Source organism: Phascolarctos cinereus, unplaced genomic scaffold (assembly GCF_003287225.1).
Source record: "Phascolarctos cinereus isolate Bilbo 61053 unplaced genomic scaffold, phaCin_HiC Scaffold_4;HRSCAF=312, whole genome shotgun sequence".
Lineage (NCBI taxonomy): Eukaryota > Metazoa > Chordata > Mammalia > Diprotodontia > Phascolarctidae > Phascolarctos > Phascolarctos cinereus.
In genome coordinates, this window is record NW_027555847.1 from 338,430,919 (window position 1) to 338,491,866 (window position 60,948).

Genomic DNA, 60,948 nt, shown 5'->3' on the forward strand with positions numbered 1-60,948 from the left:
CAGTGCTCCTAGCAAACTCAAGGAGGCTCTAAGAGGCCTCTGAAAGGGCTGGAAACTCTTAATTAGGATGCTGCCAGAAAGATTTCCCCAAAGGAATAGAAATATAAAACAATACTAAAAAAAGGCTAGGATGAAACATAAATACAGGAAAAAAAGTAAATATGCATGAAATATGTGGGAAAAAAATATAAATACATGTAAAAAACCATAAATACACATGAAAATGTAAATACAAAATGATTCCTTAACCCTCCCAGCCCTACGCTGAGCCTCCACAGTTTTAAGTGGTGAGCATCTTTAAAGCATTTCACTTTTAAAGAAATTTCTTGTGTATTGAACTGAACTAATTGAATCTCATCCCAGATACTTCTGGATGAAGTCTCTTGGTCAAAGAGTTCTTTGCCCACCAAAAATTCTCTCTCCTTATCTGGATGACCCCTAAGACACTGATTTCCCCTTTTGCCTTGCTATTGCTCTAAAGATATTTTTCAAACCCCTTTGCTCTCCTGGAGGAGACTGGATCTACCTCTAAAGCTCACAAGTCCTGCCCAAAGGGTAATTTCAGTTCTCTTACTAGACTTTACTAAGACTATCAGGGAAATTTGAATCTCCTTCCTTGCTCTCTGGGTTAGGCTTCAATTAACAAGCCTAACTTCCTCAAATAGAACTGAATTGCTATTTAAACATGTTACTAAACAACTAAGGGAGAAAGTAGAATTCAACAGACTCCACACAAATCTTATTTCAATTCCTCATTGTGACACAGAGGTGACCCATAGTTCTCAAAGGCAATGGACAGTGACTTCTACCAAGTTCTACCAAACTGGACAGGCTTCAAGTATGATACCAAGGACAGACTGTATCTCCTGTCCAAAGACCAGTCCAGCTAAGTACAGAGGCTCTCATCACCAGTTAGTTGGCTATAGGGGATGAATTTTTTGACTATGGCAACCCATGAAACAAAGAAAACTACAAAATGGCCATTAGTTTCATGCAGCATCCTTCCTCTTCTTCAATGATAACGACAGAGAAACAGAAGAGGAGGACAGAGAGTCCTAAGAATTTCAGTCTTAGACTATTAACACATGAATATAACTGTGAAATTACTGGCCAACAAACAATTAATAGACATATGGTTGGATGAAACCAACTACAAAAATATTGATATTCTTGCTAAAAATGAAAGCTAACAACAAAAGGAAGATGCAGCTAAATGGAAGACAAATTCTCTTTGTGGAGGCAAACAAAGGAGTAGTTATTTTCATTGCGTACTCCAGAATGACAATAAACATAATTTCAGAAGATACTTTGATATCTCTCAGTGCAAGGCTCATGTTGAGCATAAACAGTAAGACCACCATGAAAAGAATCATAGCTTCTCTGTTAGCTTCTCTTGCTGAGGATGAAGAGGTGAAGAAATTATATGAATAACTCAAGAAAATCCTCCAAACAAATTCAAAATATACATTGACACTTGGTGACTTTAAGATGAGGTGCTCTTGAGAAAGATACAGGAGGAAAAAAGGAAATAAATATTTGATACTAAGAAACAAGAGGCCAAAGACTTGTAAACCACTCAGAAGTCTCATGCCTATTTATCCTGAATACTTTCTTCAAGTAGAGGGTCAGGAGATCATCTCTAAATGACTAATGATAAAGCATTTTCTTCACCTCCTAATAGAGAGGTAATGGATTCAAAGAGCAGAATGAAGCATATATTTTAGGACATCATCTGTATGTAGATTTGTTTTGCTTGACAATGTTTATTTGTTACAAGGACTATGTTTTTCTTTTTTTTTTTTCATTTAAGGTCAGAGGATTTGAAGAGAGGAGAGCTAGTGATAGTGTTGCAAAAAAAAGAAAAAAAATAAAGAAAAGAGGGTCGTTGAAACAATTTTTAAATGCGCAGAAAAGAACAGAAGAAAAAGTTCAGAAGGAAACACATATAAGCAGGACAGCTTTGAAAGTAACATGTTGAATTTATTCTGTGTATTTTTAAAATTGCAAGCTGTACATAAGAGATTCACATTTTCATATATACTCTTTTTTTGTTCTACTTGCATGTGGGAAAAAAAAGTCTTCTAGTCTATATTAAATTCAGAATTTTAAAAAATGTTCCCTAAAATACAACATCAGAAGGTACCAGGCATAGAAGGTACTGAACAACTTTTTTCTTTTTTAAGTCGTTGACTATACCTTGACAGGAAACATTGGTTATCAATGTTGGTGTCATTCCTGAGTCAGTTGTCTGTGTGTAGATAGGCCATTGATGTGTTAAAGTATGGATCAAAATCAACACAATTTACAAGAAAGGTTAAAGAGGAGAAGAAAACAGCATGCAATTATGACAACTTCAACTTAACCTATTCAAACGAGCTACTGATGGCACAAAAGGGAAGTCGCTGAAAAAAAAAGAGTGAAATGAGCTATAATTTCCAATAACAGTTTAACTGATAAAAAGAATTGCCATAACAAGTGTTAATAAATGACCCCTGGGCCCATAAAGGGACCTGAAATGAAAGAGTCCAGTACACCAATTAAATGCATTTATTGTCTGAGAAAAGGTTTGGAAGGAAAGAAGATCCTATAATGGAGCAGAAAGAGAGAAAAAGTTCTTCAGCTGCTCAAAGGGGAGAGAAAAGGGGGTGAGATAATAGCATTTCTAAGGGAAGTGGGGGAGGTTAAGGTAGCAGACACCTGTAAATACGATTAGCCAGGGAATAAAGTGTTTGTAAGTCCTGAGTCTGCAGCTGCTGCTCAAGGCTGCCCTTGAACTGTTCAAAGCTGGTCTGGCCTTTGCAGGCATCCCCAAGTTCACCTAGAGTTCACTTCACAGTTTTGCTGATATGTCCAGCAGTCCTGAGCTTCAGAAATCCTTCTAATTGGCTGGTTGTTGTGTAACTCCATTGTCCTGCTCCCCTGTGTAGAAGGGAAGCTATAGCATATTTAATCATAGAGCTCACAAAGGAGTTCATAAACTGCCTTAGCTAACGAATATTTAACCCAGGGTTTAGCCTGTGCTTGTATCCCTAAAATGTTCAAAGATCTAGAAAGAATGCCTCCAGGGCATCTGTGAAATCATAGATCCATTTGAAAGGATCAGATTGATTCTGTGTCTTTTTTAATTGATACTATTTAGTCAACTGATTTTGTCTGATAACTATCTAAGTCTTGGTTCTTTGTCTTTGAACTTAATTCAGAAATTCGAGTGGCCTGTGTAATTAGGTAAGTTTAGAAATCCAGTTCTCCTGCTAAGCACTGTTCTATTCTTGCCTCAAGGAAATCTGTTATCTTGACAGATGTGAGTGGACACCAGGGAGTCTGGTCTGATATCTTTACACCACCAAGCTATCCTTTAAGGATGTCTGGTTTTTAAAGAAATATTGTCCACTATCTCTAACCTTGCGGGTCCGCTCAAACAATGAACATTTCTCAGTCACAGGAGGAAAGGAGGGATTGTTGCTAGCTAGCCCCTCATTCCCAATTTCAAACCAATCATATTGTCCCCCAAGCCTCAGCTCTATAATCAATCATATTGATTTTGCCATTCATGATTTGGAGCTCTTTTAACCAATCATCACTTGTTCCCTGCCTACAAAGTCCTGTTCTTTGTTCTGTACTCCCCAAAACTATAAAAGAGAACTATGTCCCTCACTTGGAGTCTTAGCTTTGCTGAAGAAACTGAGATGCTATTTATTGATAAATTTGGGCTTTAAATTGAGTGTGTGGAACTTTGTGCCTCATTTTACCTTATTTTGACTGTAACACTTTGGAATATAGACTTCCAAAGCCTTAGGCTGAGGCTCCAAAGATGGACACCTGTTCTCTCAACAGAACTTACAGTCTAATATAGATAAGAACAAGTATACAAATGATGATAATACAAGAGCAGAGTGAATTAAGTCCAAAAGAATTCAGGCATAGTGCTTTGAGAAATTTGAGAAGGCAGAGATCACTTTCACCCAGAGATACAGGGAAGACTTTTAGGAGGTGACTGTTCAATTGGGCCTTGAAAAGAGAGAGATGGGAGCAAGTAGAAAAATATGAAGCTGGAAGTTGTCCCATTTGGCAAGAATGGAGGAAATATGAAGGGAAGTATCATGAGATAAGACAGGAAAAGCAAGCTAGGGGAAAATTATCAAGGTTCTTGAGTTAGGTAGGAGTTTTCATTTTATTTGGTAGGCAATAGAAAGCTAGTAAAAGTTTTTAATTTAACAAGAAGAGGACTAAGAGTTTAATATTATTAAATGAAAGCATTCTTCAATTTTTCAATGAACCCAGTCAGATCTTAACTATATAGCTTTTCTCTTGCTCCTGACCTTTCTCTACACCCAATTGGTTAGTCTAGCATGCACCCTAGCCATATGAAAAGTGGATGCTTTCCTTAGGTGAAGTCCATCTTCATTTTAGAATGCCAGGCTTGGAGTCAGGCACACCTGGGTTCAAATCCCACTTCTAACCCTTAATAGCTAAGATATTTTAAAGTCCCAGAACCAAACTTTCGCTCTCCACCCTACCTGGTGCTCAGGACTGGTTTCCTTTTCAGCTTTTCCAATTCTTTGCCAACTGTTGAACCTACTACTAAGTTCTGATGTCCTGTTCTGGACTGCTTCATTAGCAGTACACAGTACTGAGGTCCATTAGCCCATAAGAGTATTAGCACTCAACCCATTCCTCAAACTACAATCACCCACACCCTCTGGGTCCAATGAATATTTCACACCTTTTCCCACTTCTCCATCTCTCCAAAATGAAAAATCATTTTTTCTCTTGAGCCCATCTCCACCATCATGTAATGAATACAGAATGAGTGCGCTAATCTTTCAGTCTTTAGGTATGTTTTGTTGAAGAGACCACCATCCTCCCTGGAACAGGCCACTTATACACTGCCTTGGGTTTGTAGCTGGATTGTTCAGATGTTTTGTGGTCCTTGTTTCTTTGCTATGCCAACATTTCAACAAAGCAACTTTGCAAGTCAGGCAAAGGACTCTTCTGTAGACCTGGAGCTCTGTTGGAGGTGCTACTGTCTATTGAGACGTTAAAAAAAATAATAACAATAAAGACAGAAGAGTTTAAGTTGTTAGGAAATTAAGCTATATCTGGCATTTTGCCAGAGGTTGGGAGCCCCACGCCTCACAGTAATACGAGTTTCATCAGCTCGTCATCATAGGGTTTGATGAATCATCTTCCTAAACTTACTTGTTAATGTTGGTTGTGGGTTTGCTATTTAAGAAAAAAATAACGATCCATTGTTAGATAACGTCTCTTATCTGGGAGGCTTTGGTCAATTTGAGGCACCTCTTCCCTCTAGCCCTTACTTTCCCCGAGGTTCAGGCCCAAACCTTCTATTTGCCCACGTGTCCCTCTGGGGAGCTGCGAAGGGAAAGGCCAAGGAAAGAACGGGGATGGGGGGGAGGCTGCGCAGGGAATTCCCTGGCTTCCGTTCATGCTCGCTACCCCGTTATTCCATAAAAAATGGAACATTCCGATCTCTGGGCTCCTGGAGGCGGGGCTGGCCCCCTGGTGGTGTGGGAGAGCCTGTCACTCCAGGCGCGCCGCTGGAATCCGGGACAACTGGAGCGACGTTACGGGAATAGGCACCCCTCAGCGCCCCGCCTCCTCGGCCTCCGGGCGAATGCGTGCGCCCGTCCTGTCGCGCCAGAGCCAATCAGAGGCCGCCTAGCTCCGGGCCTAGGGTTGGGGGCTAGAGTGAGCGAGGAGGGGCCGTTAACTGGGCCTGCCAAGGCTGGAAACGGGAGGGCGTCTGCCTGCGTGCCCGCCCCGGGGACGGCGGGGAGGCCGGAGCGGACAGACCCGGAGGCCGTGAAGCCCGAGCTCGGCGCGGTGACCGCCGCCGCCCGCCGGAGCTAGGGCAGAGGCCCGGGGCCTGCCGCCGAATTGGAGCTGGTGGGAGGAGGAGGCATCGCCAGCTTGGAGTCGAAGCGAGGCGCCGAGGCCGCTGGTGAGGACGGGGGACCGGAGGGGCGGGAGCGGGGGATCGGAGGGGGCCGCGGGGGACTCGAAGAACTGGGGAGAGGGAAACTTGAGGGTCTAGAGCGGGGGACCCAAGAGACCGAGGTTGGGGGGGCCCAAGGAGGTGATGGGGGGTAACCTGAGGAAATAGGGGGCAGCCCCGGGCTGTGTGACAGACCGGGAGGGGGACGTGGGGCCGCCTGGTATGAGGGACTTGGACAGGAGGAGGCGACTCGGGGTTTGCTGGTTGCATAAGAGATTGGGGGGGCGAAGGGGGCGGGGGGCTCCGAAGTGGCCGCGTGAGGAGGGTCAGAGGAGCCAGTCTCCGGGTCAGAGGGACCCAGTCTGGAGCCTTGACGGGGCAGTGACGGCGCCTTCTCACTTTAAAAAAAAAAAAGTGTCTGATTTCCTTGCCTGGAAATCCCCCTCATTCCTTTCCTTCCAGATCTCCACCTCTTTACTCTACTTTCCCAAATTCGTTTCCTCCCCCGAAGACCCGACCAGCGTCTCCTGAGCTGAACCCCCTCCTCTCTTTGCACCCCCCAACAGCTTGACGCGACTCAGTTTCTCCTGGTTAAATCTGTTAGCTCTCCAGCACTCTCTCAACCACCACTTCGTCCTGAGGAATGATCAGTTCTTACTCTAGGTTTTCTCCTTCCCTTATCCTCCAACTCTCTTATCTAGACGTGGTTATGTTTAATTTTTTTATCTCCACAACAGCGAGGTGCTTCCGAGTTCACACTACCTTTACTTTCAGTAGCTGTTTGTCCTCTCTCCTGCTTCAAAGTTCATCTACATACTTTGCCAGCTAATCTCGTATATGCCTCCAAAAGCAGGAGGCGCCACTATTCAGCATTAAATATGGCTTATTCCTCACTTAATGGTGTGAGACCTAAAAATTAAAGGTTATTATAGGCATCAAGGCACTGTTATTAAAAGGGAAAGGAGCTTTGTTTTAGCCCCTACGTGAGGCTTTGGAAACTATTTTACTATTTTACTCTCCTTTTTCATTTGAGGAATACTAAGGTCTGAAAGTAAACATTGCAGCACTCTTTCTCTTGGCTCTGTCCTTTCCTTTAAGGAGTAGAAATGGAATTCAGTCACAGAAGCAGATTTAGTAGCATTGGGCCTTTTAAATTAACCCATTTTGTAGTGGCTAATTATTAGGTCAGGATAAATCTTACAGAGCAGATTTGGGTTTTTTATATAGTCTGCTGTGACTGACGACTTGAAGCTATACCAACATCTATGAGAAACTTAATGGCTAAGAGCAGTATATAAGATGGTCAGTTATTTTAGTTCTGTAACTCTATAGTGCCTTCTACTTACTTTAATTACAAACTGGAAAACTAACAGAAGCAACATGATCATTGAATTAAAACCCATAGTTGTTCATTGTGAGTCTTACAAATTCCTTTGGAATAATTCCGAATATGTTTTTATCCCAAATGAAGTGTTAGAAATGACAAAGGAAAATAAACTGTATAGCAGTATTTCCCAACCTAAAATACCTTTCAAATATTAATTCTTGACTACCTCCCCTCTACCTGCAACCTCAGTGATAAGAGTTTTCGGTGGAAAAAGAGAGATCAGGAGCTTGTGGTGAAAAGAACAGGACTCAAGAAGAGAAGCTATTTTTTTTAATGGGTAGGTTTTAATACCAAAAACTAAAGAATTATAGAATATGAGAATTGGAAGGGATCTCAGTAACCATCTAGCACAGCCTCTTCACAAAATAAACCTTTGGTGCTAAAAGTTTTGTGGATCCTTAAAAATTTGCTGAAGATTGACACATACATATAGGCTAATTATTTATATGTGTGTATGATCTTTCATATACACTCCTCTCCTCAGACACTGACGCCACACTGGTGAAGGTTCTTATCACCTCACATCTGGACTATTATAATAGCCTGCCAATTGGTCTCCTAGCCTCAAGTCCCTACTGTGGTCTGTCTTCCATTCTGCTGTCAAATTGATCTTCCTAAAGCCTATGTCTGACCATGTCACATGTACCTTCCCCCTTTCAATCAACTCCAGTGGCTCCCTATTGCCTCTAGGATCAAATATAAAATCTTGCGTTTGGCTTATAAAGCCTTGTATGACCTGCCTCCTTCCTACCTTTTAGTCTTCTTACAACTTACCACCTACTTTGTACCTTTGAGATCTATTGACACTGGCCTTGTACTGTTCCTCACAAAACACACTATTTCCCAACTCTTCCCTTTTCACTGGCTGTCCCCTGTGCCTGGAAAGCTTTACCCCCTCCTCTCTGCCTCCTGGCTTCCTTGTCTTCCTTCAAGACCCAGCTAAAGTCCTGTCTTCTGCAAACTTTTCCCAGGCCCTCTTAATACTACTTGGTACCTTCCCTCTGCTGTTCATTTCCAATTTATCTTGTATATGTTTTGTTTGTATGCAGGTCTTTGCACATTGTCTGATTAGAATATCAGTTTCTTGATAGCTTGGGTTGTTTTTAACCTTTCTTTGTATGTCCAAACAGCACAGACGTGTTGTAGGTGTGTAAGAGATGCTTGTTGATTGACTCTACTAGCAGGGGACTGGGAAAAACACCCATTTCTGGGGTGGGTTTTTTTTTCCCAGCTAAATTATTTGTGGCTCTGTTATTGTCAGTGCTATGTTATATTGATTCAGTTTTCTTAGAGGTAACAGAGTTAAGTTTTATGGAGTAGGGTTGCATAATAGATAAGAGTCCTGGACACTTAACCTTTCTGAACCTTGGTTTCCTTATCTGTAACCTGACAGAGTTAGCCTACAAGACCTGTTAGGTCCCTTCCCCCTTTGAACCTATGATTTTAAGAAACACTATTAAAAACTAATTTAGAAACAGCATTCCTGAGCAGAACTGCGGTTCTATCATGGCCGACTTGATATCCTGATCTTTAATTGCTACATTTTATGCTTATTTTAAAATATTTGCAACAATGAATACTGAATAAATGTTTTTGTAATCTTGATATAAAAGAGCACTAGACTGGGTGTCAAGAAATATTCTTCTAGCCCTGCCTCTGCTGCTGACTAGCCATGGAAATTTGGGCAAGGCTTTTACCTTTTTGGGCTCTCTTCATCTTGAAAATGAATGGTAGTCTCCAAGGTCCCTTACAGTTTTTAAAGAACTCACTGTTTCTTCACAGTTGTTGTTTGGTCGTTTCGTTGTGTCCAACTCTTCATGACCTTATTTAGGATTTTCTTGGCAAAGATACCAGAGTGGTTTGCCGTTTCTTTCTCCTCCCTCATTTTATAGATGTGGCAAACAGGGTTAAGTGACTTGCCCAGGGTCACACAGCTAGTAAGTATGTGAGGCCAGATTTGAACTCAGGAAGATGAATCTTCCTGATTGCAGACCTGGTACTCTCTCCACTGAACCACCTAGCCCCCCCTTCCTCACAGTACATACAGTAATTTTTGATGAGCATTAAGAACATTGAATATATTAAATTTAGATTTGTTAGTTTATTAGGTAAAACATGCAGATGAAGCTGTCTACCAATACTCACACTTTTAAAATCTGATTCTAAAAGAAAACTGGAAATTAACTTGTCACATCTCAGCAATTATTTTAGATATTCTCTTTCAGAAAAATCCATGTTTAGAAATTACTGGCATTGTTAGGAATTCTCAAATTATAAAACTAGATGAGATAGTCAACAAATATTTGTTAAATGAATGCTGTATACAAGGTACTCTACTAGGTTCTGGAAATACAGAGATAATAAGACAGACCCAGCTCTCAAGGTACTTACCACTTAACCATTTAGAAGCCTATCTAGTCTACTGTGATCCAGTTGTCAGAAATCACATACTGAAAATTTTGTCTAAATAGTATCTTTTTTTAATATATTGCTTGGAAAAGATACTTTATGTTTATCTCCTTTTGCAGAAGAGTTCATGACAAAGAGATAGTTCCTACCATTATATTCCTAAGTAACCATGTGCCTGGCTGGGATCCTATAACCATTAGCTGAAAAATTTATGACAGTAGAAATGATTAATATACCCAAATGTCCCAAAACTGTCAGCAAGGATTAGACAAGTCCCTGATTCTGCTCCTACAAATATCCCCAACCTATACTAAAGTCTGAAAGCCATGCTCAAATTTTGGTCTCAACAGCTAACCAAGCCAAAGTATGGAGTGGAAAGCTTAAATGTCACTCAAAACCTCTCTGCTCAGGATGATCTGTTCTCATAATCAAGATCTATCCTCATAGTAATGCCCTTAAATTAAGTGCATTAATAGAAAAATAGTGCCTAGAATATGAATAGTAATAATTGTATAGTACTGTGCCCTGATTAGACCATATCTGGAGTATTGTTTCTATTTTGATGCATTACATTTTAGGAAGAGCATTGCCAAGCCAGAGCAGGTTCAGAGGAAGGGCAGTCAGGATGGTAAAAGGGACTTGAAACCATGATATATTGAAAAATGGTTAAAGATATTGGAATTTTATAGTTTAAATAAGAGAAAGTTTGAAGGAAAGGTAAAAATAATAATATTCCTGTATTTAATGGATTGTCATGTAGTGTAAGAGAGATTAGATTCATTTCATTTGGCCCGGAAGTAGAAGTTACAGAAAGGCAAATAATGTCTTGATATAAAGAACAGTTTAACATTTTAAAGCTGTTCCTCAGTGGAACTTCTCAGTGGAGGTGTTCAAGTGAAAGCTAGGTAGTAACCTGTGGTAGGAAGGTGGGGGATGCAGGTACAGAGATGTTTGTTCCAGATTGGAGTTGGACTAAATGATCCTTGAAGTTTTTTCCAAACCAGGTAACTTCAGTTTTAAATATGGTCAATTTGAAGTAGTGCTGGTACATCAAAATGAATTGCCTCCTTTGGCAGTTGCACACTAGGCAATTGGAGTGACTGGGTTTGTTTGTTTTTAAAGCATGTAATTGTCTATAATAGTTTCTGACAATTTACTTGATTTCCTTTATTTATATTGTGAACTCCCCCTTATAATTTTTTATTTTCATAATTTTAAAAAATCTGTTTAGTTTTTTAAAAACTTTTATCATCATACTGTCTTTTTGTTTTCTGCTTTGTTTGCCTCTGATTTTCAGAATTTCTACTTTTATGTTTGTTTGGGGGTTATCAATTTGTTTGTTTCTTAGTCTCTTTACTTACATATTTAATTCATTGATATTATCATTCTCTGTTGTGATGATGTGCTTAAAGATATAAATCCTCTACACCTTGTTTTATGTATGCGCAACAAAGTTTGTGCTGTTTCTTTAATACAATAACATGCATTTTTATTATTTGTTCTTTAAAACTCTTTAGGTTTACATTATTCTTCATTTAATTCTGAATCATTTCTTCATATATGTATTATTATGTGATTTTTATTGATTTATAAAGAATGTATTTATTATTTATGCATTTCTATATTTGTTTATGAATACTTTATGCTCAAGTACATGGTCAGTTTTTGTAAAGTAATGCAATACTGAAAAATATGTATTCCTGAAGATTCTCATTTAAGTTTTATCATTTAACTTTTCTAATATTCTGTCTAGCTCTTAGCTCCTCTCTTGTTTATCTTTGTTATATTTTTCTATGCCTGATGGAGGCATGTTGAAGGCTTAAACAATTATTCTATTGTCTTGACCTTCCTGTAGTTTGATTAGCTTTTCTTTTAAGTGTTTAGATGCTATACCATTCAGTGCTTATATATATATTTAATATTGATGTTTTTTTTAATTTGTGGTGCCTTTAAACACTATGTAAACCCCTTGCTTATTTATTTTGATCGTGACTTTTTTTTGTCTGAAATTTGTCTGAAATATTACTTACTCCTTTTTTTTTAATTTGGTTGAGATATAAGTTCTGCTCTACCTCTTCATTTTAGCCCAATATGAATCTGATTTTAAGTATATTTCTTATAAACAAATTATTGGATTTGCTTTCTGATCCTTTTTGCTAGATATTGTGGTGCAGCGGAAAAGGTCCTGGATTTGGAGTCAAGAAAACTGGTTTTAAGTTCTGGCTCTACCACTTACTGCATGATCTTGGACAAAACACTTAATGTCTGTGAACTCCCATTTCTTCATCTGTAAATATACCTTCCAAGTCAAAAGTTATGATTCTCTAACTCTTCTCTTTATGGGTGAGTTCATCCCATTCATAATTATGATCATTAAATTTGTTTTGCTTTCCATATCCTGTTAAATTTTTTTTCTTCATACTCCACTCCCTTATTTAGAAAGTTGGACAGTAGTGAGAAGTATAATCACCACAAAGTGCCTGTAATTTATATTGTTCAGAAGAATCTAATACCAATCCAAAACACTGGCTCTTGAACTGTTCTTCCTCTCCCCTCTCCCCCTTTGCTCCTCTGCTTTCATAGACAGCCTTCTATAGTTGTAGTTTGTGTCTTTCACATCTCCAACTTTATGCCCTATCTGCCTTGGCCTTATGCCCTGTTTATTTTATTACTACAACTAGGTTTTCTTTTCTTTTCTTTTTTTTTTAATCTTCCATTGCCTTAGTCAGAAAAATATAATATTCATGGGATACCTACTCTCCCAGTCTCCTGTTGGAATAATTTTCTCCTCTATGTTCCTTCCTCCCCACTCCTAGGATATTCTTTTTCTATGGGGACAGGTGGTGGTGGAAATCTAAGCCTGAGCTTCTCTTACACTTTGTTCCCTTACTGACCCTTAAAATTTTAAGATATTTAAGAGGCACAATAAATATTTCCTCCTTCCCCTTTGAGGATATAAGCTCTTGATTATATCACTTGTCACAGAGCCCCTTAGTTTAGGATGAAGGCCTGGGAGAATGAACTTCCAGAAATTTTAAAAATTATCTTTATTTTATTTTTGTCCTTTTGCTCATATGGCACATTTCCTAAAGTTTTTGAGTGGCTAGTATAGAGTGCTAGGTTTGGCTACATCCTTTTATTTCTCTGTCTCACCAGAGAGCATTCTCAAAGATTTTATGGATTCGAAAACATAAGCATATGGATACATAATAATTGTCACCTTGATTTATCCTCTTTTTTGGGGTAATATTCTTATCCATGTGTTTTTCCTATCATCTGGCATCTTCCCCTCTTTCATGTATCTTGAAAATCTGTCCCGTCAATGCTTTGTAGATCCATTTGTCTTCAGCAGGGATCTCTTCTGAGTATACTTACTTTGGTTCAGCCTATCTTAAATTTCCATTTTATGAAGCTCATCGTCTGATGAGTTGTTGAAGTCCAGATATGTTCCATTCTCATCAGTGATGAAACTGGATGGCTGAAGAAATGCTAACATATATGTTCTCCTTTTTTTCTTCCCTACTTAACCCATTTTCATCTCTAAGTGCTTTTAAAATGATCCAAGTTGGATCTTAAGACTTGTTTTCTCCTACTTTTTACTATTTTGTAAGGTGGTGCTTCTTATAATCTTCCACTGTTCTCCGTAACATTTTACAAGTGAGTTTATACTCAAAACCAGAGCTGTCCTTGGCTACTCTCACTCCTTGCCTAGCAAGAAAATCAAGTTTTTGGTACTTTAGCTCTTTCTTTCTAGCTGCTTGCTGTATTTTTTTCTTGACTTGGCATCTCTGTTTTTTGGCTATAGCTTAGAGTGTCTTTCAGGAGGTAGATTCTTTCTGTTTTCACTTTGCCCTCTGGCTCGAAGAGATCTGGGCAGTTTTCCCTTAAGATTTCTTAAAATATGTTATCCAGGTTTTTTCTTTGATCATGATTTCAGGTAATTCAGTGATTTTTTTAAAAAAAATTATTTATTTGATCAGTTTTTACAAGTATTATCTTACCCTTCTCTTCCCTTCCAATTTGAACAAGAAGAGAAAAAGGAAAAAAAAAACCCTAAATAGATACTCATAGCCCAGCAAAATAAATTCCCACATTGGCCATATGTGTCACCTCTCTGGAAGGAGGGTGAATAATGCATTTTGTCATCAGTTCTCTGGAGTCATTGTTTATCACTCATTATCACAGAGTTTTAAAGTACTTTGAAGTTGTTTTTCTTTGTAATGTTGTTGGTATAGTTCCATTTACTTCATTCAGCATCAGTTTATAGAGGTCTTCCCAGTTTTCCTTGAAAACTGTACATTTCATAATTTCTTATAGCATAATCGTTAACAGTTATATGCCATGATTTATTTAGCCATTCTCCAGTATATAAAAGCCTCCTTCCCCATTCCCCCCACTACAGTTTCCATTTTGAAGGTACTACCAAAAAGAAAACTGCTATCAATATATTCATATACATATTCAAGTCCTTTTCTTCTTTCTTTAGTCTCTTTGGGATATAGGCTTAGTAATGATATATAGCTGGGTCAAAGAGTATACACATGTTAGTAACTTTTATGGCAAAGTTTCAAATTACTTTCCAGAATGGCAAGTCCAGTGATTCCTAAATTATGTATCTTCAACTTGTTTTCTACATTCACTGTTTTTACAATATAGATACCTTACATCAGCCCATAATCATTAAAAAAAAAAAATTTCAATTTTTTGGCTTTCTTCTGTTCCTAATTATTTTATATAGGATTGTTGAGTTCTGTTTGATCCGATCTGTTATGTGAGGTGTTCTACCACCATTCTAAACTACTTAATCTCCTTCTAATTTTTCCCTCAAAAGCTCAGTTCCAATTGTATTTTTTTTTGTCTTGCATCATTTCTTCCAGCCACTCTTATAGGGTTTGTGGCTAAGCAGGTTTTTTTTTCCTCTAAAGCTCTTGCTTATACTTATTGAGGAGTTTACTCTCAGTTTAAATTTACTCTTTGGCTTCTCTTAACCCATAATATTTCTTCATTTTGTTCAGCATTTATTTCTGTTTTCTCATATTTCCAATCCTAGTCTCTTGATTGAAATTTGGGGCATGACCAATCTCAAGGATGCATTGGTAGGCCCCATTTGGTATACTGTCTATCACTCTGTAGTCTGGATGCTATTGCTGTTCTGGATGGATTGGGTGATGATAGGCTCCTTTGCCATAGTCCTAAGCTTCTTTCTCAGTTTCTGCAGGATGCTGAGTGGTCAGTGTAAGTGTTGGCCCCACCCCTGCTTCACCTTCCTTGCTTCCACCCTCTGCTGTGACTCTGACAGGCACAAGTTGAATGTTAGCAATTGAGGAGATAACCTCTTCTTGCAAGGCCTCCATCTCCAGCCTGAGCCCAGGTCCTGAGTTGGTCCTGTATACTGTGGCTTTCAGCTCTCAAATGAATACATGGCCAGGCCCTGTTTTGTTACATAGTGACCTATGAGTGCTGGTTCTGTCCTTTTTTTCTGCTCTAACAGACCAGAGCCAAGATTCCATTGGCTTTAGACCCACTTACCAGAACTAGTGCTGTCTTTTTTCCCCCTGACCCCCACCCAAAGCCTCCCTCTTTAGAGGACCCACAGGCTTTTTGTCTCCATTTGCCTGGGCTCAACCTAGCTTCTCAAGCACCACCCTCCCCTCACATCTGCAGTCTTCAAGCTGCCTTTTTATGCATTTCTCAACTAGGTGAAGAGGCTTACTTGTATTTCGCTTCAATTCTCTTGATCATTGCTTTTTTTTAGATAGTTGTGGTATATGTGGGAACGCTGAGCCCATCTATCACATTTCTCCATCTTCACTGGAAAACCCCTCAACTCTCTTTTCCCCACTAATAGAGGAATTGCCAAATGGTGATATTTCAGATTTGAGTCATTCTTCCCTACTAAAATAAATTCCCTATTAAGACAAATAAAACCAGGCAACAGAAGTTTAAAACAGAAAGGACAAAAGGAAAACAAAAAATGATTGAGCTTTGTATACTGTTAATAGAAAGAGAGGTCAAGAAGGCAAATTTTTAAGCAAAATACTATGAATATTACCAACTAGAAAACAAAATAAGCCAAGTCTGGATATCATAGGATCACATATTTAGAATTGGGAGGGACTATGGAGGCTTCTACTCCAGTCTTCCCAATTTATAGTTAAAAAAAAAAACTGAGATCCATAGAGGTTAAGTAACTTGCCAGACATCTTAGAGGAAGGACTTGAACCCAAGTCCTCTGACTCTAGAGCAGGGGTGGGGAGCCTGTGGTCTCAAGACCACATGTGGCCTTCTAGGTCCTTGGGTGTGGCCTTTTGACTGAGTCTTAAGTTTTACAGAACAAATGCTTTTATTAAGGATTTGGATTTGCACTAGAGTCAATGCACTTTTCCCTTTATCTTTCATTCTTCCCAGATGATTAATAGTTGCTATTTTCTTATTGTCAACTGTCTTAAAATGCTATTGTGTTTTTCCATGTGATTGCAAATTCAAAATTGATATGTGAATTTTATCAACTGGCATCTTTATAGCAGATTCCAGTAGTTAAGTGTTTAGAGGCTAGCACAGTGTCTGCAACATAGTATTAGATCAATAAATTCTCTCTGCTTAGCTTATCCACATATTATCCAGGGCTTTAAAAAAACAGGAGGAAGAAAAGTACATATGAACAAAACTTAACAGAATATACAGTGGGACATATTTAGATAATTCTGGTCTGGAATCTAATCCGTTAACACCTCGTTTTCCTTTATTTATGTCTTGCCTCTTTATTTTAGCTCAACAATTTGTATAGTAAAAATTTCCTTTGGTTCTAAAATGTCTTCTGTGATTATCTGGGGACAGGCAAAAATGATGATGCTCTCAAACACCAGAAAAGCCAAGGGAAAACTAGAGGGGAATTTGTTGTGGGAATCCGTTAGCACTGGCTAGAAAGGGTGTGAAACCTTTCTTGGCTAAGGTAAGAAGTAGATTTTAGAGTCATCATCATAAAGAGATTTTATTAATCCACCATAAGCATTTATTAAGTGCCTTCTCTTAAGGCATATATAGTTCTGTATTGTAGACACTAGAAACACAAGGACAAAAACAAGAGTCCCTGCTCTCAAAATCTGAAGGTACCTTTAGAGGAGAAGATACTAATAGGAGGAAGAATCAAGAAAGGCCTCATATCAGAGATGACATTTGAACTGAGTTTTGAAGGAAGATAGGGATTGTAAGAATCAGAGCTAAAGAAGGAGAGCAGTTCAGACATAGATGTGGAGATGTGCAAAAATGCCATGTTGTATACAGAAAACAGCAAGTCTAGTTTGCTGGCAATGTAGGGTGAAGTATAGTACTAGAGTAATAAGCCACAAAAGGTGGGATTGAGCCATATTATTTAAAGGCTTTAAGTCCCAGAGACATTTTTTATTTTCTCCTAAACGCAATAGGAAACTACTGGAACTTTTTTTGAGTACTGGATTGGCATGGTTAGACCTTTGCTCTAGGAACACCACTTTGGTAGCTGTGTTAGAGTTGGATTATAGAGGGAGGGATTGGAGACAGGCAGCCAGTTGTCCAGAGAGGTGATAAAGGACTTGAACCAGTGTGGTGGTCCTGTGAGTAGAGAGAAAGGGATAGATGCAAGAGATTTTATGGAGATAGAATCAACAAGACTTGGCAAATGATTGAATATGTGATGGAGAGGGAAGAGTCAAAGAGAATGTGAAGGTTGAGAACCTGGGAGATGGGAAGAACGATGGTATCCCCTGGAAGAAATAGGGAAGTTGGGGAGAGGGAGGAATAAATTTTGGAGGCAAGCGTCCCTTTTGGACATGGTGAGTGTGAGATAACTACCAGATTTCTGATTGGAAATGCCCAGTAGGCATTTGGTGATGAAGAACTAGAGCTCAGGAGAGGCTAAAGTGAGATTCATAGATTTAAGAGTCCTCTACATAGACATGATTATTGAACCGGTGGGGAGCTGATGAAGTCACATAGAGAAGAGAAGAGGGCCCAGGACAGAGCCTCAGGCTACACCCACAGTTAGAGGATGAGACACAGATGATGATCCAACAAAAGAAGACAGAGGAGTAGCCAGACGCGTAGAAGGGAAAAGCCAGAAAAAGCAGAGTCAGGAAACCAAAGCAGGAGACGATATATCAGGAGGAGAGTGCTCAACAGTGTCAGATGCTGCAGAAAGGGTGAGGACTGAAAAAAGGTCATTGAATTTGTCAGTGAAGGGCTCATTGATAACTGTTGAGAGAGCAGTTTTAGTCGAATAGTGGTTAGAATGCAGTTTGTAAAGGTTCAGAAAAGAGGAAGTGGAGATGATTGAAGTTGAAATACAGAGAGTGAATGAATTCCCAGAGGGGAACAAGTAGCAAAAAAAGAAAAAGGACTGAAAATTATATTTTTGCAATAAGATTAGTTTTTTGCTAAACATAGTTATTACCCACAAAAGTAAGTTATATGCACCAGGATGTAGAAATAGCTTTATGACATAAAATGTTTCATTGTCATGCAATTTTATTTGTTACTAATTTTTCATTGGAAAAAAATGAAATAATTCTGTAGCACCGAAATGCATTTTTTTGCATTTTATTTTTTCCCAATTACATGTAAAAACAATTTTCAGCATTTTCCTTCAAAAATTTGAGTTCCAAATTCCCTCCCACCCCACCCCCCATTGAGAAGGCGGGCTATTTGATACAGATTATACATGTGCAGTCTTGCAAAACATATTCCACATTAGTCATGTTGTAAAAGAAAAATAGACACCCCCCCAAAAAAAGTTTAAAAAGTATGCTTCGATCTGTATTCATACTGCATCAGTTCTTTCTCTGGGAATGGATAGCATTTTTCTGAAATACATTCTTTATTTGCATAAGAGACCTGCAAATCTTCATTGACATAAATATTGCATCAGAGACAGTGTAGACTCTATGTGTCATCTTTAGCAAAATATTAACTGCATTACCTTTGTTTATTAAGCATCAATTAAACAAGCTATTAAATTAATTATTTTTTATATTTATAGCAGTCAAGGACCATAGTGTTTAATTTGTGGTAGCCTGGTAAACCCATACTGTCTTTTTTTGTAAATATATTGAACATTTTCTAATCCCTCTCCCTCCATTCTCATCTTGAAGCAATAAAATAGAAAGAGCTATTACCCTTAAGTTTGGAAACAAAAAGAGAAGGCAGTCAAATACACCTTCTGTGATAGCATTTTCTATTGTTTTAAGATTCATAAATAATAGTTTTGAGTAGATTAAGGTAGTAATAACACCTAGTCCAACTAAGTCATGTATTTAGTAATTAGGCAGCAGGATGTTTCACCGTAGGATGCACACCTTTATGGGTCTAGTTCCCATATATGTGCCTAATTTCTTAGCCGGCTTTTTTTGTTTTAAGTTTATGTACTGTATATAGTGTGTTAAGTATATACATATACCTTGATTTTCCCCATGCACCCTTAACCTCAGAGTTTTCATTTTGTAAAACTAGAACAAAAACAATGGCAACACCAACAGTAACAATAGCTTAACTTTATGTAGTGCCTGCTATATACCAGGCACTCTGCTAAATGCTTTATAATATTTATAAATATTATTTCATTTGATCCTCTCGACAACCCTGCAAGTAGGTACTATTGTTGTCTTCATTTTACAGTTGAGGAAACTAAAGTAAACAGAGGTTAAATGATTTGCCATATTTGAACTCCAGTCTTTTCCAGACTCCAAGACCAGTGCTCTATCCACTTGGGCCACCTAGTGGCCTGAATATTTGATATAGCCATAACTTTAGTGGGGGGAATGGAGTGATAGGAAACATTCTGCTTTCATTTTTCATTGTTGAGGTTTTTTGTTTTACTTTTAGGCAGTAGTTACAGCAGAAAAATAGAATTTTAGAATTCTAAAATATGTTTTTAAATGACTATGATAGCTTATAGAAGTAAAATTTCAATATAGTATGTGCATGTTTCTTACAGGAATCTATGCAAGATGTTGGCTTTATGGACTTGGATAGTGCAAGCTTTGTTTATTTTCCTCATCGTTGATTCAGTAGGAGGTAAGAATCATAGTATAAAAACAGTATGCAATTAATTATTATGGTTGTTCTTCAGAGTGTTATGACTATAGTGATGCCACTTGAATATAACTTTATTTACAAAATTAAGTACATGCTATATGCAAAGCACTCCACTCGGTACTGGGTTTACATTGACAAATGAAATAGTCTCTGCCCACAAGAAGTTGACACTACCAGGAGTGCTACAATAAATAATAAGAAGTAAATTTAAAATAAAATTTCAGGAGGGGAGAGGACCCTATCAGTTAGAGGAACCAGGAAACACTTCACATAGTAGGTAGTACTTGAACTTAGCCAAGTTCAGGCATTATTAATAAAAATAGTTATTGATGGCCATTATTAGTAGACAATTACCACTAAAAAGGCAATTCTTTAACAGTCTATTACATATTTTAATACATCTGCTTGGTGGGTTCACATCAGAAAAACTAATCATTGTCCAAATGCATTACTGGGCAGTTATCTGAAATTTAATAATCATTTTATTGAGTATCAGTAGAAGAGATCTTATCTTATTCTTATATCTCTTGTAGGAGGAGCTAAAAGTGTTGCTGAACACAGGAAAGAATGCTTTTCTCTCAGGGAGTCATATTGGCACTGCAGAACAGGGATCAACTGTCTCCATAGACTTAAAAGCAATCAGTAGTTTGTGGTGATCCTAAATAGGGAAGAAGAAGGAAAGATGAAAAAAATAGGGGGAAAAAAGGAAGGAGTGGAGAGGAGCAAAAGAAAGGAAGAAGTTAGAAAATAAAAACATACACAGCTTTATCTATGGTTTAGGATCTTCTGATTGGTACCATTGTGATAGTAGTATGCCTTCCCTAGAAACACCTGTAGTTAATATATCCAAGATGTGGGGGATTGACCAAGACAAAGGGTTGGTAGAAGGGTTCATAGCTATATGAGGTCTCAGATGTTCTAGCTTAATAAGGATGGGGAAGAGATACTGGGGGGGGGGGAAGTTAATTTAAAAATGGACTTAAAAGGAAGAAGAGTCCTTCTTATTCAAACCAAGATGTTCCACATAAATGAATTTTCAGATAACTGAAGCCTACTCCTTTAAATTCCAAATTTTTTTTAAAATTGTAATAATTTCAGTGGATATGTTTATAAAATGTATTTACTACCCTCCCTTCATAAATTATAGTTTAAAATTTTTTGATGACTTAAGGTTATCATAAACAACAGTTGCACTGTTTACAGTGATTTCCTGAATAGCTACTGTTCTCATACTAGATGGCCCCATACTTTTGTGTTTTTGAAGTTCTCTCTTTTTTATGGTTCTATCATCTCCTGATATCAGCTGTCATTTTAATGTGTTCTGCTTCTAATGTGCTACATTTTTTGAAAAAACATTTTAGCTCTAAAATTCTAAATCTGTGGCTTATATTTGCTTCTGGAACCATTCATCATGAGAGAGCCCTGCAGTCCCTATTAGTGTGAATCTCTAGAGCAGTAATAATGATAACAGCATGCAGTTCTGTGCTAATAATAAGAGTTGCAAATTTATACTCTGGGCTTTAAAAAGTGAACCTTCAAGGAGACAGTTGCAAGGGTAATTGAAAAAGAAAAGCTTCTAGTAGTTATACATCTGCTGGTATATAGCTGCCTAAGCAGGAGGAAAAACAGTGGAGGAGTCTCAGGAGAAAGGGTCTCAGGTCTCTGGGGTTATGTTCACAATTAACAAAGAGCCAAGACAAGTGACAAGAGTTTGAATATGTCATGGATACAGTAGGCCTTACTGTGTTAGGTATCTTAAGAAAGTGGGGGACAAGATTGTGACTATAATCAAACTAAAGATGAACTTCAGTGACACTGAAAAAGACATTTTCCCTAGACTCGGCACATGGGTGGTACATAAAGAAAAGGATTTCAAGCTTCCCAAAAGCAGGCAATCCATATATACTCAGGAGAATGAGGCCTAGAGGAGCCTAGGGGCACTCATCTTCCATAGAACTGGATGAAACAAATAACAACAACAATAATAATAGTTAACATTTATATAGCACCTACTGTGTGGTGGGCATTATGCTAAAAATCAGGACAGGGTGCTGAGGACAATAAAACAAAGAGTAATCATAGTAGGATTATCTTGGATATAATGACCAAAGCAAGTTATCCTGTTACTAGTCATCATTATCGAGTCCGTCTAATTTCAAATAAATAGATAGGTCTTCCAAAAACTTAAAAATATATGATTATTTTCTACAAAACATGTTTGATCATAATATATTTTGTTTTGTTTCCTTTTAAGGTGGACTTTTAAAACCATGTGGTCACATCGTCCCAGAATCTCCAGTTGTAGCACCTAATACTACTTTCACAGCGATTTGTGTTTTAGATGAAGAGTGTTTGAGTGAACACCATTTAAATGCTAATCAAATTTTGTGGAAAATAAAAGACACCTATGTTCCTAAAGAACAATACACTATCCTAAATAAAACAGCTGCCAGTGTTACTTTGGAAGATGTATCTTCATTAGGTAGTCCACTAACATGCAACATTTTACTATATGGACAGCTTGAACAGAATATTTATGGAATCCAAATCAGAGTGGGCTGTAAGTATACCTGTATCTTTTAAGATTTAACTTTAATTTTATTGATGCTTAATTTTTTCTCCTTTTTTGGTTAATACTAACCATTAAAGTCCTCTTCTTCCTCATGATATGGAGTTGACTAGTTTTTCAAAGCTATGCTGGTAGAATACAGGCCCTAGTAGATTCCTCCAGGCAGAAGCAGGTGCAGGCCTAGTATCAGACTGTACATCTGGATTATGAGAACCAGGGTCGAAGTCTGTCTTCAAGGGTGGACGTGCAGCCTGTAGATGGGCCCGTATCAAAAGCCTTTCTAGCTTGCTAATACCTTCCAGTATCTGCCTTCTACTGTCATAAACTTTGAGAATCCATGGTCACCTTTTGAAGTATGGAACTTTAAAGATCACATAGTCTTCTTATTTTGTAGCGGAGACATAGGGACTTAAGGGGAAAGTGGCTTAAGGATCCATAAGTGGCAAGGTCACAGTGATTTGTTGGAGCCAGTTGTTGCATTTTCAGTGTGAGCATTTACCCCTCAGAAACTTGCAAACTCTACAAATCAGGGCTTGAGTTACTGTTTTCATGATTGTCTAAGCTTTAAAAGGTTATAGAGAAATGTTAGTATAGATTAATCTTAAATAGGTCATGTAGACATTTTTCCCCCCAGGAAGACAGGTGCTAATATTTACCACCACAGCTCTGCAGGATTAGTACTACATTGCCTGCTCTGATTCACAGGCCAACCATGTATCTGTCAAGACAGATCATTCCAGATGAGCATTCTAGTTTCTTTCTTGCTTTTACATCTTCACACTAATTTGGTTTCATGTTTTACTTTCACACTTTCTTAAAAAACTCCAATTACAATGCTGTTTCTAGACCAGCAAATCACACAGCATCCTTTACTGTCTTCCTCTTAATTACTTTGTAAGTACTTGTAAAATATTGGCCAAACCCTCATGCTACTATGATCCCAGGTAGATTTACTTTTTAATACTTTTTAATAGGGTATCAAGGAGGATAGCAATATCACAAGTGAAGGGAGACAGCCTCAAGATAGATAGAAAGTTAAAGGACCTTAGTTCAAATCCCAACTCTTCTAGTTAACTACCTATCTCAGTAACATCAGGCAAGTTACTTATCCTCTCTGGGGCTCAGTGTCCTTAAAAGATAAAATGACATAATTAGATGATTTCTAAAGCCCCTTGTGTATGATCCTATGATTTTCAAAGACTTCATGATCCAGAAGACTTAAGTCTCTGGATTTTATGCTTTCTCATCAGGCCAAAGAAGGAGCCGTTTTTTGGACAGAAGCCTTTTAAAGTGTCTCTCAGTTGCCTCTGTGCTCTGCCCACTATTAAGACTAACCCTACTTATATTAGCCTTGGAATAAAGATAGAAAGAAAAATTAAAAGGCATGGAGGAAAATCTTAAATCACCAAAGACACAGGGGAAATGAAAAGGCATCAGCAACAGCTTCACTCTGAATCTGGTAGCCCCAAAACACCATGTATTAAGGTGGTCAGATTATGAGAAGCTAAGTCTAAATGTTAGGCTTCCCACATAAAATATCCTTGCTGCTGAAACTTTGGTAGGAGAATTCTAATCCATATGAATTGCTATAAAATGTATTTTTGAAAATCAGAAAAGATAATTTCCCTAAGTGTTTGAAGAAGTATTTCAAGTCCATTCAACTAAACATAACCAAGCTCACCTTCCCTGAGCTTAATGATCAGGCTTGTGGGTTACTGAAGCCTTTCAACATTTTTCCATCTGCAGCTATTTCTTCTTCCTCTTGTTGTTTTGCCTTTAACTATTTTACTGTTTGGGTTTTTTTCCTCCACTAAATATTAACAATTTATTTTAACTTAAAAAAATAGGGGAGAGGACTGATACTGATATATAAAATACAAGGAGATTAATAGTTGATTTCATTTATCCATATCATTCTTGCCCATGTTATTCCTGCTCTTCAGCCTTTAATTAGAAATGAAAGTTATTATGTTGAAATACATTAAGAAATAAACTATAGTCAGTTAAGATTTAGGAATATGGTTATAATACAGATATTTGCCCAAAGGAAATATGGCTCACTAGCTGGGAAAGTCTGAGCCTTTAAATTTAAAACAATTAGCTTTAAAATAATTGATCCTTTCTTTGCTGGTACCTTTTGCTACAACCTTTCTTTGTATATATCTTTTCCTAACTTAGGCTTTAAGTGAAAATGACAGTATGTAGTTCAGTGTTCAATGAAGCATTTGCCTTAATAAATGCTATTTTTTAATGTAGGGGCTCCAGAGAAACCAAAAAATTTGAGTTGCATCGTGAATGGTCAAAGTAACATGAAGTGTCAGTGGGACCCTGGAAAGGAAACACATTTGGATACAACATATGTTTTAAAGTCAGAATGGTAAGTTGCTTTGGATATTAGCTTCAGAATGGTAAGTTGCTTTGGATGTTAGCTTTGTAAAATAATCCTAGCTAGATAGGAAGTTGTTTTTTTTTTCTTGTTAGGGAGCAATAATGTCAAAATAAAAATTTGAATAGACTTTTTTTCTTGAATTTTTAACTTTTCTGTAAGTTTTTATGCTTGAGAATAACTTTTGCTTTTGACTTTTTTTTTTCTTGTTGTTGTTCCATTTTAGGAAGAAAAGGTGAAAGGACGTGTTTTCAGATCCTGTATTCAAATGGAGTCTGTTTTCTAATATATTTGGAAAATGCAGTTAGTTAAAAGCTCAACTCATATTATTTTTACTCATTTAATTTCTTCCTAATTTTTCCAATAAGGCATTTTAAATAGGTTTCATAAGATGGATTATAGATTTAGAGATGGAAGCTATCAACCCAGAGGTTTTTGAAAGGGCAGAATTATAAAAAATGTAGATCCTACTTGAGATTCACATCCTTATTGCTAAAGAGCCAGCAACACTTTTCAGTGGTAAAGTTATTGAACTCTAGATCTCTTCAGATCTCTTCTTGAGTAATTGTTTCAGTTAAACAAAAGATGCAAAATTAAGTTTTTTTCTTTGTAGAAAAGAGAGGGAGGAGTGCATGTTTTTAAAAACAATTGAAAAAAATCATGCAATTTTATCATTGGAGAGGATCTTAGCAATTGTCATTTCAACTTCCTCTTTTTATAGATAGAAAACAGACCCAGACAGTTTAAATGACATTTCCAAGACCATATTCAGGAGTTCTTAACCTTTTTTGTGTGATTTGGCAGTCTAGTGAAACCTATATCTCTTCTCAGAATAATGTTTTTAAATGCATAAGACACCACATATAGAATTACAAAAGAAACCAAATTGAAAATATATTGAAATAGTTATCAAAAAAAATTTTTTTTAATTCACAGACCCCAGGTTAAAAACCTCTGATTATAGATGGATAGTGGCAGTGGCATTTATAGTTACAATTTCATATGAATCCACATTTCTGATTTGGGGTATTAATACCTGTGAAGGTATATTGGAGAACCTCAGAGCTCAGGGGAGGTAGGTAGGAGAGAGATAGAAATAAAGTAAGAGGTAACTTGGAATGCAGAAAGGAAAGAATGCTGATTCTTTTCCCCTCTCCCCTCCATCCATCCCAGCCAGTAGAAGGATTTAAGGATTTTCATTTAGCCTTTTGTCCCACTTATCCAGGACAAAACATGTTTAGAAAATGATCAAAATGAACTCAACGATCCTTTCTACTCCTAATATGTTTTGGTTTTGCTTAGAAGAGTCTTATTTAGTATGATCTGTGTTTCAAAACAGGAAATAGGGGAAAAAATAGTATGTGTGTAGGAAGACCCTCTTTAATTTTTAAAAAAATGAAGGGATTAGCATAGTGAGAAAGTATGAATATATAGTAAGATTTACAAGAGTAAAACTGTTTAGAAAATGAAAATAATATCTATTTTCCCATTTCCAAATGCAAAGAATGCAAGTTAATTTTGGAGAGGCTTTCTGAATAACTTTTTATTAGCTGTGATTTTTAGTGACTAGTTTATTATAATTGTTTTAGTTTTCAGGTGTATTTTTGTATTTAAATGCTTGTATCTTAAAAACCTGCTTTTAATTAATGTCTCTGTATTTTATGTGTAGGCCAACACGGCAGCTGACAGATTGCATTCCACCACCTAATGTAAATAACTCGTGCACAGTTGATATGGTTGTGGTTTACGTCAATATGGATGTCTGGGTAGTAGCTACAAATGTTCTTGGAAATGTTTCATCTGATCGTATCAATTTTGATCCCATCGATATTGGTAATTATAAATTTAATATTAGGAAACAACTTCCTGATTTTAATTTCCTGTGGAAAAATCATAATTTATCAAGTAAACCAATTGATGTATGACTTTGGAGGCCTTTCTTACTGGACATTTGCAGCTAGTTAGAAGCAGCTAAGTGGTGCAGTAAATAAAGCATTGGACCAGATGTCAGGAAGAACCCACGTTCAAAATCTGACCTTAGACATTTACCACTTATGACCTTGGGCAGGTCACTTAACTTCTGCTTCCTCAATTTCCTCATCTATAAAGTGAGGATAATAATAGTATCTACCTCTCAGAGTAGTTGTGAGGATAAAATGAGCTGATATTCATAAAGTGCTTTGCAAATCTTTAAAAACCTTATATAAATGCTATTATCATCATCATTATTATTATTATTATTATTATTAACATGGAAAGAATAAATGGATGAAATGGAAGAAAGTAAGCTCTACAAAAGTACAGTCGATTTAAGTTATAAAAGTGAAAAATAGTGATTACTGGATTTTATTTTGTTCTTTAGTGCAACTCCTTCCTCCATATAATGTAACAGTCAGCAGTTCTAAGGCAATATCAAGTATCTTAAAAGTGTCATGGACCAACCCTGTTGATAAACCTTTTGAAGGATTGAAATATAATATTCGGTACCGTACCAAGGATGCTTCAGATTGGACACTGGTAAGTAACTTGAAAGTTATTTGTTAAAATATTCTCCCCTGAAGACCCATGACCCCAAGAATTCATAATCATTCTAAAAAATACATTGTTTCAGGTGGCACAGACTGTGCTAAAGACTAAAAACAACACCCCTTATTTTCCCCTAGGATCTTAAATTTAGGAGAAAGCACATGACAAGGAGCAAACAAAGCATAGAACATCTTTGAAGGAGAAGTAATGTGAGGAGAGGGGCCTTTGGAATAGAAGAGAAGCCAGAACAATAGAGGAACAAAGGCAAACAGTACATCCAAGTGTAGTGGAGGAAATTGATAAAGAACTATGAGGGAAAAAAAGAGTCTTAGGTAGGACATAGTTTACCTTTTGTGGCCAGTTATAATGTGACAGGCCAGCCATCAGCCACCTAAGAGCTTCTGGGTTATTTTTATCCTAGTGGCAGCAAATGTCACGGGGCTATCTCCCTCCCACCACAGTTGGAAGACAGCATGGATTTGTGAGATTACTGCCTTGATTAGCAGACTGTATGGTTTGATTATGAAATAGAATTTTTTGAGGATTTGGAGTTTGTTTTTCACTCCATATATAATGAATTGATCCAAGAAGGACTCAAACCCATGATTTTGTCCTTATGTGTGCAGTTGCATTCCATCTCCCTGATTAGAATGTGTAAAAGTTGTAACATTTTATTAGATTAATGCTTCATAATATTCAAAGAATATTGACTTGATGATTAAGAGGTTATGTGATGCAGTGGTCGGAGTACTAGGCTTCAAGCACCTGGGTTCACTTCTTGGCTCCACGATTTGCTACCTTGGACAAGTCACTTAATCTGAGCCTTAGTTTCCTCATCTGTGAAATAATAGGCCTAGATGAGATGACCTCAAAGTTTCCTGCTAGCTGTAACTTTACAATCCTCTGGTATTTTTTTGAAATTTCATAGAAAATTTAATTAGGCAACTAAAAAGGTTCTTATATCTTGTGTCCAAATATCTGCAGATAATAGAAATGAATAAAGAACGACAAAATCTATATCATAGCCTTTATAGGTGTACTCTGAAGCTTTACTACTGGAGTGGTTTATTTTTTTTTAATTGGACAGCAAAAAAAAAAAAAAGAATGAGAGTTTAAAATCATTAGATTTTCTTTAAAATGCAGAAGGTACTCTGATTTTTACTAAGAAGAAGCCCTGAGCTTTTGCCCTGGCTTTAATATCTAGTTGGTGGGTTACCTTGAGCAAACTCTTAACCTCAGCTGTGTCATCTTTGAAAAAGAAAGACTAATACTTACACTTACTTTGTAGTGTTGTATTTTGTAACCTTAACGTTCTTTATTATTAATTTTCCATAATTTTTGAGATGACTCATTTTGTATTTATCTTATTGCAATACTCTGATTTGTGTAATATTACATAATTTTAAAACCCTTTATTAAAATAGCTGTTTCTTTTTAGATTCCTCCTGAAGACACAGCTTCAACCCGAGATTCATTTACTGTTCAGTATCTTAAACCTTTTACAGAATATGTGTTTTCAATTCGTTGTATGAACAGAGAGGGTAGGGGATTCTGGAGTAATTGGAGTGCAGAATCAAGTGGAGTCACATATGAAGCTAGTAAGTAAAAGTCTTTCACACAGACTTAGCTGCTTGAATTCTTTGTGTAAATTATCAGCTTCATTTTTAAAATCAAATGAATTTAGGATGCTTCATAAAAATCCCCATTTGTAAATTATCTCACAAAAAAAAACAGAAAAGAAAAGTCTCTCACAGTGGAGGGGAAACAGGGGGAGGTAAGAGGGAATGAGGGAATCTTATTCTCATAGGATTTGGCTTAAGGAGAGAATAACATACACATTCAACTGGGTATGGAAATCTGTCTTACCCTACAGGAAAATAGGAGGAGAAGGGGACAAGAGAGCAGGGGGATGATAGAGAGGAGGGCAGATTGGGAAAGAGGGTAATCAGAAGCAAATACTTCTGAGGAGGGACAGGGTCAAAAGAAAGAATAGAATAAATGGGAGGGCAGGATAGGATTAAGGGAAATAGAGTTAGTTTTTCACAACATGTCTAACTATGGAAGTGTTTTGCGTAACTGCGCATGTACAACCTATATTGCGTTGCTTGCCTTTTCAATGAGGGTGGGTGGGGAGGGAGGAAGGGAGAAAATTTGGAACTCAAAGTTTTAAAAACACATGTTTTTAAAAAAATGTTTTCACATGCTACTGGGAAATAAGAAATACAGGAAATGGGGTACAGAAGTCTATCCTGCTCTATAGGAAAATAGAAGGGGAAGGGGATAAGAGAAGGGAGGGGGGAGAGATAGAAGAGAAGGCAGACCAGGGGAAGGGGTATTCAGAATGTATGCCATCTTGGGGTGGGGGGAGGGGTGAGAAATTTGGAACTCAAAAACTTGTGGAAGTGAATGTTGAAAACTAAAAATAAATAAATTGATACTTTTTTTAAAAAATTAAAAAAATAAAATAAAAATCCCCCTTTGGACTTCTGGTTCTGTGACCAGGAAGAAAATCAGCTTAGTCACTTTCCACAGACCCTCCCAAAAAAGATATTGTACACCAGATGTAGAGCAATTGCAGCTGAATCTATAGGACAAAGAAAAGAAAACCATAGCACGGTAAAATCCTTATGAATTAATACCTGAGAACTCAAATCCTTAAAACCATCATTCAGCACACCTCCACACTCCCAAAGAAGAAATGCTAGCTGACTTGTAAGACTGTGCCTGGTACTCATCATAAGACCCTCTAGGGTAGAGATTCTGCTGACTCAGCCAGCCTCAGGCCTGCTTCTCAATCCTGCTGCACGAGGTAGACTCTGAGGGCTTACCAGAGGTGGGGGAGAATGTAGACTGAAAAAGTACTGCCCAGCCCTATGTTAGGAGTCCTAAAGCTGCAGAAACTCACTGGGAGCATAGTTCCAGTCCTCTCCTTGCCTGCTTTTCCCCCTCCCCCCACATAGAAAGCAACAAATGCTGATTCAGCCCAGCTCTGAGAAGAAAAGGAAGAGAACCTGATAGACAGGTGGGAAGAAAATCAGCAGAGGATGGTATCACAAAAACCTAGAGGGGAGAGAAGAGGGAAGAGAAGGAGATCAACAGTGTCAGGTGCTACAGAAGAGTCAAGAAGGATTAGGATTGAGAAACAGCCATAAGATTTCCCACTAAGAGATAATGGTATAACTTTGGATAGAGGGAAAGTTTCAGTTGAATGCTGACATTGGAAGCCAGATTGCAAGTGGGCTTAGAAAAGAGGGAGAAGGAAGAAAGTAAAAACACCCAATGTTGCAGCTTTTTTCAGGGAATTTAGGAGAGAAGAAAAGGAGAGCTCTCACACACAGTAGCTGGTAGGGATGGTAGGACCAAGTGAGGGTTTCTTCTTCCTCTTGCTATTTTGCGTTTAACTAATCATTTTACTGTTTGTTCCTCCACTGGAGATACAGGTCAACATTGTCACTGAACTGCTCAAATTAATGATTGATTTTAACTTTAAAAAATAGGGTAACACCTAAAATACAAGCAGATTAACAATTGATTTCATCTGTATCATTCTTGCCCACTTATTCCTGCTCTTCAGCCCTTAACTAGATATGAACTTTATGTTAAAATAACTAATGGAGACAGTTAATGACTTCAGTAATGTAGCAAGTTACAAAATAAAGCTACCGAAACAATAGCATTTCTGTAGAGTGATAACAGAATTCAGGAGGAAGTAATAGAAAAGAAGCCTCATTCAAAATAACTATCAAATATGTAAAATATCTGGGAGTCAGTCTACTGTAGATTGTACAGGTACATTGGGTACCTGTATAATAAACACAGTTACAAAATGCTTCTTAAAGAATGGACAACTTAACTTGAAGAATTTGTTTCTAGCCCCACATTTTTACCTAGGATTCCAGATCTCTGTTCATCTAAAAGATTGAGGTATCTGTCTGTGGAATGCTCAGTAAAGGATATTGGGATTGGAAAGTGCTAGATTATATGGGATTGAAATAGGCACAACCATAGAGGTAGAACAAAGCAAAAAGGGTTCTAAATTAGTATTCTTTTGTCCTTTCCTTTAAAGAGATTTTCCCTTCTTTTTTTAGAACCATCAAATGCACCAAGTTTCTGGTATTCGATTGATCCTTCTCAAGGTCATGGATATAGACTTCTACACCTAAAATGGAAGGTAAAACATCGTCTTTAGATTATTTTGTTTATATTGGACATTTTTTGTCCTTTTTAGCCGAATTCTTTTGTTTGACTGTGATTCACTCCCAAATGTCTGAGATAGTATTTGAACCCAAGTTCAGCATTCTGTCTGCTCCGCCCTGCTGCCTCTCTAACAACCCTGACAAGTGATCATCCAGCTTCTTCTTCAAGACCTCCAGCAGTGGGAACATCTACCCAAACAAACTATTCCATTTTTAGACAGCTCTTTTTGAAGGGAATTTTCCTGACATCCAGCCAAAACCTGCCTCTTCAACTTATATCTACATCTTCTGCCCTCTCAAGCCAGATGAACCAAGTCTAACTCCTCTTTCAGGTGACATCCCTTCAAAGACATGAGGACAGTAAAGGACTTTCTTATGTCTTCTCCTCTAGAGTCAAACACTCCCAGTGTCATTGATTTACAGACAGAGAGAACCTGCCTTCCTGTTGGCCTTGCCAGGGTTAGGGATGCAGGAGGGCTTTCTGTTTCCTTTGAGGGGGGTGATATGTACATATGTTTATTTTGGTATAATGGATAAGAGTTCTAGACTGGAAGTCAGGAAACCTGAGTTCAAATCCTGCCTCAGATACTCATTAGCTGTGTGATGCTGGGCAAGTCACTTTACCTCTCAGCTTCAGTTTTATCATCTGTAAAAATGAGAATAACAATCGCACCTGCTTCACAGGGCTGTGAGGATCAAACGGCAGAAAGTATATAAAGTGCTTTGCAAACCGAAGAGCATCACAGAGCACCGTTATTGTTGTTGTTGTTGTTCTCTTGTAGAACTGTTGTGACCAGTAGTTGAAAAACTCAAATGTTTTAAGTGTACTAATCCACCTGCCACTGTGCCCACCATTCTAGCTTGGGCTCTACTTCTGCTCTTTGTTTGCATCCTAGGCCTTCCTAGTTCTGTTCAACTATCTAACACTGTTCAGTGTGACAAGCAAGGGCTATAATAGGTATCAGAAGACCTGTATTTAAGTTCTACAACTTCTATTTGCTAAGTTTGTGACTGTAGGGAAATTACATGACCGCTCTGAGCCTCAGTTTCCCCATCTGTAAAATGGGGATTATTATGCCGGCTTTATGCACTTTACAAATTAGTCGTTAAGATCAGATGAGCTAATGGTGTGTGATATCCCTCTGTGTTTCCAATTCTGTCTGCTAAGGGAAGATCTTACAGCAAAGCATGCAGAGACTTGACATGATTGTAGAATAAATGAATAGTAGAAATAATTCAAGTGAAGAAAAATGTTACTTCTGTGTGTATTTCATGAAATAAACTGTAAGTACTTTCTTCACAGACTTTGCCTCGATCTGAAGCCAATGGAAGAATCTTACATTATGAAGTAATTCTAAGGGGAGGGAAAACATCAAATTTTTCAAAATCGATTAATGATACAAAATTGATTCTGAATATCACAAATGATCCATATGTCGTAAGTCTGAAAGCTCATAATATAGTTGGAAGCTCTGATCCATCTACCTTAACTATTCCTGGCCGTGACTTCAAAGGTTTGTATCTCTGAAAGAACACTATTGACAAGTGTGTCATTTTTTAAAGATTATTTTACTTTTTTTATATCTCATTGATGATTAAATTAGTTGGCACCCAGTTTATAAAAATTAAGCTTCTCTTTTCAGCTGCCTGATAAAGTATTTTGATAGTTGAAACACATCTCAAAATCAAACTAATACCAAAGCATCCTTTTCCTTTCCTACAATGTATGTTAGATAGCTGGTGGCGCAGTAGGTAGCACACCAGGCCTAGAGTCAGGAAGACCTGAGTTCAAATGTGGCCTCAGACACTTCCTAGTATTGTGACTCTGGACAAGTCATTTAACCCTGTTTTGCTTCAGTTCCTTGTCTATAAAATGAGCTGGAGAAGGAAATGGCAAACCACTCCAGTATCTTTGCCAAGATAACCCCAGATGGTGTCAAGAAGAGTAAAACATGACTGAAATAACAACAACAACAAGATGTATGTTAAAGGATATTTGGGAATCCCTATACATTTTGCTCATGCATTTGTTAACTTCAGTGGTAATGGCACTTAAAATGTTGTGCAACATGGTTCCTCCAAATGTTTGCTGCCTACCACAGTTACTTATGGAGTTGTACTTGTTCATCAAAATAAATTTTACTTCAGGTAGTCCCACTAAATCACTTCATTGTACTCAGAAATTCTTACATATCTAATCCATAGACTAGTCAGGAATTAGTCCTTTTTCTGAGCTTTCAGTAATAACCCCAGAGCCATCTTCATAGTGTCATGGTGAGCTAGCTACTTAATCCTTTTGATGACAACCCTCATGCCCCACCCTGCCTAAGATATTCTATACCTATTTACATAAGTGATCCCTCAGTTTTTTGGCCACATTTAAAAAATATCTATTAGCAAGCAAATGGCCTGTGTCATAACTACTCTAAACAAGGAAGTGGGTCATATAAATCCTTCACTTTTCTGCTTTATACTCTTGTAGCATTTTTATCACTATTCTTTCAGATCCTTAGAGATTTTTATGTTTAAATACTTCAGAGAGATATTAATAATTTTGTACTATTGTAAATAAGGATAATTTTCTGTTAGTACAAATACAATAAAGCAAAACTTCAAGTTTTTGGTCATAACAAGAAGTAAAGTTTTCCTCATGCTTAAAATAGATTTCCATTTTACCAATGGAAACAAATTTTACTTATAGTGATGTAAAAATGAAGATTGCAAAAAGAATGAAAGATTTAATTATGTAAATCTTCTAAAACTCAGATGACTATTATATTCTGTAAAGCAAGCAATTAATGTCTTTTTCAAATATGTGTTTCTTTCTTTAGCTGCTCATCCTATTACAAATCTTAAAGCATTTCCTAAAGATAACGAACTTTGGGTACAATGGACACCTCCAAATGAACCTGTAAATAAATATATACTGGAGTGGTGTGTATTTTCTGACAATTTGCCGTGTACTCCTGATTGGCAGCAAGAAGGCAGTGCCACGAAACTAACCTACTTAAGAGGTAACCAAAGCTAGGAAGAAGTATTATTTTTGTTTAACCTCCTTTTATATGCTGTGGTCAGGTTGTTCTGTTACATGACCTTGTGTGTTTCACAGACAAAGTAGCAGCAGGATGTTCGAGTGTACAGGTTTCTGGGATATATCTTTCGTGAGATGCTAAGGGGAAAAAAATTACTAAATTAACTGACACACGGGAACAAATCTGTAGGTTAGGTAGTGCCTTTCATTACCTTTGTGTTACTGATTGCCACCAAGTGTTCTGTGCTTGCAGGGTTGGATTGATCAATTAGTAGTTGAAGCTTAATATAATGAATTAGATTCATTCAGACACAAGGTGGGGAGGTGGAGAGAAAGGTATGTGTGTCTGTATAAGTGTATGTGGAAAAGGTGGGGGGAATAGCCCACTGTTAGAAAAACTTGGATACTCTTAGTCTAGAAGTTAGGCCAGGATAAGCAGTTGGGAGACTTTGATTTTAGTCTGACTCTCCGACCAACTAACTGTAGACTTCAAGCAAATCACTGTGCCTGAGTATCCCCATTTGTAAAAATCATGGTGCTACCTGCCATTCCTACTTGGAATTAAATAATATTTTAAAGCCAGGAGGAACTTTATGTAATTATCTAATTTTAAGACTCCTTTTTAATGTCAAACAAAAAATCAGACACACCTACATGATAGTAATTATACTATTGATATTTGTTGATTGAGAAAATACATGACAAGTTACTTTATATTCAGCATTTTAAATGAATTTGAATTCTATTCATCCCAACAAATATCTACATATTTTTTAAAAGAGTAATCCACGTATGATCTATTCAGTCTTTAAGAAGATATGCTAGCTGTGTGACCTTGGGCAAATCACTTAAACCCCCGATTGCCTCACAAAAAGAAAGAAAGAAAGAAAGAAAGAAAGAAAGAAAGAAAGAAAGAAAGAAAGAAAGAAAGAAAGAAAGAAAGAAAGAAAGAAAGAAAGCAACCCAGTTTTCGGGGCAGGTAGGTGGCACAGTGGATAGGGTGCCGGCCCTGGAGTCAGGAGGACTTGAGTTCAAATCCAGCCTCAGACACTTGACACTTACTAGCTGTGTGACCTTGGGCAAGTCACTTAACCCCAATTGCCTAAAACAGAAAGAAAAAACAAATAAATAATGGAGGGGAAAAAAGGCATAGACCCTTTGCTCTTCAGCTCACAGATTGGGAAGAACTGATCAAACCAGTCTTTCTTCATTTATAGAAAAGAAAACTGAGGCTCATAGAAGGGAAATGATTTCCTCAGTGTCACATAGCTAATTAACAGCAGAGCCAAGATTAGATGTAAATCTTTCTTAAAACACCCAATAAAATGGAAAGCATTTTGAAAAGATTAAAAGCACTATATAAAAATAAGATAGCATAGAGCTTCAAATGTTATATGCATTTGGTGATTGTTAGTAACTATTTTCAGAATGGCAAAATTTCTAAATGGAAAACAAAAATTATTCAGCTTATATTGACTTTTCTAATTAATTATAACAGTACTTCCAGAACACATCTGTGAGCCCAAAAGAAAGTGAAAAATTGTCTCTTGGTAGAAAAGTGGTTCATGTAGCCTTTTAGATTTGCATTGAAAGCCTTGTGTTTTCCTATTTTAATACAAAAGGGCATAGATTTAGAGCTAGAAAGAGTCCTCAGAGATCATGTTGCCTGACTCCCTCCACATTTACAGATGAGAAAACTAATATTCCAGGCCTAGTTAATCTACAGCAGAGGAGAAGCAACAGTAGATTTATTGTCAAATTAAGAAAATTTATGTTTTATGCTGAAATAGCCATTAAATTGCTGGAAGACAATTTGCTGTTGCTAATTATTTCTTCTGCATAGACCTAAATTGTGTTAAACTTCAGATTTTGGAATTAAATGTTTTTTAGATATTTTTATTTCAAGGTTTTGATGCTTCCAGAAAAATTGCACTGATCTCTCTTTTTCCCCAGGGAACCAGCCATGTGAGAGAACACAGTGGCTCAATCTGTTCCCTGGGGTAATACCAGAGGTTTAGGAATGCCTTCTCTCTGCCACCTTTTCAGGAAACCTCATTTGGTTACGTGCCAAGGTGGCAGGAAACCTTGCCATTTAAGCAGCTGCCTTAGTCACTAATGTGTGAAACTAATTGTCATACTAAGACTCAGCACAGTTTTAGGCCAGCTTTAGAAACTTTTCAGTGTAGTCTGGTAGGTACAAACTTTTAGTTAAAATCTTTTATTATTCAAAAGTAACTCATTAAATTGGTTTGATGGAGTTTTGTATTTCACTGTACTGGCAAGCAGAAGTAAACTTTCAAAGTCAGGCAATTTTGATAGGCTTTCAGTTCTGTGTGAATTATGAAGAAAGTGATAGGAAAATTCTGTTTTAAAAAAGATACTATTGAATGATCACAAAATACATAATTCATAACCCAGTATCAGAATTAATTGAATTCTTTCATTGTGGAAAACAATGTATAATTTATCATTCTTATTTTAGGAAATTTAATGGAGAGCAAATGTTATTTGATAACAGTTATCCCAGTGTACGATGATGGCCCAGGAAGCCCCCGGTCTGTAAAGGCATACCTTAAACAAGCTCGTAAGTTCAAAGTTTCTTTATCTTAATATTTTAAAGAATGATTTTGGAATATTTTGTCACTTATAAATAATGACATTTTCAGCAATTTCTTGTAGCAAAGATATTTGCCAGTTCCTAATGACTTTCTAACTTAAGCAAATGAATATTTTCTGTGACAGCCCCTTCTAGAGGACCTTTTGTTCGAACAAAGAAAGTGGGAAAAAATGAAGCTGTCTTAGTATGGGAGCACCTTCCTGTCGATGACCAGAATGGATTCATCAGAAACTATACCATATTTTACAGAACTAGCAGTGGAAATGAAACAGGTAAAGAAACTAAAAGCATCAACTATTAAGATATAGAATTGTCCAGCCTTTTAAAACATTATTGTAGGTTTCACCCATTTAATTTAGTGTGGAAGCATAGAAGTTGGTCTTCTGATGTGAAATGTGCTTTGTGATCATTTTCATGGCCCTAAGTAAGGAAAGCAAACATTTTTCGGCAATAGAAAGAATAAGATTATGAAAATTATTCACTTGTGATAAAAGTCTTTTGATTTGGTATTGGATTAGGTGAGGAAAATAGTTTTAGTAGCTAAGCATTTTTATTTATTTCTTCCAGCTGTGCATGTGAACTCATCCCACACAGAATATACACTTTCCCCCTTGACTAGTGACACATTGTACATGGTGCGAATGGCAGCATATACAGATGAAGGGGGCAAGGATGGTCCAGAATTCACTTTTACTACTCCAAAGTTTGGTAAGAGATAATTAATTGATCCTTTAAAAAAAAAAAAAACAAGGTAAAAATGGACTTTCTGCTTATTGCTGAAAATATATCTCTGGACACATAGACATTAGATGTTCATAGTTGTTTATGTATTTAATTGTAGGAAAGAATTAAAAGTAATGTTACCGGGTTTTTTTAGCCAGTCAAATCTATCTAGTATATTGGAAGACTTAACTGACTATATCATCCTATACATACCCTGTACTAGTACTTATATACATCCTTTTAAATTTGTTCCTTCTCACAAGCAAAATCATGACCAACGTGTAATTTTTATGTTTAGCCTACACTCAAGTCCTATTGTGATGTCTCATTGTGGAGAATCCTAGGTTCTTGAGGGTTATGCCAGTGGTGCACAAGAACTTGTATATTACCCAGAGAACAACCTAGCTAAGTTTGGAAAGGTACGGGCATCACTAGCATTTTGGCTTCTAGGTGATTTTTATTTCTTCCATAGCAGTTTGTCTGCCTTGGTATGGAAAAATTGTAGACTGTATCAATGGAGAGATCAGGGTTCTGATCATGGAGCCTCTAACAACATATTGAAGTATTATTTATTGCAGTAATATTTTTGGACAAGATTTTTCTAGTTGTGCTTCTCTGGTATAATACACTACAAATAGCAGATATACAAATATTTATTACTTGAATGAGTATATATATAAAATAATTAATACCAGTGATACATAAAATAAACACCTATACAATAAACTTATTTTACATTTTAAAAAACTTTTGATAAGAGAAGATGAATATTCATTATCAGATGGGAAAATCAGTTATTAGAATATCACTTCCCTACTAGTTATCTATGGAAAGGCAGAATGATGAAATGTAATAGAAAGAACATTGAACTAGAAGGTTCTGGTTCCTAGCTCCTGCTGGCTGATAGTGAGCAACTCACTTAAAATCTCTGGAGCCTGTTTCTCTGTCCATAAAATAGGGTATGACAGGTTTAATGGGAGGATCAGATAAGATGTAAGACACTTTATAAACCATAAGTGTTATAGAAATGTGCTGTACTATTACGTGTGGGATAAATAGTATAAGAGAGTTGCATGGATCATTGGTGGTACTTATAACTTTTCCTTGCAACAAAGGCTAAGGAGTATTCAGATGACTCTATTCAGGTGAAGTTAGCTCCCAGCAGAAAACAGTGTTTTTGCTATACCATTCTCTAGTTGTGCCAAAAAAATTTTTTCTGCTTTTAAACCTGATTCACAGAATGTTAGTGTTTGAAGGGATTTCAGCTCATGCCTAAAAAAGAATCCTCTCAACAATATACCCTCTAGCCTTTACTGAAACACTTCAGTGAGAAGAGAATCTCACTGTCAATCCAGTATTTATTGAATGCATACTATGTGCCAGCACTCTATTAGGCACTGGAGTAACAAATAAAATGAAAAAAATAATGTCAACTCATAAGGAGTTTACATTCTACCAAGAGAAACAAGAAGGAAATTACGTATGTGTGTATATATACATACATATGTGTGTCTAAACGAAATAATTTTAAAGAAAATAAATACAAAGTCATTAAATACAAAGTCAATTGAGAGGGACCATTTGAAACAATTAGCCAGTCTCTCAACCAGCATTAAGTGCCTATCCTACAAGACACTGCATTTAAGCACTGGGAATTTAAAGAAGGGCAGAAGACAAGAAATTCAGTAACAGGAAAGACAACTTGCAACCAACTGTGTACAAGCAAAATAAATACAGGATAAACTGGAGATAATCAACAGGAAAGGCATTATCATGAAGGACTGGGAAATGCCCTTTACAGAAGGTGAAATTTTAGCTGTGACTTAAAGGAAGCCATGAGGCAGAAATGAAGAGGGAGAGAATTTCAGGCATGGGGACAGCCAGTGAAAATGCACAGAATTAGACAATAGATGTTTTTGTTAGCGGAATAGCAGGGAGACCAGCGTCACTGGATCACAGAGTTATTGGAGGGGAAGAAAGGGGGGGCCTGGACAATTAGGAAAGACCCAGGTTATAAAGGCCCCTACAGTATAGCCCTTGGCCCCTTCTGCAGTGATGGTGTCAGAGTCAAGAAAAAGCAGGCTGAGAGGGCTAAGGATAAGTTTTTGGACTGTCTATAAACTTCAACTTAGCTATTGCTACTCCAAATGTGAGGTCTTGTCCAGTGGATGAGCAAATTGTGATAAATACTTGCAAAAAGCACGCCATGAAGCTAATAGGCCTGTGCATACCAACAATAGCTGACACTTATGTGTAACTTGAAGGTTTACAAAGTGTTGTAGATACAGTGCCACATTTGATCAAGTCCACTCTATGAGGTGGGCTACAGACATTGTCACTATTTTTTCAGAGGAAATTGAAATCTAGGCAAAGTGGCTTGACAGCCAATAAATGTCAGAGGCAAGACCTGATTTAGCTTTCCTTCTGATTTCACAGTTCCTTTGATCAAAGTCTTTAGCTTCTTCCACTTTCTAATGCTGCAGTGCACTTGCCAACCTATTTTCACTGTCAGGTTCTTTGTGAGATTTCTCTGCTCCTTATCTTTTACAACAAGAATTTGACCCATAAACTACTGTTGTTTGTTTGTTTGTTTACACTTGTGCACACTTCAAGGTGAAATAACTGAGTGTCCTATGAAATAACATTTAAGTGTAGAATTGAACACATTCCACCAACTCCTTTATTTGCTTCTCTGAGGAAAACCTCGGAGCCATCCTTCCATTTAACTGAGGGTCTTTTCACAGCTGAATTTATGGCGATGCCCACATGAATGGGGTTTATGTTCCTTCTGTGATTATCACCTTGGTCAAATTAAAGTTTATAGATCTTCTAAAAGCTAGGGATCTTACTACCTTCTTTTTCTTTTCTGCTGCTCTATCCCTGTACTGCCAAGGCCAGGGAGTTCGGGGAGGGGGGCAGCCCAAGGGGCTGCAAGAGACTAAGGACCATTTCATACATTTGGTTTTTTGTTATTTCATATTGTTTTGATAACCAGGGCCAAAGATTCATTGCCTGTTGGCTAACCTAATGAAGAGCTGCTCTGTGTGTGGCTAGCAGGCATGGTTCTGTTACCAAGACTGTACTTGAACCCTTGTCAGCATTTGTACTCTGCTGGCACAGCCTTCCAAAACGCAGGGTTACCTCTACTTCACAATATTATTCCATTAGACTTGGAGCCTCCTTGAGGTCAAGGACTATCTTCTGCCTTTCTTTGTCTCCCCAGCACTTAGCACGGTGTCTGGCACTTAATAAATGCTTGCTGACCAGCAGTATGGCACCATCAGAGGACTTTTGTGGAAAAGACACATATATAGGTGTACATACAGACACATACCCAAATACACCCACACACATACTTTCTCCTTTTCAGTATTACATTTTTCTTAACTTTTTTTTTCTTAGCTCAAGGAGAAATTGAAGCCATAGTTGTGCCTGTTTGCTTAGCATTCTTGTTGACCACTCTTCTGGGAGTATTACTCTGTTTTAACAAACTAGACCTGTAAGTACCTTTATTGTTCATTTTGTCCTCATTTTTAGAAATTGTTAACTCGTTCAAAGTTAATTCATAAAGATAAACACAGAAATAGTTTTCTAAAGCTGTAAGAATTCTGTGAACTAGGTAGCAGTATAATAATACTTGCATTTTAAGCATAGTTCTTTAACTTTTTGGTTCAAAAAAATAGTTATTTAAAATTCCAAAAATATGAAGTCTGAAAATCCTGAATATGTAATTTTTTAAAAATTGTTTCACACTACTTCCCAAGTACGTTTTATGAAAAGGTAAAGAAACTATTTTTAAAATCCACTACCACTTTGTGGACTGTGAAGCTTTTAAAAATTGTTAATTGGCTAGCAGAATGAACTTTAGTGCATTTAGGAGCAACATGTTAGTTTTTATGCCTTCCTGTGCCATCAGTTGTCTCCTTATGGATAAAATAAGTCTCTTAAGTGTATTTAATAATAATATTTCCTTACTTGTTGCAATGGGAAGAATTGGAGACTTCTGTTTGCTACTTGTTAAGTATTCCTGCTTTGGAAATATTAAACTTTCAAAAAATTAATATATCTTTCTTTAAATGTATCATTTTCTTCCCATTTCTAGGATTAAAAAACATATTTGGCCTAATGTTCCAGATCCTTCAAAGAGTCATATTGCTCAGTGGTCACCTCACACACCAACCAGGGTAAGATAGAAATTGTCTGGGTTTTATTAAGAACACACATTCACAAAGCTAAACCTAAAAGAAGCTGAGTTGAGCTTAAGAGAAATTTGGTTGACCAAAAGTAAAAGGTATGATAAAAATTGAAGAAAACTCTCATAGATGTCAGGTTGATGCTACCATCATAGCATATTTTATTATGCAAAGTACTATTGTCTAACAGAACAATTTGATGGGCTTAGGGATTTGTTGTTTTGTTTTGTTTTTAGTGGCAAGTCCCCTTTGGATTGATGCCTAAATAATTTTGCAGTAATCTTTTCTTGAATGAATTTTCTAGTCATACCTGATTACCCTATTAACATTTAACAGATTAGAAGATATTTCTTTACATAGGCATACATGCATAAAATACTTGTGTGTCTGCATATATACATGTTCTGCAGTATGTACCCAAAGGTTTCCATCCAAGTAAAAGTTTGGCTTTATAATCCACAGATTTCTTGGTTTCTGTCCAGATAGAATCTTGCAGTCATTTTCTAATATATGTAGAATCTAATTTGTAGGACTTTTGGTTTATGAAATATAACTGCAAATAATATCGAAGGAAAGGTTCGGCAAGTTTTATGGTCTTATTCAATTCCATGTACATTTATTAAGCACTTACTATTTGTAAGGCATTATGCTAGGTTCTAGGGGTACAGAATAGTCCCTGCCTTCAGGGAGCTAAAAGTGATTCATGTTCCTGAACCAGAGTGAATTCACTGTCTGCAGACTCATCTAGATTACTTTGCATTTAGTGAATTTTCTGTCTACCTGATGAAAGTTGGAAAAATTTCAAATGCACTCTTAGATTTGTGAATTGAACATACGTTCATAACTCTTCATAGGATACAGGTTTTATTATTTACTACTGAAAAAATAGCATGAATGTACACCATAAAAGATAGATTGTTTTCTCTCTTTCTCAGCACAATTTGCATCCCAAAGATCAGATGTACCCAGAAGGCAATTTCACTGACACTGATGTCAGTGTTGTGGAAATAGAAGCAAATGAAAAAAAGCCTCTTCCAGAAGATCTAAAGTCATTAGATCTCTTCAAAAAGGAAAAAATAACTACTGAGGGGCACAGTAGTGGCATTGGAGGTTCTTCATGCATGTCATCTTCTAGGCCAAGCATCTCTAGTAATGATGAAAGTGAATCTGGACAAAACACCTCAAGCACCGTGCAGTATTCTACTGTGGTCCATAGTGGCTATAGGCACCAGCTTCCATCAGTTCAGGTCTTCTCAAGGTCTGAGTCCACCCAGCCATTGCTGGACTCAGAGGAACGACCAGAAGACCTACAGATCGTAGAGAATGGAGGAAGTGGTGATGGTGCATCACCCAGGCAGCAATATTTCAAACAAAACTGTAATCAAGATGAAATCAGTCCAGATTTATCACATTTTGAAAGATCAAAGCAAGTTTCTTCAGCGAATGAGGAAGATTTTGTTAGACTTAAACAGCAACAGATGTCAGATCAGAGATCACAGTCCTCTGGATCTGGACCAATGAAAGATTTTGAAGACGTTTCTGCAGCAGATAATTTTGGTTCAAGTACCGAGGGACAAATTCAGAGATTTGAAACAATTGGGTTAGAGGCAGCAACTGAGGAAGGAATGCCTAAAAGCTATTTGCCTCAGACTGTAAGACAAGGTGGCTACGTGCCTCAGTGAGGGAGACTGTTTCCTCTTAAGACTTAAGCAGTGACTGTTTTCCTGTAAAGTAAAGCTAAGTATACTTTTATCTGTGACTTCAGATAAAAACATCACTTATCGAAGGTGGTTATTTGACCTCTGAGACTAAAGCATACTCTTACTTAAATGGGCTATTTCTCTTCCAGAATAACTGGGATTCTACATGAAGCACTACACGAACTGTTTTGCATCCTGTCTGAATAGTTAAATTTGTGCTGCTTCAGGATGTTTGCATTTTAAAAAGAAAAAACTTGTCTAAAATTCTTTAAGTAAAACTTTTCATTTTTATTTTGTTATTGAGAAGACAGAGGGCATTGAAGCAGTCGGCATGGCAGTATGGACTCAGAAATTTACTGACCTTGTTAAGACAGTCAGTCATTCTAAGAATGGTAAAAGTGCAGATATTTGAGCTTAGGAAGATTTTTTTTTAATTGAAGAATCACATGACTGGTTTTCATGTTTTAATAATATAAAGTAATTAACAAATACATTACATGTAACAAGACTGATTTCTACATGCCACAGAAATGGTCAATCTCGTTATTATGTACTGCAACCATAAATAAATTAGGCCGAAGTTGACTCTTTTTCAATTATGGTGATGCCACTGATTGTTACCACAGAACTCAAATTGTGGATCCTCCATCTTAGCAGATTAAAAAGCTTTGATTTTCATTTTCCGTATTATATACTGAACATAATCTTCACTGAAGTAGACTGGGCAGGGGAGAGGATTGGGAAGAGGAAAAGACTGTGCTACTGCTGTCATGAGCCACATTTAGGCAAATTCGTTTTTATTCAGTGTTCAGTGGAAAGAACAAATGCTGCAAACTGCTTTAGGCATTTTTAAAAGCCACTTGTAGTTTGCAGAGGTTTAAATTTCTAACATGTCTCTGTTGGTGTATTTTGAAATTATAGAATCTTATTAGGCTTTAGAAAATGTGGTTAGAGAAGCACTTTATCTAAACTTTTATGTTCAGTTTAAAATTTTTGTCATTTAATATATTTTGTGTTTTTCTCTTTATTTAAGCAGGCAGCATTGAAAAATTACTGTTTTTTCTTAGCACTTGACTCATTTGATGCTAACTGTCACTATTCACTAAACAACAAACCCCAACATAGTGATTTTCCTAGAATTGTAATCATTGTCATCACCAGAATTCTATTTACTTATTTACTGAAGTGAGTGTTTTTAACAAGATACCAACTACTGTCCAGAGGTAGAATGGGAAGTAAGCATACCCAGCCTCATTAATTCTGTCTTGTGGTTAGGGACTTGTTTTAAAGCCTTTTTATATGCTGTCTTACCTTTCAGGGGCCTAGGAGCTACCTCTTCATTACTGCTGGCTTAACTTTGTGCTTCACGTATTCATTTGTATCACCCCCTAAAAGTCCATTGTCTACTAGCCACATTTTAACAAGGTAGAAGTAGGCCAGACAGATTGGATAAATACTTGTTAGAGCTTGAAAAGATAAACAGCTTGCCATCAGCAAAATAGACTCCTACTATCCAAGGAAGGGGTAGGCTGTTTCTGTTTTTATAAGATTTGAGTTACAGAAATCAGACAGACTTTCTGATGTGGCTCTGCCTAAAGGTTACGAGTCTATTATGACTAGAAAGCTAAAGTGAACTGGTTATTTCAAGATGAAATAAAATTCTGTTTTCAACATCTTAATTGTTCACACTAGACTTCCCTCTTTATTTTTGTGAGTATGTGATCCTTACATTTTAATGCTTTATTCTTATCAAAGAGTCCATCTGGCCTAGTAAATGTAGAACTGGCCTCCGAGTCAAGAAGACCTGGGTACAAATCTCCCCTCTGATGCATTCTGACTGCCCCAGGAAACCCTTGAAGAAACTGTAAGTTTTAGAAGAGGTGTTGCTGGGCTGCTTTAGTAGAGGATTTTCCTCACTGGGGAGGTCCATACAGTGATGAAATCACAGACCCAATTTTTTTTAAAGTTCCTTTTTAAAATGTTTTCACATTTATAATTTCATTTAATAGACAATCCTAACTTCTCATGTGCTGAGACATTCAGTTTCCTACTCTTGCCAAAAGACTAGTAGAGTCACAGAATTGTAGACCTGGAAAAGATTTCATTTCACATAAATAGAATCAGCTTGGCCACTGGTTTTCACCTTTTTAGTGTCATGGCCCCTTTTAGTTTTCTAGTGAAACCTGGACAACTTATCAAAATAATGTTTTTGAATGCAAAATAAAATACAGAGAAAACAAATTATATTGAAATACAGTTATTAAAATATTTTTAAAGAACAAGTTTACAGACTCCAGGTTAGGAGCCCTAGATCTATGCCAGTCTCATCATTTTGGAAATTAAACAGTATTCCTTCTGGTACAGGCTAGAACAGTGGGGGTTCGCTACCCCTGGGAGAATTCTGAGTCCATACAACTTAAGACTCAACTAGCAATGACTTGTCTCAGGTTAAAAAATTCAGGGGCATAACTGCCTTTTAAAGTGGAACTTAAATATAGACCCTACAAAGTTCCAAATTTTGACAAATAAACCATCTATCCAAATTTTATTTTCTTTTAAAGTGCTCTCTCCTTTTATCTCTTACAGCAGAAGTGGCATAAAACTCCTAAGTGTGGCCTGAACCAAATTAAAATATAATTGGGAAATATTTCACAAAATAAATAAAAATAAATGTACAGTTCACCAAGTCCTTGTATACAGTTGAGTGTCTCCATTTTCTATTTGAGTATGACACCGTTGTCTTTATAGTCCTTAAATATGCTTCCCTGGCCCTTATCCCATTCTACCTTTTGTATGTGTGGGAGGATACATAAGGTGCCTTGCCTTAGATTCTAAGATCCTTGAGGACAGGCAGGAACTCCTGTTACTCTATGTGTCCCTGCATATGGCACAGTGCCTTTTAACAAAGTAGGTGCTGAATTGAGTAGTAATGTTTCTTTTTAACTGTAACATTCCTTTTTTCAAATCATACTTCTTATATTTACTGTGAATAGAGTTTCTGTTAGTGGTATTGCACTTTGGTAAAACACAAACAATTAATTTGGAAATGAAGTATTTGGTGGGGGGGTGGGGTAAGGCTTGGCATTTTTTGTTTAGTTTGATTTCTTAACAATCCCAGGTAAAAGAATAGATGCTGATTATTTCCTTTACTTTTGGATTTCACTTAGTTTCTATTCCTGCTACTTCTATGCTAAAGTTTAACATTTTTTGCAAAATTTCTTTTAAACAGGTGAAACCCATAGTTTTATTTTATTTAAATCCCTAAGATATGTTTCTCCTAATCAGTTAGCAGAATAACATATAATAATAACTTCATAAATGGATGTTGTATATTGATCTGATATACAAGTGTATTGATCAAGTGTACTTTGTTTTCCCATATGGAAACAAAGAATCTAATTTTTTAAACTAAACAATCTTAGGATGAATAAATACTTTGTGGCAACCATTAAGTGCCTAAAATACGTTCATAGATGGATTAGGCACTGTGCTGAATATAATCAATCCAGTTGAGATGACTTAAAGAAAACACTAGAAAATTTAAAGTCAGAATGTAAAGAAATGTAGACCTACTGTGATAAAGATGATGGAGCCATGAAATTTCAGAGTAAGGAAAAAGTTTTCAATAGGATGTGTTCACAGAGTAGGTATGTCTTGAACTGGACCTTGAAAGAAGTATAGGATTTCCCTTGAGGAGACCTGGCAGAGTATGGTATTCCTCAAAGGAAGAACATGGAGGGAGAAACAAATAGGCAATTTGCCAAGGGGCTATAATAAAACTGGCATAGCCGGTATATATCAATAGTCTAACATTTATTCCCTGAGGCTTTGTAAATACAGACTGAAAATAGATTTGTGTGAATGCCTTAGTCTTGCACTACTATAACTATCACCACTACTCTAATGAAAACAGCAGACCAAAGTGGTTTTCTTACTACTTATGTTTCCTTTTGGTGGTTATGATAATGGATACAGAACAAGAGAATTATCTACTTGTTTTGATTATTCTTTGCAATATCAACCCAGCTTCATTACTCTTTGCCCAAATTTTTGTTATTAGGGACTGACAGAATTTAAATGCCAGGTTTTCCTCCACCAGTTGCTTTAAAGTTATATAAAGTGTAATTTCTTGCTCTACCCCTTTCTGCTCAACCCTACTGATTCTTACCCCTTTTTTCTTCTTCCCCCCACACCGAAAAAGTTCCACCTGTGAAGATGAGCTCTAACTTATGACTAGCTAGATTATGATAGATGGAAAAGGTGTGAAAACTTTTTAACTAGTTTCTCATTCTAAGAGTTGGTTTATTTAAGTAAAGCATTCTTGCGTTCAAACATAATGCAATTGGGAGGCATAATCTTAAAGTGAGTACAGATACCTAATATTTTGTTTAGGCCATCTCATACAAAAGGGAACTTGGATGACTAAACTTAGATTTATAGTAAATTTGGGGTGCTCTTCAGTCTTCCTCAAAAAGCTCAGGGAAAAGTCTAGCTTTAAAAGTAGCACTTAACATGTCTTCTGTCTTCTGAACTAACAATCTGGTTCTTGTCTTTCTAAGCAGAATATTCAAATTGAACTAGTATGACTAGTTTATGTATCACAGCAACTAAAAGCTATCTATCACACGAGGCACTGAGCATTAAGGGCTGCATGGAAATTTGTCATGTCTACATAGCATATGATCTATGTCTACATGGTACCAAAATGCTCAGTCAATAGAATACCAAAAAAGTATTGATAATTAGTTAACCTAATTTAGGTTACTCAATTCAGGTGACCTTGTAGGCTTAGCCATAGTATGAAGCCTTTGGCCTAAAATAGTATGTCTATCCACCCTTCTTTTCCTTTACTTCTCCCCTTTCCTTCTTTGTAGTTCTTAAAGTTTTAGGGGAGTGTGAGTCATTTTAAGAGAGCATCTTGTGAGCAAGACGTACAATGAGACACACAGGCGTACACACACACATACCTTTTACACATATATATATATGTATATGTTTAATATAGTAGATAGAAGCTTGCTTTTTGTGCAGAGATTCATTCTCCTTACCAGGCTTTCACATACAGAATGGACATCCAAAAGATAAAAATGCATTTGGGCATTAATATTTCACTTGCATTTTATCCAAAGAGGAAAAAAAGCCACCATCTTGTTTTTAATGTTAAATTACTATCCTGGGAGATATTTAAAGAAGATACCTGTCTTGTACTTGCTTTGAATATGTATGACAAGTTTGACAAATCTGGCTTGTTTGCAGAAAAACAATTATATTTCTAAACCACTGATTTATTATTGTCTTTAAATATTTAGAGTCAGGATGACTTTATTCTAGATTAAAATAATGACACTTTATATGGAAAACAACCTTTTCATGGAGGAGGGTGAATTCAGTAGTTCAAGAGGTCTATTTGCCCATCTGTAGAAAAAAATTTTGTCAGCTACTAGTTCATTATTAGGACTGTTAAATTTTAACTAATAGTTACTACTAGTGTCCAAGATCTAGCCATATTAGTAGGAAAAATATACCATGCTAAACATTTAGCCATTTTAAGAATAAAAGTTCAAAGAAATTTTTGCTCATGAAAATGTAAAAAAACTTGCTTTGGTCTTTTAAAAATATTAATCTGGGTTCATCTAGGAAGATACCCAACATTTATGCCAAATAAGCTGAATTGTGTATATGATAGAGAATTGGAAGTTAATATAATGTGAAAATAATTAGCAAAATCATTAATTGTACATTTGTATATACTTGTTTTCATATTATTTGCTAAGACTTTATTAAGGATGTTACAAGAACCAATCTGATAAGCTTGATTCCTACTGAAAAGACAAAATTATGAAATTAAGACATGTGTATATACATATACATATACATATATATGTATATGTATATGTATATGTATATGTACATGTATATGTATATAAAAGTGTAACACGCTTTCATTAACCAGAGGATTAATTTAGGTAGAATCACATATAGTTTGGGGCAATACTTGTTTTGCCAGCACACACACTAAAACTGGAATGATAACAGTGAACACTACTAGCATGTCCTCCCTGTCCCCCCTCTCTCCCCCCACCCCCGCGCAAAGCTGGCACGCAAATTCACGGTCCATATTTTTTCATTTGTACTTTTAAAATCTGAAAACCTAAAAAAAAATTGGTTTAGGACATTTGGATTAAGTTGAGTTAAAGTACAAATACTTACAACTTTTCTCTTCAATGCTTCACCCACACACACATACACACTTAAGCCAACCAAAACACAACTATAGAAAGAGAATGATTACATTGTAGAACTTCCACAACTTTAACCAGTTGACTAATTGATATCATTAAGTCAAGAAGGGGTCCTACGATACCATTTCATGTCTCATCATTTTACTTTATATTGCTCTGTTTTCTCAATGATGTATTCATTAAGTAGCAAATTTTAAAACTCTGTGTTTTGTGTTTCAAGTTGCATTACTTGCTTCCCATTTCAATAAAGTATTTTATTCCCTTGGGATGGGTTAACTGTTTGAAAGTCATTAATATGCTACACAAAACTATTCAAATGAATGGGGAGCAGTGTGGGGCAGCACAGGAATTTAACTTTCTGCAAGTCAAGAACTTAGATACTTGCACTGAGGTGGTCATTACTGGCTTATGGGGATAAACTTTTCATGACAGTTTAGAAAAACCAGAGCAGCACTAAAATGTCAGCACAAGCACACATCCAGATCTAAGTACAAAAGTACTTACTAAAGCTAAATGTAGATGATTTTTAAATTACTGTGTATTTGAAGGTCAGTAGTACAAAGAGTGTGATTATATCCTTGACTTTAATTAAAATAGAAAGATCAGCATAGATTCTTTATAATAATTAAATTCTTTTTTAAATTGGGAAATCCAGGGACAATTCCATTGCCAAGTAGTGTACTATGGCTTAATCTATTATAAGTATTATAAAAGTAATATCAAGAAAATTATAATAAAGACCGTTTGATGAAGCCCTTGTAGCCTTTCTGTGTAAGCTTCATAAGAACATAGATTTATGCAGTTATCCCTTCCACATCACAACTTTCCCCATCGAGGTTTTGATGTATCTTGAGTTGGCATGAGAAATGAAATGGAAATTTTGTGGAAGCTGCAGATGACATGCAAAGGCCAGCAGATGACACAGAAAGTTTAGAAACTCAGAAATGCATAAAATACATGCATGGTATTATATCAATTTGTTTTGTCTTTTAATACCATAATAATTCAGGCTTCTCTGGCACAAAGGGAGGGCCAAAACATTTTATGCAGATTTTCCAGATCATGGAGGGGGGGAGGGAGGTCACCACACTCCTACCCCTTCCCATGTGGAAGGGATAAGTGTACTTAGTTGTAAGCAACCTCAGAAGTCACTGAGTGCAACCCCTTTAATTTATAGAAAAGGGTCTGTGGCCCAGAGAGGTTTACCAGCTTACACAAGGTCATACAGAGGTTGTAAGTAGCAGAGCTAGGATTTCAACCTATATCCTTGACTTCAAATTCATTGCTAAATTCACTGAACCTTGCTAAGCCCTAGAGAATATAAAAACTGCCATAAATGTCATATAAATGCCCAAAAGCTGCCCTTAAGAATAAAAAGGTATAAGGACAAATTATTTTTTAAAAGCTAATCAAATTTTTTAAAATTATTCAAATATCCTGAATCCTATTTTAATCATAAATGGGTAATTACCTAGTACTGTGATTAGCACTACATTTGTACTCTGCCTCCTTTTATTTTATATCCTAGCTCTGAGCAGTTTTCATGTAAACTATGCCCAAAAATTGTTCCCTTGCTAATTCTGCTGTTCCCACACCTAACTCCAATCCTGTGTTCACTAAGACTTTCCCACAAAATAGTGTGTTCTTAAATTTGCAGGCAAATGCACATATAAACATGTCATCAACCATCATTTGTTGTTACTCCAAAGGTGACATTCAATATTCCATATTGAATAATTTTCCTTACACATTGTACCTGTGAACCTTTAAATAAATTTAAGGAGTAGACCTTTTTTCATGTTCTTGGGTGATTGCTATCATTTAAGGCTACAATACAGATGGAAAACATTTGTAACTCTTGGTGTTAGATAAAGCAAGAGGGAAAAAAGCAAGTTTCAGGAAACATGAACTAAGTGCTCTGAGTATTTCAAAGTACCAACATAGCATGATAGCAGTATTCATCAGAGGGTAATTGATGTTTCATTGGCCCAAATATTAGTGCTGAATATACTTGGCAAATAGTTTTGCCACATTTCTGATTCTCCAACAGAAGTTTCCCATAATCCCACAGCAAAATCATTTTCCCCCAGGGATATGCTGGCAGCTGCGAACACTATCCCTGTGCCACCTGTGCCCATCCTGAGAAATTGTGCCTTTCCAGAATCCATTTCAGGGGAAAATTGTATAGACACTGCTATCCCACCCAAGGAGACAAGCTGCTTTCACGCCCCTCCCAAAACTGCCTGAAACTGAAGTTTACTGAGCTTAAAAAGTCAGCAGGTCATTAGAAATGGCAGAAGATAGGACCTTTATATTCAAATATGCCAGGGAAGGATCGCAAAAGCGTTGCTTTTGATAACCATAATTCTTTTTTGTCCCAGCTTACTTAGGATACAAGAACTCTAAGCAAGTCATTAAAATTAAGATGAGAAAATTGAGATGTTGAGATTCAGGACAAAAGAAAGATTTAAATTGAATGGGGTCGGGGGGGGGGGCGCGCAAGAAGAGGGGGAGGAACTGACCAGATACTGCAGACAGGGAGAGTAGAAGTGAAGGTGCCCAGTTATTCTCAGACAGTAACAGGAAAAGGAAAATGAGGCAGAAATTAAACTTTTGTCATCACATCTACACCCTACTATTTAGAGTATGAGTGAAAGACGTAAAGAAGCCTGCTGGGTATGAGACTTGGTAGGATAAGCTTCACGACTAGATGTGGCAATAGAAAAGTACACTTTGTACAAAGGAAAAAAGGGGTCAAAGGACTTATTTTTTTTAAGTTTTACAATCACTTTTTTTTTCAAGGAAAGGCAGCCTTTATCAAGCCCATACTAGCCAGAAGGGGTTTATGCCCCTTTTTAGGGCTGCTCATCGCCTTTGGTGTCCACCTGTCACCCAACTCTCACCTGTGGCTCCAAGAAGCTGTAGCGTCCGCAGCAGCCACACCCTGGTAAAACGGTGTCGGCAGACAGACTAACCCAGGCTGAGGGTAACCAACAGACCTCAAATCCCTCAGTGAGTTAGGGGAAGTTTACCCCAAGCATGTAAAGATTTCTCCTGGCCCAATGCTCAGATGAGAACAATTTGTTCCAACCACTGTGAAGGTGGCTGAAGCAGGTGGAGTGCTTTGAGCCTGGTCACACACCAAAGGTGCCAAGGTAACCTACTGCATTCTGGGCCATCGGCAGTCATCTTGACTTTTGTCGCTACTGGGCTTCAATGACTCCAGAAGAGAGGGTGAGGCTGACAACTTTTACAACTCTGACTCACTTAAATCCATTTGACAAACAAGTCAAAACATCACCGTGATGTTATCAGTCCTCTTCGAAAACCAAGGATCCACAGCAACAACTAGCCAGATGTTGTGCTAAGCCTAGGGATAAAGATTCGAGCAAAAATAAAGAAGCTCCTGCGTTCAAGGAGCTTATATTCTAATGGAGGAAAAGGAAGCTGAATTGGGAGGTGGGAGGGAAATACAGGTAACGATGGGTCATGGTGTTGAAGTCCAGAAAAGTCAAAAGCATAGCCAGGAAGGAGGTGAAGTTTGGCCCTCCCCGAGCCCATCCCCAAAATGGAAGGCCTAAAAGGAGCTCACGGATGGGAAAAGACAAGGTGGAGGTGTTAGAGTTAGAAGGGCTTAAGTTTCCACAGGTAGAATAATGCAGAGATTTAAAGAACAAAGGTCCCAGGAGGTGGCACACTGTAGGTGGGCTGGGCTTGACCAATAGGAAGTGAGTGGATTGTTCCAAGAAGACCCCAAAATCAAGATAGGGGTCGAGCCAGCTCAGACCAGTTAGGGTCAACCTGAGGACACCTGAAAAATGTTAGTGCCCCTGCTTAATGAACTTCATTACTATTAGCTGACACAGCCCGCATAAAATTAGAGCCTCATTAACGAGTCATGGGACGTATGACCAAGGGAGGGGGAACATACTTGAGCACATCAAGGGGAAAGATGTAAGGAAAGGTGTAACCTGGGAAGGGTTGGACCAATCCCGGCCTGGGAGGTTTTGCGCCGAATTCAACTGCATAAAAGCACACTTTCCCTTGTATTCAGGGCCCACCCCTCCTGAAGAGGGGTGGATCCCGCTTCTGGCCAGAAACATCTAAATCCTCTGGACTTTCTTTACAATAAATTTTCTTAATACTAACTTTTTGGTGTCAAGCCTATTTCTAACAGAGGGATGTCCCAGGGTAAGAAGACAGCAGGAGAAGATGAATGTTCTTGGATGAGAAGACTGTAGGTGAGGATGCCCAAGGCACTGAGAGAGCTTCCAGCATGAGACCGAAGCTGAGGCATGGTGTTAAAATCAAGAAAGTTGTAGCCAGAAGGGGACAATCATTTCACTTTGTGATGTTTAAGTTTGAGAGACATAATTTCTAGGTAATTAATCATTTTATTAATAATGCTAGCATTTTTTACTGCTAAATTTTTGCAGCCTTTTGATGTTTGTGTTTGTATTACTGTAATCATTATGTTCATTGTTCTACTTCATGCTGTTTGTCTTGCTACATCTCCCAGTTCTCTGGATTCTTTATTTCTTATGGTACAATAATATTCATAACATTTACATTTGTTCAGAAATGTATTCTTTAATGTGTGAGTACCCACATTGTTCCTAATTATCTTTCCTACCAAAAAAAAGTGCTGCTATAAGTATTTTGGTGTTTGTGGGAACTTGACCTGTGACTTTCTTGGGGGTGGATATCCAGAAATGTGATCCTAGAAACCTAGTGACGGACGCTATTCTCCTTCATTCCTTCCTATTTTTCCCTCTAGTATCCCTTGAGATTCTAGACTTATTGTTCCTCCAAATGAATTTTTATTACTTTGTCTAAATCTATAAAGTAACCCTTTGGCAATTTAATATAGTATTAACATCTCCAAATTTCCCTCAAAACACACACACACAGAGTGTTCTACCCCTTTCACTGTGCTCACTTGAACATGTGCTTCACAGGCAACAAAAATTTGCCTTCGTCTTAAATTCTTTCCTTCCCTGTGCTGTAAGAAATCATGAGCTCAATGATTTTAGAAAAACACAGAAAGACTTGCACAAAATAATGAAGAGTGAAATGAGTAGAACCAAGAGACTATTATATGCAGTAACAGCAATATTACTCTAAGAGCAACTTTGAGGAAATGAGTTATTTGGTCTATTATAAATACCCAAATTAACTGTAAAGGACATATGAAGAAAGATGCTGTCTGCATCCAGAGAAAGAACTGATAAATAGAAGTATGTATGTAATAATTTTACATATATATCCGTATTTGTGTCTAATGGTAGCCATCTCTAGGGCGGGAGTGGGGGAGGGAGGAACAAAAAAAAAGAAATTTACATGATAATTTTGTTGTATATTTGAAAGCAATAGTAAGTTATGCATGGTAGATTTGCAGTTTCAAGTACAATCATCATTTTTATTGCTTGTTTTATTCCATAAATTAAATATAAAATAAAATAAAATAAACATTTGGTGGGAAGGGGGATATGACGAATTGGGAGGCAGGTAGTAAGAGTGATGAAGAAAGAAAGAAAAAGAAACGAAGGAAGAAAGATTTGCCAAGTATTTTTTAAATGCACAAAAGAGAATGAGAGAGTTCAGAAGACAAACAGGGTAGCTGCTGAAGACGTTTAGATGTTTTAAGTCTCAAACTCTCATAGAGAATATAATAACGATTATCTTACTGTGTTCTGTATTAAGTCTTTATCAAGCTATGTTGTGAGTTTTTTGTATTTTTAGCGTTTCTTTTGTCTAAAGGAAATAAATATCTGTCCTACATCCAAAAACAAAATCTTTCCTTTCCCGTTCTTCCCAACTTCTGGCTCCCGCGGAGTTATAGCTCCTTCTTGATGACATAGCCTCCCCGGCCTCCCGATCCAGAAGTGGTTACACTTTCTCTTATTGCCCCTGGACTCGCCGGTTGAGTGAAGGGAGTTGGAATATTCCTTGCTTCCCACTGCCACTTCCAGGCTCTCTGTCACTATCGCCCAGTAACCTTTCCTCCTTTGAGATTCACTCAATCCACATCTATTACCCAATCAAAATTCTGATAACTGATGTCTATCGACCTCCCGGACACATCTCCTTTCCATAGTGACTTCAGTGCCTGTCTCACTGTCTTTTCCTTCTCCCCAACCCCTGTCCCAAACTAGGCACTTCCAACATACTTTCATTGATATTCTAACCTTCCAGTCCCTCAGCTCACTTATTCCCCGGGGCCGCCGCCTCCACCACTCCTCATCTACACACAGAGCTGGTCACACCCTTGATCTCGTCATCACCCACAGAGGCACCACTTCCACGTTTGTGAGCTCTGAAATCCCTTTATCTGGTATATGGCTGATTTGGAGCTATTTGGAGAGGGAGAGAGAGAGGTATGCATGTATATGTGTATAGGTCAATGGCTACAGCTTCTTGGAGCCACAGGTGAGAAGTGAGTGCCAGGGGGTCCCCAGAAAAGGGGTCAGCGCCCTCACCCCAGAGGTGCTGGTCCTGTCTGAACACCCCATTACAGCCCACTGCAGCTAGGCTCCTGGAGGGCAGGGGCATTTTATTGTTGTCCTTGTTTCACCAGTGCTTAGCACAGGGCTCAGTGCATTGCTCGCTGGTGCTTGCTGAATTGGTAAAGTGAAATGTTTCCAGAAGAGAGTGACCTGGATCATGAGAGGGCTGGAAAGCATGATGTATCAATTCAGTGACGACTGGGGAGCTTTAAAAGGCAAAAGAAAAGACTTAGGGACGTTGTGCTAGCTGTGGACAAATATTTGAAGGGCCATGATGTGGGAAATGGATTAGGTTTGGTTTTTTTTTCCTTCTTGGACCTAGATAGCAAAAGCAAGAATAAAAGGCAAAATTTATAGAGAGAGAGATTTGACTCGAAGTAAAGAAAAACTTCCTAATAATTACAGAAGCTAAAAGTAGAATCATTTGATTCAGGTGGTAGTAAGCTCCCCGCCACTGGAGGTCTTCAAGAGGAGGCTGGATGGCACTGGTCCAGGATATAGTAGAGAAGGATTTTTAGGCTAGACTGGAAGACCCCAGAGGTCTTTTTAAAATCCACATTTCTGTGATTCTGTGATTTCAGCTTCAGGGAATAGCTAACAAGAATTCCAGCTCTGTTACTTCTGTGCATCCTTGGGCAAGCGGCAACCTCTCTGGGCCCCAGTGTCTCCTTTTGTAAAACGAGGGAGGCAGGGTAGGTCCCTTCCAGCTCAGAGTCCTGTGGTCCGGTGGACCTTGGCCCAGGCAGCTGGGGGGGTTTTCCTCAAAGCTGGCTGCTGAGGTTGTTTCCAGAAATTTTGGCCACAGACAGAAGAAATCTGTTGAAAGCTTTTAAGTCAATTTCTATTGCTCCTTTGAATTTTCTGGAATTGGCACAGTGGTAAGAAAACCCTACTGGCCAGGTGGAAGCCATAGGACAGGAATACATACATGGAAACTCTTGAAGCCAGTGGAATATTAAGTGAAGTGTGATGATAGAAACCCCAGCTCAGTAATTCAGCATTTGAAAGATAGATTGCTTTACATTCCCATTTAGAAAGGAAAAGAGCAAGGCTTCCATCCCTCAACTGTTGGTTTCTGTTTTGTACTTATGGCCCTTTGTCTTGGAACAAACACAGTGAACCCAGCCGGCATTGCTTAGGGGTCTTTTGCCAGCAAAAGACAATCCGAGAAGGAAGAGATGAATATGGTACCTGGAAATTGCCCTTAAAAAACACCCCAAGACCAGGGACACAAGAAAACAAAGCTAAGCTCTATTCCTGGCTGATACTATTGGCTCTCCTTTCCTCTCAGTCTTTTCCATGGAGCATTAAGGGTATTGGACAAGACCATCCATCAATCTCTGAGGACATTTCCAGTTCTAAACTGTGAGCCTATGGCACATACAAATTTCCATAAGGAGTTGTTATTGGCCTTGATGATGTGCATAGGAACTGGATCTGGGACTGGTCACCAGATACAGCCCCTGGGGCTAGAGTTACAGCATCATGTTGGGATCCACAGGGATAAAAAATTCCTAAATCACATGGCCACCTCAGACCTTCTAGACGTCTTAGTAATGATTACCTTCATTTAGAAATGGCTCCCTGAATGTATTTTAAACTGATTGGGAGACTAGGATTTGTCATTCCATCAGCAAGCATGTAATAAGCATGTAACTAGCTGTGAATAGGATGTCGGCCTTAGAGTCAAGAGGTTTTTTGTTGTTCAGTTGTTTCAGTTGCGTTCAACAATTTATGACCTCATTTGGAGTTTTCTTGGCAAAGATACTGTAGTGGTTCCTTTTACAGATGAGGAAACTGAGGCAAACAGGGTTAAGTGATTGCCCAGGGTCAGATAGCTAGTAAGTATTTAAGGCCAGATTTGAACTCAGGAAAATGAGTCTTCCTGACACCAGGGCCTGAGTTCAACAGTTAGAAAAAAAAAACAGTTGGAACAGGTGGGGAAAAAAATCTGTGACACACTCTCCCACAAGCACATAGATAGTCCGGAGGAAAGTGGCCTCAAGCTTAGAGAACACATGTGGCAAAGAGCTAACATCCCTCCTGGCTGCTGGAAGTCCATTTCTTTCTTTCGTGAAATACTTAAGCATTCGCCTTAAGCATGGTGAATCTGCACCCAGTCTGTTCTTGGCTCCTGATACAGACACTGCTACTGTTGAGGGGATGGCGTGGGGACACTGAGAAGTCCCAAGTCCTGCAGACTCTGGCCAAGGCCAGAGCCAAGGTCACTCCCCCACCCCCAACCTCCATCCAATGGTTCCTCTTCCTAGGTTTTATTGGAAGGCCACACTTGCTCCAATTTCTGGAATTCCCTGATTATAGCTAACTCAATGCTTTTATATAGGATCCAGAGGACACTTTTAGCTATTCCCTAGTCGATGAACATTGACTTTATGTCTAGGTCTTGGCTACCACAAAAAAGGTCTGCTATGCATATTTTGGCATATATAGGGGCTTTCTTTTTATCAATGACCTCCCTGAGATATAATCATAGTAGAATTTCTGGGTTAAAGTATATAGACATTTTAGTCACTTTAATTGATTCCAACGATGCATCAGTTGGCCTATCTTCCCATAACCCTTTCAACATTGACTATTCCTGCCTTTTATTATCTTTGTCAATTTGCTGGGTATAAAGTGAAACCTCAGGGTTGTTTTGATATACACCTCTTATTAGAGATTTGGACCATCTTTTATTATGGTTGTTAATAATTTGAAATTCTTTTAAGAATTGTTTGTTCATAACCCTTTGACCACTTATCTTTTGAAGAATGGCTTTTCTTATTTATATCGATTAGATACCAAACCCTTATCTGAAAAACTTAATACAAAGATTTTTTCCCATTAAACAACTTTCCTTCTCATCCTAGATGCGTTAATTTTGTTTGTGCAGAAGCTTTTCAATTTCATGTCATTGTAAGTACTTATTATATCTGTTTTTTAATCACCTTTGGTTAAGAATAGATCTCTTTTAGGAGGCAGCTAGGTGGTGCAGTGGATAGAGCACAGGCCCCGAAGTCAGGAGGACCTGAGTTCAAATCTGGCCTCAGATCAAATACTTGACACTTATGAGCTGTGTGACCCTGGGCAAGTCACTTAACTCTAGTTGCCTAAAAATTAAAAAGAATAGATCTTTTTCTCATAGCTATGAAAAGTATATGACCTGTGTTTCTCTACTAATTTTTTTTGGTATAATCTTTAATATTCAGATCACATCTCAATTTTTAATTTATTGTAGTATATAATGTAATCTGGGGTTTTTTTAAAGAAGGAGATTGAATTTGAAAGCTGGGGCCAGCTGGTAGGGAAAGTATTTGGTGACACCAAAGCAATTCTACCCATACATAAGGCCAGCTCTGACCTGAGGACTCCTAAGGATTCACAATGTTTTTATGCTATTTATTCTTAAGCAAGACATGCCATACTTTGTCTCCTCCAAGATCCATTTATTTACTTTTTAAAGGCAATCTCTTGTATCATGAGATATATAGACATGCACTTTGAGGGAATTTGTTCAGACACTCCAGAGCTGGAGTGAACAGCTCTTCACTATAATCTCATTTGATGTTTCATGTTGTGATATTTTAAGTATCAACCTCCCAGGATTGTATAATAGGATCTATGGGTTACTGTTTCGTATTTTAGGTTTCTGCAAATGTACACTTATGAGTCTTTTTGATTTTATGTTTTGTTTTTTTTTTAATTAAGAAACAAGCATTTATTAAGCACCTACTTACTGTGTCCCCAGTGCTATGCTATACACTGGAAATTCAAAGATGAAAATGAGATTCCCTTCTGCCTTTACTACATTTAAAAGCTTGGGATGGCCCATGTATTACTTGTCTTAATTTAATATGAAATACCAGTGAAGGCCACTAAGAAGGGTTTGCCCTGCATCATAACTACAAGTCTAAGAGGAGAAACAGCTAGGTGGTGCAGTGGTTAGAATGCTGGGCCTAGAGTCAGGAAGACCTGAGTTTAAATGGGACCTCAGACACTTACTAGCTATGTGACCCTGGGTAAAGCACTTAACCTTGTCAGCCTCAGTTTCCTCATTTGTAAAATGAGCTGGAGAAAGAAATGGCAAAACACTCCAGTGTTTCTGCCAAGAAAACCCCAAATGGGGTCATGAAGAGTTGGACATGAGTGGAATGACTGAACAACAGCAAAGAGGGGGTAGAGAAACCCTTAACGTTCCTCCAGGCCTCAGTGGAAGTTCACCAAGTACAGTTTATGCCAGATGACCAGAAATCATCCTCATAGGTTGGACATAAGCTCCTGTATCAAGGGCACCTCACTGGGCATCACAGTCTCATGTTGCCCTCAAGCTTCCACCATTGCCTCTTTCAAATGATATACGTTTAAGGGAAAAACTTTATTTCATATTAATTTTGTCACATTTAGCCTTTGAATCAACCTTCACACATCTCCAGAATATG

At 37.4% G+C, this 60,948-nt stretch overlaps 1 protein-coding gene across 2 annotated transcripts; it reads left to right on the forward strand.

Annotated features, from left to right (window-relative positions):
• The first annotated feature begins 5,719 nt into the window (after positions 1-5,719).
• On the forward strand, positions 5,720-50,269 carry IL6ST (interleukin 6 cytokine family signal transducer). Of its 2 annotated transcripts, XM_020997311.2 has the most exons (17): positions 5,872-5,962; positions 11,913-12,095; positions 19,720-19,799; positions 22,075-22,380; positions 24,646-24,766; positions 26,445-26,608; positions 27,138-27,292; positions 28,740-28,899; positions 31,390-31,472; positions 32,801-33,011; positions 34,329-34,511; positions 37,011-37,112; positions 37,271-37,417; positions 37,713-37,853; positions 41,271-41,367; positions 41,971-42,052; positions 42,997-50,269. In XM_020997311.2, the coding sequence occupies exons 3-17, from the start codon at positions 19,733-19,735 to the stop codon at positions 43,741-43,743; spliced, it is 2,766 nt and encodes a 921-aa protein (XP_020852970.1). In that variant the 5' UTR covers positions 5,872-5,962; positions 11,913-12,095; positions 19,720-19,732; the 3' UTR covers positions 43,744-50,269. The 2 variants fall into 2 exon arrangements, with proteins under 2 accessions (XP_020852978.1, XP_020852970.1); XM_020997319.2 differs by lacking the exon at positions 11,913-12,095 and having other exon boundaries at positions 5,720-5,962.
• The last annotated feature ends 10,679 nt before the right edge of the window (positions 50,270-60,948 follow it).

Bases quoted from the DNA above. Each gene is read 5' to 3' on its own strand.
- IL6ST (XM_020997319.2), top strand. From the start codon at position 19,733: ATGTTGGCTTTATGGACTTGGATAGTGCAAGCTTTGTTTATTTTCCTC. The intron at 33,012-34,328 runs GTTTGTATCTCT...TTCTTTCTTTAG, and splicing joins TCCTGGCCGTGACTTCAAAG to CTGCTCATCCTATTACAAAT. The intron at 42,053-42,996 runs GTAAGATAGAAA...TCTCTTTCTCAG, and splicing joins CACCTCACACACCAACCAGG to CACAATTTGCATCCCAAAGA.